Source organism: Uloborus diversus, chromosome 7 (genome assembly GCF_026930045.1).
Source record: "Uloborus diversus isolate 005 chromosome 7, Udiv.v.3.1, whole genome shotgun sequence".
Taxonomy (NCBI): domain Eukaryota; kingdom Metazoa; phylum Arthropoda; class Arachnida; order Araneae; family Uloboridae; genus Uloborus; species Uloborus diversus.
The window spans coordinates 28,417,168-28,489,256 of NC_072737.1; the positions used below are offsets into that span (position 1 = coordinate 28,417,168).

At 32.2% G+C, this 72,089-nt stretch overlaps 1 protein-coding gene across 1 annotated transcript; it reads right to left on the reverse strand.

Annotated features, from left to right (window-relative positions):
• Nucleotides 1–21,813: 21,813 nt before the first annotated feature.
• LOC129226353 (achaete-scute homolog 1a-like) lies at nucleotides 21,814–56,146 on the reverse strand. Its single transcript, XM_054860955.1, has 3 exons — nucleotides 55,730–56,146; nucleotides 30,266–30,430; nucleotides 21,814–21,885 (listed from the first exon to the last, which is right to left on the reverse strand). Exons 1-3 carry the CDS (start codon nucleotides 56,144–56,146, stop codon nucleotides 21,814–21,816), a joined length of 654 nt encoding a protein of 217 aa, XP_054716930.1.
• Between the last annotated feature and the right edge of the window lie 15,943 nt (nucleotides 56,147–72,089).

The window sequence follows — 72,089 nt, forward strand, 5'->3', positions numbered from 1 at the left end:
ATTGCTTATTGTACTCACTTTGACTGTCCTTGGCGTTACGGTTCCTTTTTCAGCTTGGACCAGATCTGCAGCACCACCGTCCACCGGCGGCGGCGCGGCTGGTCCTGAGCACTGTCCCCCGCAATCCACTTTTTCTGGGCGGTGGCGTCCATGTCCTACACACGCATGCTCATACACACTCCCCTACGTGCGCACGCCTTTACACACATACACACGCCTACGTGCATACACGTAAGCCTACACACACAACTATACACACGTAACCACCCAGGAGGAGGGACATGCTTGGGAGGGGGGGGCGTTTCTAGAAACAATAACTCTAACCAGTAGAGTCTTGTCGCAACTCGTGATTGCGAAAAACATAATTTGAATTCAGAGTTTCGGAATTCAAATTAGAGTTTTATTTTTATTCAATAGTTTACTCTCTAAATATCACCAACAGTGGCAAAATTGAAACAAGATTTAAAAAAAAAAAAAAAAAAAAAAAAAAAAAAACCGCAAAAGTTCTCGTTAAGGGGGTCCGGGACACAAAAATCCTCAAATTTTGCAATTTTTTTTTATAATTTGAAAAATTGCTCCGTTTTTTTCTGCTTAAGATGACGTTTGAATCTTGTTTCTACCTTAAATAGAACGAAAGTTATAGTTATTTTTGTTGCATGCATCTAACGAATGTGTACATAACTTTAAAACTTTAAACGCGTTTTTCTCCATGATGCAATTTTTCCCGATTTCTTGCATTCAAACTCTTATAAGTCAGGAACCGATAGAGATAAAGTAATGAAACTTGGAGCATATCTTTTTCAAGCAATTTACTTTAATTTTTATTCGGCGAATTTGAAAAAAACGTTTATTGCAAAAATTATGATTTTTTTAAAAAAAAGTATCTTCGAATTTTTCGAAATTTTTCTTTAAATATTTTTTATTTTTTATTGAATCAATATTTTCAAAATCGCCGAATAAAAATTAAAGCTTAGATATTTGTGCATACTTTTTTGAAAAAAAATTGAAAATTGACCAACAATATTTTGAGTTATAGCAATTTAAAGCAACCCCATTTTTTTGAAAAAAACTAATTAAATTTAAATAAAAAAATATTTTTTTTTAATATTTATGTTATGATTTTGCTTATTAAATAAATGATGAATCAGTTCAAAAAATTTCAAAACTCTAAAGTGCATAATAAAAAAAATTTCAAAATGTGTCCCGGACCCCCTTAAGTTGGCAAAAAAACTTGGCGACCAAAATACTGGCGATATATCGCTAAGTGTTCGCCAAATTATAACACCACTTAAGTTTGCATCGAAATTAACAATGATCGATCAAAGGTCGAATTTTTAGTGAAAATGTTTTCGCGAATTCAATACTTCCTTTTTTGTAAGATGAAGTAAAAAACGTTTGTATGTGTGTATGCGAGTGCGCGTTACAATATGAGTAACGTTCTTTTTTTTTCTCCAACAAACGATAAGCTGAACTAGAAATTCGTAAAAATTATATGAATCACTGAAAAATTAAAAATCTCTCCAATAATTGATGTTTTCTCGTTTAACGCGAGTTATACTCCCACAGACCTTACAATGCCAAGACCTAACTTACCAGTCAAACACGTCGGATTTCTTCTTTACACAGGATGCTCGTTGAATCAGGGCTCGCTATGACTGTAACTTATTCTAGACATCAACACCGGCAGATGCATCTCGAATTTTTTTTACAGAATACCATCCAAACCCCCCGCAGACCTCATGATCGCAATAAATAATATCTTCTCCCTTCCGATTTTGCAAGAGTTATCAGTGAGGAGTCATAATTGCCAAGATTACGTACCAGATCGGAATCTAATAGTCAGGAATGAGGTGACAGGTCAAAGCACTTTTGAGAAGAGGCCCCCGACAGAGATAAAAACTCATGATTTTGGGGTATGTTGGAGCTGGAAGCAATTTATCGATGATGATGTTACTCAACTATGCATTTTAGGATCCGTGACAGATATTTGGTATGCTGTGAGTTGAGTAATGGTCCCTATATTTTAGCTTGAAGTGCTCATTGTTTTAGTAGTTTTCGTCATAATTCAGACACTCCTCATAACGACGACTTGTGAACTTGCTAATCACAATTGAGGCAGTGGGAAGCAAAAGGCATTGAGTGGCCAAATCAAACGTTTGGACATAACCAGTACAAATGGTAGATGAACCTCACCTCTGTTTTGGGACAAGACATAGTACTAGTAGCCCTGGTAACTGCTGCCATACAGCATGTCTTAGAAAAACTTTCCAATGAAAGCCTACCTAGGACCTTATCCTTAAACTCGTTTTACTCAAAATTTGAAAATGTTTACTTACATGCCTTTGTTTCTCACTAATTCAATTGAGGAAGCGAGAAGCAAAGGGTTGCAAGTGGACTTTTTAAGAGTTTCGAGTAAAACTCGTTTAAAGTTCCGATCCTATAGAAAGGTTTTCATTGCATTTCTTTTTTTCTAAATCATTCTGTATAGCAGCACCCACCAGAGCTACTATTTGCTAGTACCATCTCTTCCCCTAAAAACAGAGGAGAGATTCTTATACCATTTGTACTGATTATCTCCAAGTTTTTAATTTTGGCACTTACATCCCGTTTGCTTCTCACTGCCTCAATTAAGGGGGTATTCTACTCTAGGGGCTTAATTTTAAGGTGGTTTTACAGGCGTTATAGAAAAAAAAAGCAGTTAATTTCACTATCCATTTTTATCGGTTTTCTATTAATACTTTAAAAGTATAAAAATGCATAATAAATGAAACAAAATTCAAAATTGTAGTAGGAGGAGGCTGGCAAAGTGGGGACTCTAAAAAAAAGTGGGTCTCCTGGTTGACGTGATTCCAATCCTCCAGGTGATCTGAAACGTAAAGTCAAGGTTAATTCTTATTAAACAAGGATGTAGAATTGTCTGGACGTAACCGATTTGAAAATTTTTTTTTTTCACAAAATGGCGTCTTTTTGAAAAAAAAGTTCATTTTTTGGCTCCTTTTTTTGAATTTCGGTATATTTCTAAAAATAATAAAAACCAAAAATTTCAAAAACCCTTACGTGGGGACATTTTTGATAGTACTAAGAAAATCTGTACTAAATTTCAAGTAAATCGGTGTATTAGAACTTGAGATATCTTGTCAACCGTATCGAAAAAATTTGTTTCGAGAAAAACACTTTTAAAGTTAGCAGTCTCATTTCAGCAAAAAAAGAGAGTTTATTTCAACAAAATTAACTGTAACTCCAAAAATAATTTGAATTTCCATAAATCCTCTTAGAAGATTATTCTTAAAGGTCTAAACCCTGAGAATATGAAGGAAAAAAATCGATTTTTTTGAATTTCTAGACTAGAATATTCCCTTAAGACTGAAATTTTCTAATTTAGATGGTATCCTATAGAGCAGGCAGCCTCGGAAGGGGTTTTCAGGGTTAAACTTCCCAAGTGCTTTAGCACATTTCTTTTCCACCACAAATGAATTTAAAAAATAAAAAATCAGTATTTAAACTTTTAAAAGGGAATAGGTTTCAATAAAATAGCTTTCTAAGTGGGTAGCAATCACAAATTACTTTCCTGTTTTTAAACATACAAGTAAGGGTATACCATGTAATTGAATCGGTGGTTAGTTGAATTACTCGCTTTGTTGAATCAAAACCATTTAAAACAAAGATGATTCAGATAAGATGTGCCTACGGTAATGTGTAATGAGGAGCACCCCTACTTGTAATATAAGGAAACTAAAATTAACTTATTAAAATGCCAGAAAAAGCGTTGATTTCTAAGAAAAAAGTTATAATTTACATGATAAGGGTACGAAACCTACCACTCCGTTCGGCTTTAAAGTCCGACGAATTTAAAGACTTAGTGAGAAATGGAAGGTATCGCGACTTGACCGTCTGCCATGTGGCAGGACATCCATCTGCAAAGCTCATGATAGATGTCTTCCATTACTCACTGAAACTCGCCAAAATTGGGGCGACTTTTTCTAAAATTCAATGGAAGACGAGGGCAAATAATTTATGCGTCCTAAAACATGTTTTACTATACTCTTTCGATTTTTACATATTTAGATTGTTTCTTTATTATTACATTATCGTATGGTTTTCTAGCAAGGGGGAAAAAAAAAACGAGAAGAGTCGGCGGAAATGTGCCAAAAATCTGCTTGTCTGTTAAATTAAGTTACATCTGTATGCAGTACTGCCGTGTGCAGGTAAACGGCAGTAACTGCAGATTTTTCAATTTTCATTTTTTTGCATTTTTGAAATCTTTATTTGGCTGCCGCAGAAAAACAAGCATTTTTTTATCAGTGGTAATCAGCAGTAACTGCTTTTTTAGCAACATTTTGCGGGAAGTTGGCAGTATGTACATACTGCTCTTTACTTCCCCACGGAAGAACGAAAACTTTCTCCCGTGGTCTGGTAAACGGCGGTAACTGCTTTTGTCGCTACATTTTGCAGGTTAATTGGCAGAATGCACTTACTGCTCTTTACCTGCACACGGAAGAACGAAAACTTTCTCCCGTGGGCAGGCAAACGGCAGTAACTGCAAATTTTTTGATTTTCATGAAATTTTTTGCCCATGATCGTTCTGCCGTGGGAAGGTAAATAGCAGAAACTGCAATTTTTTCCATTTTCTTTTCTTTTCTTTTTTTTGTAATTTTTCAAATCAATGCTTCTTTAGTTTTATGGTGCAAACATGTTTATTTGGTTAGCGCTAAATAAAAGCATTTTTTTTTATCAGTGGTGATTAGCAGTAACTGATATTATCGCTACATTATGCAGGTAATCAGCAGTATGTACTTACTGCTCTCTACCTGCCCATAACCATTGTCTGGATAATGGAAAATAAATGAATCGCCGCCAAAACTTGAACCAAGACGTATAAACGGTTTTCGCGATTTCTTTTTAGCTCAACTAAGGGCAAGCAGTAACGCCCCGATGAGAGGTCATTGTGTGACCTCTCAAAAATTTCCTTGATTAGGAAAATTTATAGAAAATATTGCACTTTTTAAAATGATTCCTAGTCGCTTCTCATTAGATGTAGGTATGCGTGCCAGGTCGTATTTTATCTTTCGGCAAAATTTGGAAATTACCGTCTTTCGTCCTTGAGCGAAAGAGATACTTAAAAGGGAGAGATACTTGGGGAAAAATAATCATACTTGATTTCAAATAATGTCGAAGAAAACGTTTTGTAATTTCACAGCCCTCAAACATGAAAAAAAAAAAAAAACTTTGATTCTTCATATCCGTGTTCTAAAAACAATAAAACAAAATTATTTTTTACTAATGTACAGTTATAGAAGATAACATACGAGTAAACACATGTAATGCTTGGCAGACGATAAATAAACGTGTACCAACAGAACGATTCTGTTCCATTTGTTTTGTTCTGACGCAGACGATATTTTTCACAATTTTTTATATATACTAAGCTGCTGCACTTTTAGTAGTTCGATGAGAGCCATTATCAACACACGAAGCATTTCTTTCGCCTAAATTTTCATGGATATTTATTGCTTTATTGCAAAGTGCGGAACATTAAGCGATTTGTCGTAGTTTTAAAAATGCCTAAAGAATCTTCCAGTTGCCAAGTGACAACGTATGACCATTAAAGAGTTTTCGACAATGCCGTAAGCAATCAAAACAAATGCCTTTTTATTTTATTTTTAAATTACATTTCATTTATTGATATTAAATTTATATTAAGTGTATACACGGTATCATTTATTTTTTAAAGTAAAATAAATTATTCACATTGCAATAAATATACTTCGTAATGACATATCTACTCCGTATTATGTTGAATTTGTAATTATTGGTTATTCAATAGTACATTGTGCAGTTACTGCTGATTACCAGTAAAAGTGCATGAAAATTACTACTGCGAAGTGCAGGTAAACGGTAGTATCTGCTTTAATTAAAAATTTGATTGCAAAATCAAATTGAAACAAACTGCCCAAAAAATACTTGGATATAAACATATAGAATAGCCTAAAATCAAATTTCAATATTTAATTGATATTTGTGGGAAATCAAAAACGCGTTTCTTCAAATATCTCAGGAACTCATTTTTGTAGATACTGCCGTTTACCTGCACACAGCAGAGTACATCTCCAACTATCCGAATTCCAACAATCCGAATCATAGATTTTCCAAATCGTTTTCAGAATTTCAAGGGAGAAAAAAAGGGTGAAAACGTCTCCTAATTTACAAAATAATAATTGCGTCTTCGCGCGGTATTATAATTCCCTCCATGAAGTTAATCAAACAGCCTACTTTGACCGAGATGTTCAGCAAGCAATGACACTCGTTCATACTACTATAGTACATAACATACTGTTTCAATGAACAGCAGTTGTAAGTACACTTTACACATTGTAAAAAAAATTAAGCAACCTTACTCCATAAAATCGGTGGCAGCTTAGTTGCCTCCAGTACTCTGGAGTAACTTAACTGATATCACTGGTGTAAAGTTACACATCGCTTGTGGCAGGTTACACCGTGGTTATATAACCATAGCGCAATGTCTCACACATTGCTGCGTAAGGTTACACCAGAATTTTCAGAGTTAAGTTGTACCTTATGAATAAGCAAATCATTTAGTGAAACCCCGAAGTCTCTAAGTAGTCTAGTTGCTGAGATGTAAGCAAAACCAGGCCTCAGATTACTCCGTGACAATCAGGCAAGTATAATAAAAGTGCTTAATAACAGAATTTTTTAAAAAATACTAAGCACTTTTCATAATGCACTCAAAAGGACAAAATAACTTTTCTGGGTCAGAAAGGACAATTTAAGAATTCCTGTAGTTTTCGAAAATTCCAAGAAAATGACACCACAAACGAAGAAAAGTGCGGCTCAAGTCATGAAGAGAATTTCTCATCATTATCTAGCTTTCAATCATAACTTTGAGTGTTGAAACATGCATATTTCTCTTATTGGGAAAGTTTGGCTTGAAATGACTAGAAATGCATTTTTTTTTTCGTTTGTGGTGTCATTTTCTTGGAATTTTCGAAAACTACAGGAATTCTCAAATTGTCCTTTCTGACCTAGAAATTTTTTTTTTGTCCCTTTGAGTGCATTATGAAAAACGCTTAGTATCTTTTTAAAAAATCTGTTATTTTATTCTTTTTAGTGTAAATGTATTTCAGAAATAGAATAATTTTACCATCACGAAACTTCACCTAATTTTTTCATATAAATGCTCGGTACTAAAAGGGAAAACCTATATACGTGTCTAAAACTTTAAGCAGTTGGCACTAAAAATTAATCCTTGTTCCTCTCTAGGATTTATGCTTGCTAATTTCATGCTTGCTTCAGAGTAGCCTTGATTCAAAATTTTCATTATAATTGCTTTTACATTACTGTTGCACGGCAGCAAAATTTGTAACAATGGGTTTTACATTTAAACATTTAATAGGGAAATTACATGAAATTTGCTGTTTTCCATCCTAACTGAAATATTAATTTTATTTTAGAATTAACATTTTTCAGCGTTAAGTTGTACCTTAAGATTAAACAAATCGTTTAATGAAATTCCGAAGTCTCTAATTGGTCTAGTTGCTGAGATAGAAGCAAAAGCAGGCCTCAGATTACTCCGTGACAGTCAGGCCAAGTATAATAGAAGTGCTTAAAAAATAAGTCCCTTTTTCAGAAACATCCAATTGTCCGAACTTTTCATTTTCCGAATGGGGTCTAGACCCAATTGATTTGATTAATTGGCGTTCTAATGCATCAAATTTGTTTTAATAGTGCAATTTTTCACCTGGGAGGTAAATGGCATTGAGTTACAAAAATAAAGTTAGCCATTTGATTAGTTTAAAGATTTTCTTTTGTGATGATTTATATCACTGGATTGTCATTTGCTCATTCATTTGTGCTCCTATTGCTAGTTCATTAGTATCTGTAAATAGAGTATAAAAAGTTACATAATATGGTGATTAAATTTCATTTTTGAAAAAAATAGACATGCGTCACAGGAATAGAATTAATTAAGATAAAGTGCCATGCATTTTAAATCTGTCACTAAAGAAACCGCATAAGAAAGATGACAAGTGGAGCTTTATGATAATAAAGAATGTTATTTATTCCACATTATCATAAAATTTCAATAGATGGCAGGAGTTGAAAACTGCCGCTGTTCAGGTACGCTACAGAAGGGTGTTAACCCTCTTGGAACTTAGTCCTCGAGTCAGGCAAATCTTAATATGTTTGTATGTATAGGAGTGTGATTTGATTTGTTAAGCGGCTCTTTATGCCACCACTCTAATGATTGATAGATAGATAAAAGGCTTTCTATTGAATACTAAAAAATATTTTCAATCTTTACTAATAATAAAGCTGAAAGTCTCTCTGCCCGGAGGATGTCTGTAGGATGTCTGTGACGCGCATAGCGCATAGACCGTTCGGCCGATTTTCATGAAATTTGGCACAAAGTTAGTTTGTAGCATGGGGTGTGCACCTTGAAGTGACTTTTCGAAAATTCGATGTGGTTCTTTTTCTATTCCAATTTTAAGAACAAAACTATCATAAGATGGACGAGTAAATTACGAAATTATCATAACGTGGAACCGTAACATGGGCACAAGCCAATTGGCGAGGCGAGATACGAAATTATCATAACGTGGAACCGTAACGTGGGTACAAGCCAATTGGCGAAAAAATTCACCATACATTATTTGTAAATATACATGTGAACCAAAAGACCTTTTAATTTTTCTATTGCGGGCAAAGCCGTGCGGGTACCACTAGTTGCATAATAAAAGGAAATGGTGATTTAAGTACCGATTATTAACCTGGGTAAAAACTGCTAGCAAAATTTCTCACTCTTGTAATTGCCAGTGGCCAGTAGAAGCCAATTTATTAGTCACCACTCCTTTTTTTACTAGTAGCCATTTTTTGTAAGCAGAAAACACTAGCTTTTAACAAGTGAAGCAATGAGAAGCAAAGGGATGTAAGGTAGAAAAATTTAAAAATTTGGAGATAACCAGTACAAATGACAGATGAATAATTCCTAGTACCTGAGATTGTAGCCTTGGTAAGTGCTGTAATACAGCATAATTCAGAAAAACTTTTCAATGAAAAATTACTTAGGACCGGAACTTCAAACGTTTTTTTCTCAAAACTTGACAATGTCCACTTACATCCCTTTGCTTCTCACTGCCTCAAATTAGCTTTGAAATTGCTACTAAAACTTAGAAACTTAGAAGTTTTCTGTTTAAGTGAGGAATAACAACTAATTGATAGCATTAACTTTAGTCGATAACACGGCTGGGGTTGAAGAAAGCTGAGACCGTGTTGTGAAGGACACTAAAATCTTTAGTCGCAGCTTTTTTATATAGCCACCAAAAGACGCGTGGCAGTATTCGGTTCTTAGGACAATCGCTATATTAGGGAAATATTAACGAGTGCAGTATTAAGGGTAGCCACATGTCTAGTGGCAAACCCCTAATATTGGTCGTTGATCACGCAATGTGTGGCTATTTATTATTCAGTAAGCAGCTTGATGTCTTGGTTATGGAAAAAAGAAAATATCTTCTTCTTTTGAAGTATTTTAACAATTAATTAGCTTAATAAGAAATTAGCTTTTGAATTGTAAGTAAAATTAAAAATTATGTGTTCAGATCAAGTTTAAACAAGGAAAAAACTTCTTGTTAATGGCATTAATATTAATCGATAGCACAGGTGTGATGGGGAAAAGTGACAACTGAGCGAAAATTAAAATTTTTAGTCTCCCCTTTTATTTAGTTGCCACATAGCGAAAGCTTTGATAACCGCTAACTTTGATAACAACGGCACACCCTGTGTGGCTAATTTCTGTTCAGTAAACAGTTTGAAATCTAGCTACTGAAAAGAAAAGGCATTATTTTCTAAGTTATTTGAAATACCTTTAAAAAAATAAATATGACCTGGGGTGATTTCTAGTCACGGGGTAAACATCGACCGCCATATTTCTATTAAAAAAGAAAGAAAGTTTTATGAAATATGAAATGTTGTCCAGACTTCCAGAGCATTAACTTTAGTGTGACTGCATTTACTCAGCTATAACTATGCTGTTTAGTTTATAAAATCAGGTATTTTTTAAATTGTTGACTAAAAATGTTTTTTCAAAGATTGGTTCCCCGAAAACCTATTACCTCGGTAATAGACTCGAAAGAATGGGGGGGGGGGAAGAAGTTTTCAACATATCTTTAAAAAAAAAAAAAGCTAAAATCTCGGCAAATTATAGTGATTAACCTTTTGAAAGTCTGTGTCTCTGGATATCTGGATGTCTTAGATCTCTGGCTCTCTGGATGTCTGTAACGTACGTGGTGCCTAGACCGTTCGCCCGATTTTCATGAAATTTGGCACAAAATTAGTTCTTAGCATAGAAGTAAGCACTTCGAAGCGATTTTTTTGGAAATTCGACTTTGTTCTTTTTTTATTCCAATTTTAAGAAAATTTTACCGAGTAAATTATCATTACGTGGACGAGTAAATTACCAAATTATCATAACGTGGAACCGTAACATGGGTGAACAAATTAATCATCCATTATTTGTAAATATGCAGGCGAATCAAATGACGATTTAATTTTCTAATACGGGCAAAGCCGTGGGGGTACCGCGCTAGTAAAAAATAAAGTAAAAAAATATTACTGAATTCGAAAATACGGGATGAGGGACAGCTATTCTCTCATTCGGCAGATACAAAATCCTATATCTTTAAGGTAAAAATATGTAAGTAATACTTCTTGTGTATTAAAAACATATTAAGGGCCATTCCATGGAAAACGGTGATTTTGTCCCGCACGTAACGCTTCATGCATTTTATTAAAATAATAATAATTTAAAAGGATGATGAACAAAATTTTGTTGCTTAAGAAATCACAAACGCATGTGTGACTTCTTAAGCAAAAACTTTCTTCAAAAAATATTATTTTTTAAATGAAATATAGGAACCGTCACGTGCGGGACAAAATAACCATTTTCAAAGGAATGGGCATATAAATATTTTGTTTCAATGGTTTAAATAATTATTTCTAAACTAATGAGATATGTTTCCTTTACGTTGGATCCATAGCTTCCAAAATCTACAATTTGTTTCGTCATTGCTGCATTAATAGAGACAAAAATATTCGTTTATTCATAAGCAAGTTACCAGAGGTTGACCCGCACGTGACGCATGTAAATAAATTTGATTTTAAATAACAAAATTGTTTAATAAAAATATAATTGTGTCAGGAGTATCTTCGTATCAAATGTAAAGATGTAAAAAAATGCGTACTCCTGTTTCATTAAAATATTAAGAAATATATCACGAAATGTTAATGAAATTTAAGCTTATTTTTGTCCCGCACGTGACGGTGGAATGGTCCTTAAGTAATGTACCCTAAAGAAATGTAGTGTTTATAATCGGATTTTATTGAAATAATATGGGTGCAATCTTTTTTTTTTCACTGTAGGATAATAAATGTGTAATATGTTGAAAAAGGCTCTTTTGGTATTTTTCTTCAAAAGTTGCTGTTAGGTTTTCTTGCAATTTAGTTATTAACCTAACCTCAGAAGTTTTATTTTTAAATACAAGTAAAGTTTATGTCCTGAACTAAAAAATGCTAACTAAGAGAGTCAACAATGAAAATCTAATATTTTTACTAACATATTATTACAAGCATTGCACTAGCTTTAAATGTGAAAAAAAGAATATTTTAATGCTTCTAAAGGTCTTTTTTTTAAAAAAAAAGTGTGTAACTGTCAATGTAAAAACAAGTCTCAAACTGCAAAATTTTTAATTTGGAACTTTTATTTTTAGAGCAATAAAAACAAAAGCAACAACTACCTAGACATATTATTTCATTTCCAATTTCATTTTATGTTTTTTACTAATGAAAAGGATTCTATAAAATTTCATTTCATTAAATAAAGATTAGAAATTTCCAAGGTTCTTGCGTTAATGCTTTGGTAAATCTTTTTAACTCCACTGACTTCACTTCACTTCAGTATTAAACTGCACAAAAAAGCCCGAGTACATTCCAGATTGTCGCCAAAAGGAATATTAATCGGGGGTATACTGTTACGATTTATGCTCAAACACATTCATTGCTTTAAATTACTTATTTAAAGCTTTTATCAAGTAAAAGAGGTAAAGTGTTTCAATGTTTTTCAAAATTAAAATGTTTAAAAAAAAATACATTTAAAATAATTGTATTACTGCTATCTTATTTTTATTAATATAATTACTATAAGTATAAGTATAAAAATAATTATATTTATACTTATAATAATATTTATTATATTTATAATTATATTGCTTTTCTTGATATAGTCTAAACTGCAAAATTTTGTTTTTTCTTGAGCTGTTAATATGTAATATGTTTGTTGAAAAAAGAAACAATTGTTCTTATAAAACATATATGAGTGTTATTATTTTGTCATTGATCACATTTCCATGCTTCTGGTTGTTAGTATCACGTTCTTAAGTAATTTTACTGCATTTTCTATGTGCCTCGATTCCATTGATGAAGTATTAATAAGTTAAAGTTCTAATCAAATAGAACGATGTCTGATGATGATTCTTTTCGTAAAATCAAAGCATGGAAAACTGGGCATTAAAACTAGGGCTGCGGAATCGGAGTTGAAGATTCGAAGTCGGACTGATTTTGAAGTAAAGGAGTCGGGAGTCGAAAACTTAACATTTCAAGATTTAGAGTCTGTCATTTTCACTCGAAGTCCACTACTTTGCCAGTGCTTTCAGAATAGGATCTAGCGTCGAAATCAAACTAATTTTGTGGTAAAGGAGGCTGAGTCGAAGACTCTGAAATTCCTGGATTCGGAGCCGGAGTCTGTCATTTTCGCTCCGACTCCACAACCCTGATTAAAACAAAAAATTAATATTTATTTTCAACGAAAAAAATCTACTACCTGACACTGACCCAGAAGCTCCAATGAGAGCTTAATTAATTACATATTTTTAATAAAAACCTATTTTTAGTGAAAAAAATGTAGAATTTTCTTTTTCCGAAAAAAGCCTTCTTTTTGCCAAAAACATTTCTATCCTGAACTTTAAGAAATATGCTAGTGTCGGCTGAAGTAATCAATCCCAAGCAATCAGAATTCTTCCCAGTTACAAATTAAGAGTAAAATGTAGCTAACTATTAGCTCAAATATGCTTTTTTATAACTGATAAAACACATTAAATACTGTGTTCAAAGTTAGTTTAAAATTAAGAGGATAAAGAAAAAAATAGACCTTGAATTTATCCCTAGTGCAATTATTGATACTCACGCTGCAATTTAACATATAAACTTGCTAGTCTGTAAATCCAGACACTATTCCCCCCATCCCCCCTTCCACCCCAGACGGAATTTTTTCTTGAACTTTTGAAATTAATGTGATTTTCCATTCAGCTTTTTGTCACACTTAATTTAAGCTCCATTTTCCAGCTTTTACAAATACTTTCCGTTTAATACAAATTACTGTCACAGTAGGCAGCAATTTTTTAAACATTCATTATATATAAGAATTATTTATGCTGAAATAATCACACGCTAGCCTATGGAAAAAATATTTTTCATTGACATTTTATTTAACCAAACCCTTTATTTTTATTACGTAAAATCCATCATTAATATCTTCGAACTCCACTTTGTGCCATCTATGAAGATTCATGTCTAATTACGGAAGCGATGCATAAATTTAATTGACTCGAATTTCTCGTTTGAGTTATGTAATTTTTTAAATTGAAATATGTGCTGGATGAAATGAAAATTGCCCAGAGATTTGACCCTTGCAATTGAAAATGCTAACGCAGAATCGACCGTGCATCTTAATAAACTTACCAAGCGATAGTAATCGGAGAAACGGACATACCGACAGTTTAAACGGCAGCTGCTACTGCGAAGTTCCTAAGACAATATGACGCTTAATATTCCTAACAGGTCCGTATTACGTTAAACCGGGACATTTTTTAGTAATAATGGTAGTAAGGTTTAAAAATGGCCACGTGTCTCCTCTGAGGTTGCGAGATAAATTGACTTGTGGTATTGGAGATAACGAATTTTTCGTTTTTGATTTTTGTGTTTCAGCGCTAGAAATTTATCTTTACCTCTCAAATTTTTAAGTAAGTGGTTTGATGAAATTGTAGCCACCGAAATTAATTTTGAAAAATCTTTCTAGTCTAATTATCTTTGATGGTAATAATGTTTAAATTAAGCACATGTCGCGTCCGAGGTTGAAAGATAAATTAACTTGTTGTATTAGAGATAAGGAATTTTTTGTTTTATTTTTTGTGCTCTAGCGATCAAGATGCTACAAATTTCAAGTCGACTAGAATTGTTTGAAATTCAAAAGTGAAACATTTTAATCTCAGTAGAACAGTACATGCTTACATATTTCCGGGAAATGTGTAATGATAATGATTAACATTAAAATTAATAAAATATTTGATTTGTGGCAGAAAAATAAATAGATGAATGGGATTTAAAATTAAAATAATGTTTTTGCACTCAATTTTTTTTGGGCATGTAAATAAGAAAATTAAATTTTTGTAAAAAAATGAAACTTCTCAATTTCAGTTGAACAATTGGTTTTTACTTTATTTCCGAAGTAAAGTATGCAATAAGTGCATTGTTGCGGTATGTAATAAGTGCATTGTTTAAGTCTGTAATATGTTGCATTGTTTAAGTATGTAATAAGTGCAGTGTTTAAGTAAGTAATAAGTGCATTGTTTAAGTATGTAATAAGTGCATTACTTAACTATGTAATAAGTGCATTGTTTAGGTATGTAATAAGCGTATGGACTTTAAAATGAACTACACAAATTATTTTTGCCGGCATAATTTGTTTTACGGGATTAAAGCGAATGCTAGTCTAATATTTTATGTTTAGTATAGATTTTTTATGGCTCTTTAATTCAGTATCATAAAAAAAAAAAATACCCGGAGAACCTTTGGTTGATCGAAAATTCCGGATTCAAGAGGCACTCAAAAACAGCTACCAGGAGATAATAGAGGCTCTAATTCTTTCCTTAAACACGTTCAAATTTACAAAATAACTACATATATACCTATGTAACATTTACCAAACAAACCACTTTGTAATGCTATTTGTATAGTTTTTAACTTTATTACTGTACTTATAATCAAATCTTTTCAGTAAATGTTAGACAAGTAAGAAATGTAACTCTATTAAAGCAAAATTAAGTAAAAGTTTATCTAGATTGTGTTGTTAATAATACAGCCGAATGTATTTTTTTTCACTTCAAATATATGCGTAGTTAAAAAATGATTGCTTTATGAAACAAGACTTTACTTGAACATTCAATCGGTTTTTTAAATTAATAGTATTTTTTAAAATGACTTATTTGGTGTTTTGAAAATCTACTGTTGGGTTTGAGGGGGGAAAATCTCCGAAGTGATCGAAATACTTTGTGTCTACACTAAAAATGGTTGCCTCCAGTGACCATGAAGGGATATTGTTTACTAATGAAAATAAATAAACAAAATGTATAAATAAATAAAAATAAAACTTCAGTGAACCGACTTTGGTTGGGTGAGGTTCCAGTAAAAAGTTTCGAATAACAGAGGTTCTACTACGCTTCATTTTTGAACATATTTAAAGTTTCTAACATTTATTTTATTTTCATACGTGTTTAGTTTCATTAAATATTTTCGTACGGAGTAATTGGTGCACCTTTATATTTGGAATCTGTATTGGCATTAAGTTTCCCCAAAGGCACTAAGTTAGGTTTTTTGAACTGTTCAAAATTGAACGAAAAATTGTTCAAACCAAAAAGTGAAAAATGGGAATGAGGTGTCCTTGATGCCGAGAACAAGTTTCTTTGAATCGGACTATTCACTCAAAGGTGATTAGTGGGGCACAGACAGACAGACGAAGTTTTTCAGGCACATTTTTCCTATCTCAAAATTCTATTTTCGAAGTTAAATAAATACCTTTGTGCATGAAAATTAAAATAAGAACTAACAATGTCAAAAGCACAAATTGCAAATTTCTGCAGACTGCAGATTCTGTCGGCTTTTTCTCGGATGTCTCTTCATCCATAAGCTCATTTCTTTTGCATTGAAAAAGGCGTTCCTTGTAACACCGTCTGCAGTAACCTGCTATTTGTGCTTTTTGAGGTTATTTTACCTACTTTCCAAGCTTCAATTTTTCAATATTTGTTCAATTACTTTATTATTTATTCTTTTTTTTATTATTTTTTTTTTTTCGTTTTTTGCGGTATTTTCAAACGCATCAAGTCTTCCATTGTGCTTTGTTTTTTCTTTGTTTGACTTTTACTGGAAAGGAGGCAAACAATTAAAACCCGTCATGAATTTGCACACCGGAATAATCTCAAGGAATGTTAAGTAACATTTCATGTTTCTAATGTTGGAAAAAGGAATGCGAATCAACATGACGAAGAATGACAATCATAAACTGAAATCCAAACCAGTATAAAAAATGTGTCAGAAGAAAGAGCAGAAAAATACAAAATCAAAATATTAATAAATAAATTAAAAAGTTAAAAAAATAAAAATAAAAACAAACAACTTCTTCCCTTTCAAAAAAACAACCCTAAACACTTTTCATAATGCACTCAAAAGTACAAAATAATTTTTATGTGTCAGAAAAGACAATATTTAAGCATTCCCGTAGTTTTCAATTATTCCAAGAAAATGACTACACAAACGAGGAAAAGTGCGGCTCAAGTCAGGTAGAGAATTTGTTATCATCATCTAACTTTTTATCATAAATTTGAGTGTTGAAACATGCATATTTTTCTGAGAAAGTTTGATTTAAAATTATTTGAACTACACTTTTCCCCGTTTGTAGAATTATTTTCTTGGAATAATTGAAAACTATAGGAATACTTGATTATTGTTCTTTCCGACCTAGAAAAGTTATTTTGTCTTTTTGAGTGCATTATGAAAAGTGCTTAATATTTTTTTTTAATTCTGTTATTTTATTCTTTTTAGTTTAAATGTATTTCAGAAATAGAATAATGTTACCATCACGAAATTTCATCTTTTTTTTTCATATAAATGCATCATACCAAAAGAAAAAAAAAATCTATATACGTGTCTGAAACTTTAAGCATTTGGTACTAAAAATTAATCCTTGTTCCCCTCTAGGATTTGTTTGTGTGCTAATTTAATTAGAACCATTTAAATATTAAAGGTTTCCCAAATTAATTCATGTTTCGCAGCATGCAAGTTACTCGTGATAAAGATTCTAATATATCTCTTTACTTAGTCCCCGATTTCGAATATTGGCATAGATGAGGATAAAAATCCTAAGAAAGCAATGATAGTGCATACATTTCATGCTTGTTCCAGGGAAGCCTTGATTCAAAATTTTTATTATGATTTCTATTAATATTGCTGTTGCAAGGAAACAAAATTTGTAACAACGGTTTTATGTTTAAACATTTAACGGAAAAATTACATGAAATTTGCTGTTTTCCATCCTAATCGAAACAATAATTTTATTTTAGAATTGGAATTTTTCAGCGCTAAGTTGTACCTTAAGATTAAGAAAATCATTTATTGAAATCCCGAAGTCTCTAAGTGGTCTAGCTGCTGAGATATAAGCAAAAGCAGGCCTCAGATTTTTCCGTGACAATCAGGCCAAGTAGAATAAATGTGCTAAAAAAACCCCCATAAAAAGGAACAATAAAAGATCTAAAATAGCTGTCAACAAACAAAGGAACACAGTTAAGCCTAAATGTTTTTCCTGCAATTGGTCGATTCGATTTAATAACGCTCGAAAAAAAAAAAGTTCTGCGATTGGTGTGAAAAGAGGCGTGGGAGGAATTTTGTCCAAAATTGGGAAATTTTTAAACATCTGGCTTAAAATTGAAATATAATGAACGAAATAATCGTTCTGTTTAATCGTCTTGTCGTTCATTAAATTTTCAATCCAGTGTAGTGGATGTGACATTTGCAGGCACGTATTCACACTTTAATTCTGGAAATTGAATTCTTAGCTTTTATGTTTTTTTACATTTGTAAACAAATAACCATTGTATATCTTAATAAAAAGTTTCAAATTTCTACTTAAAAAATATAAATACTAATTTGTATATGTTGCGGATTGACATTCTACGTCACACCTACAACTTGTACAAACTACTACTTTTTAAACACAAAGAAATGTCCAACGTTTAAAATCCTTAGATCAAACAGAATATGTCATCGACTCCATGCTAAACTAACGAATGTGAAAATTGGCCCTTTTCAGATCAGCCAAAACAATATTTTTTTTCCACCTAATGCGTTTAGTTATTTTCAATGTTTTAATTTTTATAGATAACTTTAAGTGTAAAACTATCGTTTGAAGTATTTATAACCAGTAGATATTGGTAGCATTTTTTGAGCTATATGGCAAACCATCAAATTTGAAAAAGGCATTTTGCGATTACTCCCATCCATTAGTTTAGTATGGTGCCGACGATATATGCGGACGAATGTTACCCTCTCAACAATTGATTGTAAGAAAAAAAAAGAAAGAAATGAATGGAAAAAAAGTAACTTAATTTTTATTTATTTTCTATAGTTATCGAAGTTTGTTTTTCATTTTTTGTTTCTTTCTTTCTTCCTTCTATTTTTATTTATTTATTCATTTGTTTTTGATATATTTAACTATTATTTTACCAAACTAAGAAAAATACATATTAGTGTTATGTTATTGTGGATGCATTATAGGTTAAATCAAATACATGTTTTATAGATTGTTGTTCGAAACAATACACCGTTTGTATAAAATATGTTTGATTTTTGGGTCTTAATAGATGTTTGAATTGATTATTGAGGTTAAAAATTATTTAACTTTCTTTCTTTAAAAGGTTTATATTAAGCATGTGGAGTGGCTAGAATATATTTTAATATATGCACAGCCAAAGATAGAAGCAATTACTCTTAGTTTATAAGGTCAATATTACCAACAGGTCTTTATGAAAATGTCTATAGTATGTGTAAGAAAACTTGCTAACACAGTATTACGTAGTTAACGAGGTATAAAACTTTGAGGCTTCGAAAATACTTAATTAATTTTGAATGTAAAATAAAAAACCACCGTTTTTTTTCTATGGAACCCAAAGTTTTGTTTTGAAATACATATTTTATAAAGTAAAAAAATAGAAAAAGTAACTACGCAAGTAGACAATAAAACTTTCACACTTTATTATAATTTTTCCTGAGCATCAATACATTTCATCATCACAATCATACTTTATTTACAACAATTCAGACACATTTCTTAACCTTATCGGAATCAACAAAAGCTCCTTTAAATGTAGTTTTCAACATAATACTCTCCATTGAACAACTCTAATTCGTTTACACATCAAACGGATACATTTTCTCAGTGAAAACAGTGTCTTATCGTTAATCTCTATAAGAGCTTGCAAACGTGAACATTAATTGTGCAATAATGCAGCGGTCTACATTTAATTGCATTGGTGCAAGAATAACTGCAGTGCTGTTTGCAAAAATAGAGTGAGGAACCCATTTCCAAATGTAAATACTTGAAAATTTGGAGTCGTGGTAGAGTAACATTTATCACGTTTTAAATAAATCGAAAAAAGTTGGGGTAATAATATGGGTAATAAATGGAATAAGTAAATGGGTAAAAAGAACTGTTGTTTTTTTTTTAAATGTAGTTTTTTCAATGCATGTTAGAGAACTTTTACTTGAGCATACACTGCGAAATCTCAGTGTTTGACCATTCGAAACCGTGGCATATTTTTATTGTTCTATGTCCCTTTGTCTTTAAAAGTTAATTTAGAATAATGTTAGGAATTAAATGTAAAAAGACACAGCCCTCAACTTACACAATACGTGCGTGCATTATTTCCTCCTATTTTTACGCGATTTTAGAAAATGATCATTACTTAAAAAAATTAAAAGTTCAAAATGTCGCTGATTCAACGGAATAATAATGTTAAAGATGCCTTAATTATCAAATAAAGTAAATTTCGAAAAAAAGAAAAAAAATATCGGAACTAAATGCTAGTAAGTGTGTTTATAAAACTACGTAATGTATTTTTTACTCAAATTATTTAGAGTATATAGCTTTGTACTTTATTCATAACCAGTAAGTAACTTCATTCATATAGTAGCTTAAAATTATTGATGTACTATAATATATTGGTATTTTAAAATAAACAAAATCAATAAACATGAAAAAAAAATCTGACTTTTTGATATTGCAATATTAAATTATTACAGTAAGCTTGTAACTCGTAATAATCTATTTTGCTTCGAAATATTTTAAGCACGAAATATAATAAACATATAATAAAGTTTCATATGAAGTTATATTATGTACGTCATTAAAGTTATTAAATACAGTGACTGATAATGTATTTTACAACAATGTGAAATAAAATTTAAGTGAATAAAACTTAAACCACTTATGCATTGCTCCGTAGTTGCCAAAAAAAAAAAAAATTGAAATAAAATCAGTAGATATCTTATATGAGACAGTGAGAAGCAAAGGGATGCCAGTGGACATTTTCAAGTTTTTAAATAAAACGCGTTTAAAGATTAGGTCCTTGGTGGGATTTCATTGAAAACTTTTTCTAAATCATGGTGTATAGCAGCACCTTCCAGGGCTACTCTCTTGCTCCCAAACGGAGGAGAAGTTCACCTAGCATTTGTGCTGGTTATCTTCAAATAGTTAATTTTGCCACAAACATCCTTTTCTTTTCACTGCCTCATATGTGATAAGTATCTGCAACTTTTGCATTTGTCTAATCATGTATAATTGTACTACAAGTGATGTTTCAATAGAAACTTTGACGCTTGTATGTACTACAAAAGTCAAACCAAAAACATGAAAACAAAATTTTGAATTTCGTACACTGTGTAAGTCGAAGCTTCTATTTCACAATAATGATTCAAAATGTACTTAAAGAATGGGGTCGTTTCCAAAATGTTAAAAATATTTTTTTCTGAAAGAGCATGCTTAAAAAATATTATCTGGCCATTTTTTAAATAATTTGTTCAAGTTTAATATTTTTAAAAAATTGCTTAAATCAGTGCGCTTTTATTGTTTACGTTTCTGTCGTGTGACATCACAAATGATGAAATGCCATTCTGTGTTGCCATTCACGGATAAAAATATTTAATTCGCATCTTTACTAACGTGTATTGGCAACGATAGGGTTGATAGCAAGTGTAGAGCGCAATATTTAATTCGCTTCTTGATTATCATAACGTGGAAACGTGGTAGAAAGATACGCCGAATTGCATCATTTGTGACGTCATAAAGACCACGCCTTGTTTTCAAAATCGGACATTTAAAAAAATAATAAAAAAATAACTGTTGGAAAAATGAAAATATTCTCTGGGTCCATGTTATTTTTTTTTTCTCATTCTATCAATTTCAGTGACTAAAAGTAGTATTTTTGACTGAAAGAAACAACCCTATTGACACTTTCAAATCGAAGATTAATTTTGCATTTTTTGTTGATGTTTTTTAAAAGACACAAGCAATCGTAAATATATATTCTTCACTTTTTATGGACGATAGACCACATCTGAATTTGCATTTCTATAACAAAATGGCACAAAAAAAATCGATATTTCATTCGAAATAATAATCTATGAAGCATAAAAAATTATGATCATGGCATGGAAATTATCTTTCATATGACACTGCAGAAAATGTCCAGACAATGTCAGTTCTTTCGTCTATGAATGTCTTTAATTTCTTAACTCCCGCAGCGCTTATGAAATCAGAATATCACCGAACTGTGACATCTTTCGCTTAGAAAGACAATGTTCTCAACATATCGCATAGCAGTGAAGCAGCCGTTTACAGTTCTTTCGCAACATTTCCCTCAGTTAACTTTGTAAGCCGTCCGCAAAATCGTCGTAGAACGAGATGCAGCTGTTTTGGTTGTCCTCATTCCAATTCTGGAACAAGAAAAAAAAATAATTAGAACATGCATTTGATGAAAGTGTAAATGATTTTTAAACAACAGAGAGAAATTTGGTAGAATAAATGTTCAAAGTAATGAGTCAGGGATGTTTAACTTATGATAACCCAGATTTGAGTCACAAATCACAGTAGAAACTAGAAACAAAATAAATTTTAAGTATTTCAGACTCTTTTGTACTGTAATAATTAAATAAATACCTTTATGCTTGAAAAGTAAAATAATATATAACAACGTTTTATTGCACAAAAATTTCAGATTATTTTGTGTAATAATACGTTATTATATCTTATTTCATCTTTTGTACTGTATCTAATTTATACGAAGTAGAAATTTTAAACTGTCTTGAAAATATGCATCTGTAATAAATTTATCAAACGAAACTTTTCAAAGGAATTTAAACTGTTGACTACTGAGCAGATGTATAAGTTGTAAGTACATTCTCAAGTGAAGTAAGTACATTCTCAAGTGATCAAGTGTGGAAATCTTCCATTATACTACGCGCAATAATAATTTTAAAAAATCAAGAATTTCAAAGGAAAGAGTTTTTTTGTCGAAATAATGTATATTTTGTGTAAGAAGTATTCGTAAGCTCATAATCTTCTTGAAACGTTCCAAGCCTAGTAATATTTTGCATTGTTTTTTATCTTTAAATTTTCTTATATAATTACGCATGATTCTCTTTGATAATGCACAAAAATTTGCAGATATTTATTAATCACGTATCATGCTTTCCTCATTAAACTCACACAAAAGAACAAGAAGAATAATATGCTAAATAAATACATGAAACAGCTGTTTAATGCACTAAACTGTACCTTTTCTAAAAATAAACCAATCATACATATTTTTCTAAGAAATTCTTTTGAAACTCTACAGTAAAAAAAAAAATTTTTTTTAATGAAATTCATTTATAACTTATTTTTTCGCCATGTTTCTGAAAGTGCAATCTTTGTTTTATATAAACTCTTTTGTATACGTACATGAAATAATATTCTAGTTTAAAGTTGAAAAGTACCTTTGTGCTTGAAAAGTAAAACTAAGAAATAACAACGTTGAATTGCACAAATTTGCAGATCGGATGTCTTTTCATCCATAAGATCACTTAATTTGCATTGAAAAGGGTGTTACTTGCAACCCCGAAACACGTGTCGAAGCAATCTGCAATTTGTGCAATTATTTGTTGCTATTTCTTTTTTTTAGTATTTTACTTTGTACTGTCTATGTAGAATTATACCATAAATTAGAAAGATGTTATAAAAGAAGGAATACACAAAGATACAATGTTTCTTTTCAGTATAGAGCGCCACCGGAAATATTACTACTTTATCGGATTTCTGACCTTTTGTTGGACAAATTTACATCCTATTGTTACATTCCCCCTCCCCAAAATCAATTTAACTAGTTAAGAAGTTAAAAAAAGAAAAAAAATATGCTCATAAAAAAGCAATGGGTAACAAGAACAGCAAAAAAAAAAAAACGCCCTAGGAGGCCCCCCCTCCCAGGTAAAACCACAACAAGGGTGCTCACCATCCATTTCCTGATGCACGCACGTTGGCCTGATGCAGGCTCAAGTTGGCGTTTTAACTAACATCACCACTCCGAAACCTGACAGTTTTCACCTGGCGCATGCAGCACGCGACCACTTCTGACGTCACGGCTAGATCACCGGGCCAGCATCGTTTAGATGTGAGAGATAGTATACGAAACTCCTGCTGCCACCATATTTGGTTCAGAAGGAAGACCAACGAAAAAATCAGGCCCGTATTTATAGTCAGTCAGCAAAGAATTCTAATCTTTTTATTAGCTTTAGTAAATTATTACATTTATTTTTTTTTTATTGAAGTTCACGTAAAAACGTAACATGTGCAAGAATGTATTTAGATTGGTTAAAAAGTGAATACACATATATATATATATATACAGTAGGCACCGCTTAATGGGATCATTTTGGGACAAATACAATTTGATAACAATAACCGACTGATAACAATAACCGAAAAGAATCTAGGAGACACAAAATAATATTTTTTTTTTCAATTAAGGTGCATTTATTTTGGCAACCTCAAATTAAAAATCACTATGACTTAACTGAATGCAGTTTTAAATTATAAATTATTAAATTAACAGAATAGAAATAAAAAAAATGAAAGGAGAAAAAAAAGGAAAAGGAAAAAGAAAAACGTTTCTTACATTTCATTGACATATTTTTTACTTCCAGGGTTTTATTATTGGGTTTAAAAGGCTACCTGAAATTGTTTCTTCAGCATTTGCGTTCGTTTTGATCCATATTTTAAAATTTATTTCAAATGGCAGAGAACTTGCGAAACTGATAAAAGACAAACATAACTCAGAACGAAGAACAGGGGGAAATAATCATTGTCTCAATATTATAAAATCACGTGTTAAATATGACCTGAAGTATTCCGAAAAAACCTTTGAAGCTTTGTTTCCTGCTTGAGTCAGAAGCATTTTTAAAAATATAAGGCAAAAAATCTGATAATCAATCAAGTTTCAAAAAAATAGCTATCCCGATTTGAACGGAGACTGTGCTAGATTACAAAATGTTTAAAAAATATCCTCAACTTATTCAGATTTAAAATTTAAATGTAATATTTGGGTAATTTAATCGTGGTTAAAGATTTTTACAATATTTAATCATTGTTTAAAACCCCAAAACACATTCATAAAGTTAATTTTTCTACGTATCTAATTTTCTTCTTTTCGTTTCCTTTTTATCATTTTCCTTTTACAACATTATAACGATATTTTATGTTACATAGTTACTTCCCAAAACATTTATTTGTAGGGAAATGAAGTTTTGCGTCCTTTTAGAGAGATTCTACCAAAAAAAAAGGGATTCGCTCAAAACCCTTCCTTTTTAGCCATACGCTTTGTATTTACTTCTGCATTCCTCCAAACTCTTAAAAATTCTAAAAAAGTGCACCACTTGTCTTCAAGAATGAGTTTTTAATTAGTTATGCTATAATTACAGTATCCGTCGCTTTTTAAAACCACATTCGTTCTGAGGACAATTTTATAAAGTGGTTGATTTTATAAACCGGCATACCTACTACACTCACTTAAAAATTAAAGGTTTCGAAGTTTAATCCTCTAAAAATAAAATGAATTACTTCATTTATTTTTGAGTGCTTCAAAATACAGATTACATTTTGAACATGAGGTACATTTTTTTACGCAGGGGTCTCAATCACACAACATTACGCCAATATTTCAACATAATTGGAGACTAAAGATTCAGTATCGTTTGAAAACTTACAATTTGTTTTGTAACTTTCAACATTATATCAATAATCAAGCGCTTTTCCGACATCTATTGAAGAGAGCAAATTCGGCTGACATTTCCTCATCTTCTCTTCTTAGTGCTTCTTTGTCGAATTTTTACACATGATGTCCAAAAGTTTGATTTTATAAAACGTTGATAGTGATTTTATTAAAGGATGGTTTTAACATGTTCTGACATAACAATGATTATGTTTTTCCAGATTTTATTTTAAAAAGCGGATGATTTTATAATCCAGTTATTTTAATAGTAATGGGTACTGTGTCGATATTTTGTGTCTATACGTGTTTATTTAAAGGCAGACAGTTCATTAAAATACTCTACATACAATAACGCTTGAAATGGTTTCAAAAAGGATTGATTGGACATTTAGCTCAAGGTTAGTACCGTACCCATAATAACCCCCATTATACATACTTAATGCTTACCGCTTTCTCACTTTTAACATAGAGTAAAAACGAACTCAAAACTGTTCGGAAATCTCTGCTATCCATCGGAGATATTAGAAATCAATAGTGGAGAAGTTAACGATTGGTTTATTTCTTAATTTAAATTTAGAAATTAACCAATTAACAATTTAATTTCGGCTGTTTGGATCCATTGCCATTTTGTCTTCGTTAAATGATCGCTGGGTAGCGTTGTTTTTCGAATTATTACCAGAAATGGATAGTTCACTTTTCAAGGCAAATGTGATAGGCATTTAGTATTAAGGGGACGTTGACTGTATTGAATGTTTTACTGTTTTACTGTCGTTAATTTACATTTGAAAATTAAGCTTCATTATATAGTAATTAAGTTAAAACTCGGAGCTTCTACTGTATTTTCAAAAGAACATAAGCTCACTTGTGTCCAAAAATGTCGAACACGGGTTCTCTCCCCCTCTCTCTCTTTGTGCAATATTTGGGGGAGGAAAAGGGACGATCCGGATAATAAAAATAACAGAGTCGAAGCGAAGGTTGCGCATGGGGCGCTTTATTTTATCATCAGTGTTACAACTTTTCACACGTATCGGCGCTTCCCTCTGGGGGTCTCTTCTTAAATTCAGTCACGAATTACTTTTTTTGGGTCACGCAGGGGCATGTGAAATTCTGTTGTTTTAGACCTCCACTCGGTTATTCCCAAAAGAAAAATCATTGATTGATTATTTTTTGGGGAAAAATGATACGTATTATGAAGATGGGAAGATGGTAAAACACGTATTTAATATGGCAAATATTATGTTTATTACTGCTTAAAAAAATGTGTGATTTAAAGCTTATTTCTTTTGAATTTTCACAGTGCGCATTTTTCTAAAACTTTAACTAATTTTAAATTTGAATTGCGGTTTCTTTGGTTGTCTTACAGATGATAATATTTTAAAAACTTTGAAGCAAAATCTCAGGATTTTTACTACCAAACATTTTATGAACAAGCAGAAAACTCAATGCAACTGAGGCAAAATCATAACTCAGATGGATACAAACAAATATGAGATGTTTCCTCATTCCTCATTAGCCGAAAAACTTCTCGAAGAATGGGATACATGCAACTTTTGTCACCAAAAATGATATTTTAATAACGAATAAAAGCGCCATAGAAAAAAACCAAAAAAAAAAAAAAAGGCCCTCGAAAACCCGCAAATTACACAAAAAGAGATTTAAATATACCAAAAATGCTCCTTGTTAAAACTCCAATTCGCCAAATCTCTAAGGGAAATTTCCTTTGGACATGCTTAAATTGTGACAAACTTTTTTCCAGGAAATATTTTTGTACATTTTAGTGTCTTTTTGTGTAATTTTGATGTTCTCTCGCCTTTGGATATTTTTCTTTATTAAATATTCTTTTCTCTTAAAATATATAGGGGATCGGGGGGGGGGGGGTATCACTACATTCATAATTTAGGGAAAATTGAGTAGAGTTCGTATTAGAGATCGAAATAGCATTTCATACTATCGCTTTTTGCATTTGAAATGCCTTTCTCTCTGCATAAAACCACTTTTGCAACACCATAGGTATTCATATCATTGCTTTTCGATGTTAGTTAACATTACGTTTGCTTCAGAATGAGATATTTAGTGTGGATTTCTAACTGAAAAGACAAATTATTTATCATGCGATGAAGGCATAAGAAAAATAAAACCATGAAACTCGTAAAGAAAGAACTAGAAACCCACATGAAGACATTTTGTGACATCAAACACTTGCTCGTCACCCGCATAACAATTTGTGTCAACAAACTTTAACTATGCGGGTTATAACTACACTGCGCAATCCCGAGCCACCATTCAAAACTTAATTATAGCTAAGAAAGATATCGAGTGGTTTTTGCACATATTTCATTTTTTACCTTGAAACGTGAAGAAACTTAATCGAGCTGTCCAATTAAAAATAAAGAAAAGTATCAACCTTGAAATATTTTTTTTCCTCGTTTCTAAAACATGATAAACATACTTTAAAACCCGCATGGACCGATTTCTGATCGACTGTTTTTCACATTCAATTCTCCCGAAAGATTCTATAAAACTACTAACCGCTTCGAAGTGAATCGTGCTGATTTCTTAGTTAGAAAATCACGATACGGTATGGAATAAAGACTACGCCAGCAGCCTTGACCATGATTTTCGCTAAAACATTCGACTCGTGCAGATAGTCAATTATTTCAAGAAAACCGCAGAACTGCGGTTTCAGCTCTGACTGAAGCTTTATGTTGTCTCTTAACAACCCCTTAAGCAAAAATTACTCAAATTGATTTCAAGCACGTGTAGATACTAAAAGAGAAGAAGACACATGAATGGAAAGTTTATTATAGAGATTATATCTTAGCTGCGGGTAATATGTATTGGATTCCAAGACCAGGTTTGCTTAGTTTGGGAAGCATTAGTGATAACCGAACTGGTTTTAGGTTGTTAACATTTTTGCTCACTCATATTAAATATGCGAGTGTCGAAGTAAGAAATATTTTGCATTCAAGGGACATGCAGTTTTCTATTTGCATTGAAAATTCTTTAATCGTTTATATGCGAAGATAATCGCTTGTATGAAAAACAACAAAATCAATGAGAAAAAAGTTTCATCATCTTGTTTACTATTTTTTCTTTTTCTTTCCTTTTTTTTTGAATAAAACTAAGGAAACAATTTTTCTTATGAATAAATGAGTGGACAACGGAAACTAATGAAATAATTTTGCTTTTGAATAAATGAGTGGACAACGGAAGCTAATGAAACAATATCGCTTATGAATAAGTGAATGGACAACGTAAACTAATTGAACGATTTTACTTGTGAATAAATGAGTGAACAACAGAAACTAATGGAGCAATTTTGCTTTTGAATACATAAGTGGACAAAGCAAATAAAACACAACTTTTTATACATAAAGGTACACGTGCCAATACTTTTTTGGATGATGATTCATCACGACTTTGCGGTTATGCTGTTGTATGCTGAGCGCTTTTGAACTAATGAAGGAGCTCTATTGTAACAGTGAAATAGTAACAGTTTGGCTATGATAATACGGCATTTGATGAGACAAGAACTAGACGATTCGATTAGTTAAGAAAAGGGTGAGAAAAAATGGTTTTCTTCGCCAGCAATGTTATCGACTTTGAGCTAATATAAGAATTTCTCCCATTTTTCATCATCCCATTTTTCTCCATTTTTCGTCAAGCATTTTGCTATAAAGACCGTACTATATTTGCGTTAGTTTGTTTACGTTTTGTTTTATTCACGTTGTTTATCCATTTTATTTATATTTTGCTCAATGGTTTTTGAATGAAATGTCACTAATTTTAATAAACCTTTTTTTAAAACGTCTCTGTGCTGTACATGAAAATTTTGTTTGAAATAAACTCCCAATAAAAATATTAATTTGATATTTTTCAAGTAAAAAGTTTTTTTGCAGCCAAACTTTTTTCAAGTTTTCTTTCAAAAAAAAAAAAAAAAAAAACATTTGTAATCGATTGTTTGCAATTTCAAGAGTACGATTCAGCATACCATGAATATTCAAAGACCAATATCTTTTTACATAAACAGAAAAATATTTCTTTCTGTTGAAACATCTTTTATAATTTAGTTTTTGAGAGAGAGAAGAAAAGCCAGATTATTCAATTGCTCCGAAATTTTTTTTAGCCTTCTATAGGAATTTTTTTCGAAAATTGGAGTAATGGTCAAAATACACGTTTATGAATTCAAAAAATATTATTTTTTCTTCCATTCACACTTATTCACTTTATTATGCTTGATAACGTTATTTCAAGTGTTTTCTTTAAATCATTCTTAACTCAATTATTTTTCTTTTATTATTCTTCCTGTAAAATATTTAAATAATTTTTTTTAAACTTACATTTATTAATTTTATTTATAACTTTTTACAAGAGCTCCTTTGACACGCTCCTTTTGAAAACAAATTTTTATCATTAAGTGAAAGTTTTTTATTCGTAGAAAAATAGCGAAATTTCATTTAAGATCTACAAGTCGAACCCAAAAAAGCAAAATACTCAAACTATTAAAATTATTTTTTTTTCTTATTGAAAAAATAAAATATCAAAAACGTTTTATGTATTTGCGTCCATAAAGATAGTTAGATTGGAGAGATAAGGGAGGTAGAGAGATTAATTTTTTCTATCCAACAGTGGAACAATAAATCTGAAAATGCAATGAAATAACGAAAATCTTCTACAAAACGCATTATAGTTCCTCATCAATCCAATACCACATTAATGAAGAGCAAAAAAACAACAACAAAAAAAAAAGCATGCACATTTTAGAAAAATTATTTGCAAATCTTAAGTTGCATTGGTGAAAGAATATTAAAAAGCATAATATTTCAATCTCACAGTAATTAATGCGATTTCTTTCCTTCTTCTCTCTCTTCACATACGGATAGATATGTTTTACCGCTCTCCACGTGTTAAAAACAAACATTTATCCTTCTCTGAGAGAAGGGGTGTCCCATAATTATAATATAAGCAGCATGCAAAATCACCACCACTATTATGTCTCCCCTACGACTCAATTACGTCTAATGAAGCAATAACTATTCAACGCAAGTAAACGATGGAGTATGAAATCTCACCGATGCTAGCGGAAGCCACCTTTGATGAATTTCGTTCTCCTTGTTGAGGGAATCTGCCTCGACGTTCATCAGGCACAACTCATCAGAGCTCAACTCCTCATCTGCTTTGGTCAGCATTTCTTGCAGCATTTGAATGTATTCGATCGCCCTGTGTAAGGTCTTGACCTGAAAACAGAAAAAAAGTGAAATTGAAAAAATGCATAGGGGCCGTCTATAAATGATGTTTCCCTTTTTTTTCAACATATTTGACTCCCATATCCCCTGTTACAAAGTGTCGCAATTTACATTACCTCTTCCTCTTTCTTGTGACACGTTCACTATATTGCACTGACATAAGGTTAAAAAAATGCTTTTATTTCAACCCAAATGCGTGGCAACACTTCTTCTTGCCTCCTCTTTCCTCCCCACTTCCCCCAGAAAGCGGGACGTCATTTGTAGATAACCCAATAGGTTGGGCAAAAATTCTACTTCAGAAATTTACTTAGCTGATTCTGTTTTGGTTAAGTGTTCGAATTGAAATAAAGAGTAATCTTTCAGGTGGAACAAAAAAAAAAAAAAAAAAAAAAAAATGTATCAAAAAATAAATAAATAAACAAACTTAAAAACTTACACTTAGTTCTTTTTATTTTCAGTTAATTATTACTTTATTTCCTTCGGGTGGTTAACGGTGGGTAGCCTAATTGTCTAGCATTTTAAAGAATTCCCTTAATAAAAAACTGGTATTCTTAAATTGTAGTTTTTGTCCAATACTAAAATAGAGTGTATGAATAAAAGCAAAGAACATCATGCAGAGCAAAATGAAAGAGTTTCATTTGTTCTTTGAACGTTATTCTTAGTGACCAAACTTTTAAAGCAGGAATGAGAAAAATGAATTTCGAGACGCGTGTTTCATATTTATTTCTAATCTTGAAACAAGTATATCTGCAAAAATCGATCCCCACATTTGTAGTTTGAACATTACTGAAAATATCTTTGCAGGTAAAATTACATTTAACAACATTTTATCGTTTACTGTTGTTGATATTTTTTTTTTTTGGGGGGGGGACGTTAAAAAAGAGCACAGTACTTCAGTAATGTTAAGTAATGTGTTTTGTTTATAAAACATAGATATAAGAAAAGACGAAAAAACAAAACTGATGGAGAAAAAACCTTGTGTGTTGTTGTTGCATGTATTCGTATATTTTGATATTTCTAGAACACAGATTCAAGACAAAAAAGAAAAATGAAAGAAAAAAAAATAAAGCTGACGTGTGCATCACATGACTTCCTTTTACGCCAATTTAATGATTTTTAATCACCACTTTCAGAAAAACACCATAACCTCATCTTATTTGGGCATGTCACTCACATTTATGAATCTAAAAGCATTTCAAATATTAATTAGATTGTAGCCAACCGATGCAAAAAAAAAAGCGTTTTACAGAGATTACGTTTCCCTACACCAACAATCTTAACGTTATCCAATGGATAACTCTCTAAACATCGCTAATAGCGTGAAATTGAAACCAAATTCCAAAAATATATTTTTCCTCCAAATTTGTCTCCAACTTGCCAATATATCGCCAAGTTGGCGACGAAACTCGGCAGCTCAAAAGCTTGGCGATATAACGCCAAGTGTTCACCAAATTACATCATCACTTAGTTTGCATTGAAATTAACACTGATTTTCCGCAAAAAGGCGTAAACGACCCATTTTGGATTATCCGAATGCAACCAAAAGGGTAAGTGCAGACCCCACTAGGAGTCCACATATTGAATTTCAACTTTCAACGGCATACCATTTTTGAGTTATGCAAGATACATACGCACATACGCACGTTACGAGGAAACTCGTGGTAATTAACTAGGGGGTCGTCAAAATTGATATTTTGAGCTCCCAAACGTTCTTAGGTACATATGCACGTGCGGTCGGACAGAGAAAACCACTCAACATTTATTCGGAGGTGAGCAAAATGGAAATTCAGATCGATATCTGAGTGAATTTTTTTTCGCTTATACAATACTTAATTTACTATGTAAAAGGAAGTAAAAAAATATAGAAGAATGAATTAAAAGTCCGACAGAATACATTCGAAATGATTGCTTGTTGTTTTTGGGTTGTAACACAACATAAATAAATTAGTTGGTGGCGTAAGATAAAAATAAATAGCTGATTAAAAAGTAAAAGTTGAGCAAAATCAATTTTTTTTACTTCCACCGATTTTGTTTTAAAATTTTGCATTTCTTTGCAACATTTAATTTAATTATCGTTTGCGCTGCATTGATTTTTCTTTTTTTTCTTGTAATGGCAACGATGAAAGAAATTAGATGGAATAGCTGAAATATTTTGATGGAATGCCACTGATGTTTTCGCTCATCTGCTGTTAACGGAAAATATTATGTTATATCTTACGTAAGGATTTCGTTAAAAGACGTTTTTTTTATTTTTATTTTTTTATTTTTTATTTTTTTTTACAAAAATTGAAAAATGTGATTTTTTTTTTACTTAAGAGCAGAAACTCATTAATTAAAAAATTCCAATGAAGTTGAGTGGAAGAAACTCCGACAATGTTGGTAGAATTTATATTGTGGTGGTTGTACAACATTGATAAGGTATTGTTGGGTATTTATTGGTTTGCTCAAGAATTTCCAACGGGTACGGGTAAGTCATTTTTCTGTTTGTCAAGTCTGAGAATGTGTTGAGAATAGTTTTTCTAAAGCTTTTTTTTAATAAAAAGTTGAATAGTTTATTGGGCAACTAATGGAGGACGAAGATCATCGAAATTCCAGCTTCAGAATGTCAAAAAAAGATATCAGGAAAATTTAGTTCCCCCCAAAGATAATATCAAAGCAGCTGATGTAGAGAAAAAAGAAAGGGTGGTGCCAGCAAATGGTTCCATCTATAATGATGAGAGGAGGCTAATTGAGATTCGGCAACAACGATTTATTCGAGTAACAAATATCCCAGTTTATTGAACCATTTGTCTTTCTTTTTTTGACATAAGCGCATACAAGAATTTTAAAAAATAGGGGAGAGTGTTGTACCTTGGGACGCTTTTCATATTTTTATTTTTAACGTCAATTATTTGTATCAAATTTAAAATCTAAAAGTCACATTAAAATACCCCAACACACTTCTATACAATATATATAGTATATATTTTTAAATTCAGACAATTTGAAAATAAATTGTTGCCAGTTATCTTTAGCTTTACTAATAATAAAGCTGAAAGTCTCTCTGTCCGGATCTCTCTCTCTCTGTCCGGATCTCTTTCTCTCTGTCCGGATCTCTTTCTCTCTGTCCGGATCTCTGTCTGTCAGGATCTCTGTGACGCGCATAGCGCCTAGACCGTTCGGCCGATTTTCATGAAATTTGGCACAAAGTTAGTTTGTAGCATGGAAGTGTGCACCTAGAAGCGATTTTTCGAAAATTCGATTTTGTTCTTTTTCTATTCCAATTTTTAGAAACTTTTTCCGAGCAAATGATCACAACCTGGAGTAGTAAATTACGAAATCATCATAACGTGGAACCGTAACATGGGCGAGCCATTTAACATAGCCAATTGGCGAGAAATTTATCATCCAGACCTTTTAGTTTTTCTACTACGGGCAAAGCTATGCGGGTGCCACTAGTTTAAAGTAAAAGTTCCAAGCTGTCCCAAGGTACAGCATCTTATTGTACCTTAAGACACATCTTGTTGAGTTCGGAAAGTCTTCATCATTCAGTAAACGGCCATATACTTGAACCAATTTTGCACCAGAAAAAAAAAAAATTCAAGGTAGTGAATTAAATCATGAATATTTAACAATGAATTATGAATAATGAATTATTAATGTGTTTAAAAGACTATATAAGATTAGAACATTGTTCCATGTTCCTAACCATTTCTTAATCATTAAGAACCATGCATATGTTGTACCTTGGAACGTGTCCTAAAATACAAAAAATATGACTGTTCCAAGGTACAATCACCATGTGTTTTAAGAAAAACTAAAATAATGGTCAATCTAGATTCACTATCATCATTTTCTCATAAGAAAATTATTTAGAGTACTTTTCTTTTATAACAAAATAAAATTCAGTTGATTAAATTTACAAATACAAAGAAAATGAAATGAAAAGGAAGAAAATATTTACTTTTGAGTCATGGAATTTTCTTTCTCTCACAAAATCGTCAATTTTATTCATCTGATTCTAATTTTTACTATGACATCATTTAGTGGTGAAGGTTACTATTAGAGATTTTAAAAACATGGCAGCTAAAAATAGATTCTTAGAAATTAGCAGTGTCCTAAGGTACAAACGTCTCAAGGTGCAGTACTTTTCCGTATAGTAACTTTAATTATAGGTTGTTTAAAGGTAATATCAAAAAAAGAATGCAGTGACTTTAAAATGCAAAGAGCAAAAAATTATAGAGTTAATAATAAATGAAAAAATAATTGTTTCATAAATTTCCCCCAAAGCAATATTTAATAGTGGTTGTTTCCCTTGCTCCAAAACACAAACATTTTTTAAATTATTTTATTTATTAAATATAAAATTGAAAAAAAAAATCTTTTGTATTTATGTTTGGATCGATTTCAAAACAAAAATGACTGATATATTCAAATGCATTACTTTTCCACTAAAAATATCACAAAAACAATCTCAAAAAGCCTAGTGTTTATTCTGTTTTTATATGATAAATTTTTAAACCAATTATTCCCGTTTAAAACAAGCGAAATCATAATCAAATAATAAAATTCTATAAAACAAAAATCTACAATAAACGTAATCCTTATCGAAAAAGAATCGAATTCTTCAAGTCTTCAAGGACATTACTAACACTAATTAGCATAAAGTAGTCACGCAATGTACAAGTTTACGAGTTACAGATAAGTATAAACAAATTTGAGTGAAAGTTTCAACTTCGAAAGAAGATACTTTGTTTCATGTTAAAGATTTACTTCATGAAATTAGTATTAGAAAAATTTGAATAACAATGTGCTTTTAATATTGTTTTTTTTTTTTTTTTTTTTTTTGGCATTCTTCATTACAATGAATAGATTAACTGAACGTGATCTCTTTTCGGAACTGCTTAAGGTTATCCTTTTTTATTTGGTTTAGTTAATATTGCTTGATGTCTTTAAGTAGTAAGATATATTTATAGTTTTAGTGATTGATGTAAATTGCAGTAGCAATAATGTATTGTTTTAACAAGAGAGTTCAAGTTTTCGCATCATTTCCAGTTGTTTCTTTCAAATCTCTTTGCATCCACTAGATGTTTTTTTGAAAAGTTTTAGGATTGCGCTTACAAATTAGGAAAATACCACTGTTTTATACTACTTGTATTTGAAATGTTATGATTAATAGACCTTCATATTTCTTCGGAAAATGAAGTTATTTAATTTTCTTTCTTTTCAACTCCTGACTTTAGTGTTTTTTTTTTTTTTTTAAATGAAAACTATTAAATCGAAATATTTTTAACCAAAGAATTTTACTTAATAGCTAGCACTATTGTGTTTGCTTTATGCCTTTATTATATTTATTCTGCTTTACATTGTATCACTAACACTATATTACATTTAGTTTTAATTCAGTACAAAATTGACAAGTATTTTCAGTAGATGAAATACTTTACATTGCAAAATTCAAAATGGTAGTCACTGAAATATTATTACTAGTACATTTTGAGTAAAACTTCAAGCTCAAAATATGTGCCGAAAGATGGACCCGCTTGCGTAACATAACTAGAACAAATGTGCTTGTAGTAATACAATTACAATCAACAATCTCATACTAGTTAATAAGTACAGCAAACTGTGTTAAAGCAAATGCCATAAAGACGGAAATTACAGGAAGCTTGTATATTTTTAAAATTTCGAGTAATTCGGAATTTTATATTTATTTCCTTTGAAAAATATATATTTTTTTTAACTCTAAGCTGGTTATAAGAACACATTATAAATCAAACCAGACTCCATCATCAGTGTGGAATTTAAGAAAAAAATAATGTACTTTCACGGTACTCTGTATTAGATATCTACTATTGAAATACATTTCATAATATCTGCAATATTTTCGATTTTTGGTGAAAAGTTTTTCTTTTAATGTATTTTAGTTATTTAGGTATTTTTTAAATTAATGTTATGAGATATAACGGTGATTTTACTTGTGGTCGCTAATGCTGATTTTTTTTTTAAATCGGTTCAAAAAGTAACAAACTTTAAAAATTACTTTTTTCTGAGTTTTTACCGGAGTTCGACAGAATAAAGAATGTCGATTGAGGCTCTGAATGTACTGCAGCTGTTTGTTTTAAATGATAAAATCACCTTTAAAAAAGCAAATATTTCAAATGTGGCACATAAACGTGCTTTGGCACTACAATGATTTATTTTTCAACACTTGGAAAATCTTATTGTACTTACGTAAAGTAGTAGTAATCAGTAAATCCTGCCTGTTTTATTGAAGAAATTCGCTTAGTTGCATTCGTAAAGATGATTAAAAAGACTAGTAATGTATAAAAAACAGTTTCACTTGTTGTTTGGTACCCAAATAGAAAACGTTTGATCTGTCGAACTTCAGTATAGCGTCTTCTACCGTATGAAAGAAAAACATTCCAAACGTGCTATGCTATATCAATCAGCGCAGTCTTTATCTCTACATTTTCGTCAAGTTTACGGTAACAGGGTTACGGTCAGTGCCGGATTAAGCCAGCGTGGGGCCCGTAGCAAATGTTACCATGGGGCCCTCGTTTTCATATGATAATAAACAGTAGCAGCTATCTTCATGGAAACAGGGGGGGGGGAGGGATTTTGACAGGGCTGGATTCAGACAAGAGTATGGTTATGGGAATTTCAGGTATGGGGCCTATTTTGTAGCCCGGACGACTGCGCTGGAAGCAAAATAGGATACCTTTTTCTTTTTTCTACTGATGCTGAAACGCCCATGTCTTTGCTCGATTATTAAGTCCCCCCCCTCTTTTCTTTTTACTAATCTTGGAGGGGGATGGGTGTCGGGTGAGCAGTACATAGACCGCCTTTAATATGTGGGGTTAACCCAAATGCCGGGGATTCCGGTTTCTCCCCCGGGAAATTTTTTGAGAAATACATGTAAAATTCTGCATTTTGAGGCCTTATGAATGGTAATTAAGACTACAAAAATAATCAGGAAAAAAAATAGGGCGTAGAATGACAATAAAGTCAAGACAATATGCCCACAATGAAAGGTCAATTCTTTCAAGGGTTTCGTTTCGGCAGACCTTTATAAGGGCAAAAGGACACAGTTAGAGGAGTGTGACAGTAACTAATTCTCAATCTTTGTTATTTTTAAGGTTCTTCTCATTTCCAAAAGACACAAGAGTCCCCTTCTCGCCCTGAGCTAATGGAAATGGTCACGACGGTTTTATCCGAATACGTTACGAGTCTGCGCTGTGCGCTCTTCTGGAAAAAAAATTATATTTTAAATTTATTTGGAAATTTATTTTTGCTGAGAAAAGCTGTATCCGAAAGCAATGAGAAAAAACGAGAAAGGGGAAAAACAACTTAAAACAAATTATTTTTTTTTCTATGATTTTTTTTTGTGCATAACAAGGGGGGGGGGGCAGAAGCGCGGGGCCCGTAGCATTTGCTACTTCTGCTCTATGGCTAATCCGGCCCTGGTTACGGTACGGTTTTCCTGCGACAATTTTCATTGGACTTTAGATTCTTAAATTTAGATTAGGATTTCATTTCAGTTATATATATATTTTTTTGAACGGTTCAATGGTGAAGAAAAAATAAAACGCAGGAATCGGTTTTTGCAAAAAACTTTTGTTTAAAACAGTTTTGTTCGAGATTGTCAATGCCTTCAAAGTTATTAGAGAGGGACAAAAAGACAGACACATATTCACACCCTTTCCTATGCATTTAAAATTGAGTTAATTATTTTACTTTTGGTTTTCTTGTGATGTTTTTACGATTTTTTTAATGCTTTTTGGTGCGTTTATTTGTTTTCATCCTTTTCATTTTGACAACAACCTGTCCAGGCAATTAAAATCTGTGGTCAGATGACAAGAAAAAAAAATCATTTTACGACTAAGAATCCCCAAGACTATGTTCCTGAGCATGTTCTTTGCTGACCCGAGATGATTTCTTCCATTTCACTCGTCGTAAAAATTATTTCAATCATGTGTTTATGTCTCAGCAGATTTTTTTTCCTGTAATTTGTCATGAGAACCAGTTTCATTACTTGATTCCAAAAGACATCATTAGATGAGAGATCTTTTTACTTTTGTTGACCTTCTGCAACTCGATGCGGCAACGTTTGCAAATCAGGCGTCATCAATCAGATCAACAGTCTTTTATTAGCGCTAATGGATAGGTGTAACCAAGTTAACTAATGTTGGAGTTTTATGCATAAGGTAGCGTCTCAACCCATTGGGGACCGCAGGAATGTATCTTAGGGGTTAATTTTATAGAATTTTTTCATGTTGCATAGCGAAAGGATAATAAAGCTCTTACGTTGAATCACAGAGCAGGAAATTGTTTTTATATTACCTAGTTAGAGCCTGAAGGAGATCAAACGTAATTGAAGCTTTGAAGTAGCTTGCTTTGAAATTAGTTTTGCTAGTTTATGTTACCAAAATTGGCAGCGTAATTGGCAAATTACATAGTTTGTGTGATACAAAGTTAACGTTTTCGACACTTTCTTTTTGTTCAACTGTCTGCAATAGTAATCAGTTCAAAGGGCAAATGTACAAGTCGTGCAAGTTGTTTAACGTACCATGAACGAAAAGAAATTAGTTCAGGGGACATTTGAAGGTTTAAGTTCAATGTTAAGAGCAAAAACATTTTTTAGTGAACACTGAATGTAGTTGATACACATTTTACATTAAGATTTCTCTAATTTTTGTCTCTAATGTTAGGGATTAAAAATGAATTTCATTTAACACTATTACTAGTTTTATGGTCAATTTTATGGACCTTTGTTAACTCAATTTAAGATCTCGGTGCAAAAAGGGAACTGAACTCCTAAAGACATTCAGGAAAAAAATTAAAAAAAAGAAAAACATATTTCAAATATTTTTTTTTATATTCAATATTTCTGGTGTGTGAAAGATTCGTCGTTAATTGAACTTTTCGTTAATGACTTCTACTTTAGTTATAGCTGGGGCTTTCAGCAAAACCTCAACGTACCAAGTATTACATTAATTGCATTAAAGTTTTTCAGCATCTTCAAAATGAAAACACTGTGTGACTAACTTATTTGGGTTCTAAAAATCAGTGGAATTTGGTTTCTAATGTACGAGGGAAATTCTTTCACTAGCTTATTCAAGCATTAATCAATGTATCGTAACATAATGTTAAAATCTGTCACCATGAAATCAATTTCAATCATAATTTTATAAAATGTTATCTTCCCGATTCTCTATTGATTGCTACGTATCGGAGCTGATTCGTCGGAAAAAAGGGACATTTAATAACCTAGGGGGGAAAGGGGGATGTAAGTAGCGAAATTAAAAATTCTTAGCTTTAAATTTGTACTTTTAACCACTACAACTGGTAGAAGAAACTCTGATAGGCTTTAGGGTAAAAGAATCTCTGGTAGGTGCTGCTATGCAGCATGATTTGGAAAAACTTTTCAATGAAACCATGTCTAGAGTTTGAAAATTGACCGCGTTTTGCTCAAATTATTAAAAAATACTTTTACATTTCCTTGCTTGTCACTGCTTCAAATATCCAATTCTTGCAATTCAATTTCGCTCGCATAAAACAAGATCGAAATGTTATGTGCGTGTGAATGAAATTTAATGTATGTGGGTTCCCTCACTGGTGGGATTACTCAATCTAATAGTTTATTTTTAAATTAATGTGACAATCCGTAAAAGTGGTAACTTGTATTTTTCTAAAACTTTCTCTTAGAGGGAAATTTCTTTTTCGATTGTAACTAACTTTGGCACGTAATGGAAATATTTACTTTCTGAACGATACATTGAGCGGGGGATAGTTACCATTATTTTCCTATAAAAGATACGGGTTGCTGGAAATCGTCGAGTAAATGAAAGGCACTTAAAGGGCGCTTTTAAAGGGAGACTTAATCATTTTCTTTATGCATATAAGCAACTATATAATGTGCTATCGGTAGTTTTCCCTGATAGTAACTTAAAATAAAAATTCCAATAGATAAATAAATAAATGAATGTAACCTGGAAGTTAATATGAAAATCATACAGTTATTGCTTGGAAGTATTTTAAACGTCATACACATAACAGCCAAAATCATTGATCGAGTAACTCTCTGACGTCACCAGCAATGATGTTATTTATAAAGATGAATTACTTTAAAATTGAGAATAGCTATTGAATTTTGTATATATACTTTTACAAAAAGATTTCAATAGCTGAAATTCTTATTTATTTATCTATTTATTTATTGGTTTGCCAATTTTTTGGCACCGGAAAGTGTTAATGTACATTGACCTTGCTAATTTTGTTAGAAAAAACAATGAATTACCCAAAATTTTGCGACCCAAAATTTCAACGATCAAAATATACCCAAACAGGCAATTGCTTCACTTAAATCAAGATGCAGTTTTCACAAGTCATAACCTTGACGGGCGATTTTCAAGTTTTTAAATGATGCTTTCATTAAATGTTTGAAATTCTAACAGATATAACGAGTTCAGTCAGATAAGATAACAAGCATTAATTTGTTTGGCGCTAACTGTTTAATTGTAAATAGGGCTCTCTTCTCCGCAATATATACGAGCCCAGTTCTTGCATAAAAGGCACTGAATCTAATTTTGTCTCGATTTAGATGTACCAAGCTTAAAGACACTAAAAATATGTACCTTCATCTTCTTTCGAATCAGACTGGCTTTTCTGGTTTCCTGTATTAGAGCTTTTTTCCTCTCCCCTTCCCTAGGTTAGCATTCTTCTTTTTGCTCTCGTTATCTTTCTCTTCCACGCTAATTTGAATAACTTCACTCTTACTTTCTCTTCTTTTGATATCTTCTCTCTCTTATTTTGCAATACTGTTAATTATAACTGCCTATATGAGAAAAAAAACATCCTATTTTTCTTTCCATTTTTCTTCTTTTCTGTTACCGGTTTTTCGCTGAAGTTGTTCAGCGGTACAAAAAGCTAGAATTGTCCTCAAGGCTACAGTATATAGAAGCATCTAATTCTCAATTTTTCAATCAAGCGTTCAATTTCTGCTGATGTTGAGGTGCTATACTGAAATATTGTTACTTTTTTAATACTGGTTACAATGAAAAGATGACCTGGTTTCTAAGTGGAAGTGGGGGGATGTGGGGCAAGTGAAATGGTTAAGATGACTAAGCTTTTCTAAAAATGAAAAAATTTAAATTTTGTTTTGAAAATTACAGTACAGAAAGAAAAAACATATTATTAAAAAAAAAACCTGCATTGAAAAAATATTTTTTATTTTTGGCAGTAAAATTGTGCCTCCAAAAAGAAAAAAGTGGAAAATTTTCACTTTTTTATTTTTTATGGGGCAAAGGGAAAAATGAAATGTTTATCGAGTGACATATTTTCTATTCGATTGGGAAAAATATTTTTGAAGAAATTGAAGAGCAAATAAAAGGGTAATTGAATAAATGAAAAGATAATGAAGCAATAAACTAATAAATAATTAATACATGAGGAAAAGTGAATAAAATATGGAATGAATAAGAAAATAAGCGGAATGAATGAATTAAAAAGTGAATTATTAAATGAAGGAATGTAAACAAATTACTTAATGAATGAATACGTAAGTGGTTTATTAAATGATTGAATAAATAAACGAAATGAGCTAGTTCACTTTGTCCCATCCACATTGCCCCGCATGCACTTGACTAATAGTGAAAAATATTAAAAACAAATAAGCCAAATAATAGTAAAATAAATACTGCACCCAATATTAGAAGGTCCCAATTAATGTTGTGTTATTATATGCTTTGATTTTCAGGGATAATTTTTTATCAACTGGAATATCCTACGTATATTGCTACATAGTTAAAATATTACTAGGTAAGTTGCGCTAAAAGCGGAATAACCATCATTTCACCATTTCACTTTGGATCGCTATTTGACTTTGCCCCACATTCCCCTACACTCGTTTATTAGCTGTTGGGGTGCCAACATCTTCTTCGCAAATTTATAATAAGAAATTAATTTCATTTAGAGAAGACTATTTGACGCATAAAACAGTTTCAGCTAAAAACTAAACCGCTTTCTAACGAGGTTTAAACTAATATGGAAACGATACAAGTGTTATCCACCTTTATTCAAGTCTGACCACGAAGAGTTGACCCTTGGCTTCGCCTTGTTTCAGAGTTGCTCATTATCGTGAAGGAGTAATACGAAGAGGAACGTGAGAACGGAATATGCAAGTGCATCATTGGTTCTAGAGCTTGAATACGTCACCGTGGAACTAAAGAAATTAGCCAAAGAGGTAAAATATTTTAATTTTGTGCGGTCAAGACAGATGTCTCATTGGACCGGTCACATCCTTCGTAAGTGGGTGGGTCTTGGTTTTAATTATTTCAGCAGCCATTGGTGAGAGATAAAAACACCTCCTATAATAAATTTCAATTGAAAATTGGCTATAGTAGGGTAGCAATAAATAATGCAGAGCTTGTCATTTTTACTTTTTCGCCAATTCATTGCAGTTATTGCTGCAACTTAAACTATTCAGGTCTAAACAATCACATAACGAAAAAGTACATTTTTTTTTCATATCGCAAAATGTTGCTAAATTCCAAAATATGACATGCGTCCTTTCTTCCTTCTTTACCTATTTTAAGGAATGGGTTCGTTTTCTCAAATGATTGCCAGGGGTCATTTGTTTGCGGTCGGACTATACAGTTGTTTTTACATATGCACGTATTTATGTGTGCTGTGTTTCATTAGCGTGCGCAAAACTCATCTGCTAGAGGTGGTAATAAAAGTCCTTACCTGTATATAAGCTATTATATTAGGATTGGTAAGAACCAAGGGTTCTGGGGAGTTGACTTTCTAAAGCGCAACTGATGCGTGTATGTACGTATTATACACGCATGAACGCACCGGTATCGTAATCTATAATTATTTACTTTTCAGTTATTATCATATCTTTTTTTCAATCAAGCTGTTTGGAAAAAGGAGAATGAAGTCAACATATTTAACCTTATGTTACAAAAACAAATGAATACACATGTTTTCGTTTCCAACCTCCTCATTAACAATGATTGTCAAATTGACGTGTCTCTCAATTTGTGTGACATCCCGTTTACCACAGACAGGAATGTTAACTTCACCAATTAAATATATTAGTAAGTCACTCATTGCATAACATATGAGCAAAATTAGTTGATAACAGAGGTGTAGTCGGTACGTACAGTCACAACATTTTCATTAAATGTATGTCCCGAGACACCTAAGTATTTGATTGTAGGTTTTCACTGCTGAGCAGCTAAATGTTTGTACATTGATTTTAACTACCACTTAGTGTCGGACCACCGAGGTAGGACGGAATGTCTTGAGGGGACAAGAGACTGAGTGCCGTCCGGAACGGAAAGGAAAAGTACTTATACAAGAAAAAAAACATTTTAAGTGTTTCTGCTTATTTTTGGAATGTGTAATGAGTTCTGTTGTAAAATACTAGTTGAGAAAATAAGACAAATAAGAGCCATCTAATTATTTGTAGAAGAATGCTCACTCGCGCATAAATACGCATAGAGTGACCCTACGTTTTCACTAATGAATTATTTTTGCCCATCTGAGATTTTCCTTTCAAAAATAAGTGCGTGACGTTTTTCTTTCTTTCTTTCTTTTTTTTTAGGAGGAGGAGTGAAGACAAAGCTCTGTTACGTCTTACTGTATCTCATTCAGATGTGTGGTAAAAGTAAGTAAGTAGTAAATTTTGTAATGAAATCTTAAAATGATAGTAAATGAAAAATGTAAAATCTTTTTTTAATCGTCTTCCAGAAGGATTTTTTTTTTTTTTTGACATCTTAAATACTAACTAATACATTTTTTAAATCATTAGACACTGCACAAATGTAAAAAGTATATTTAAAAAACAATTTTTTTTCTTAGTTTTCACTATCAAGAACGGCAGTTTTAGAGCATTTATCATTATTGTTACTATTGTAATTATTATTGTTATTGCTATTATTATTATTGTTATTATTGTTGTTATTTCTATTATTATTATTGTTAATATATATTATTATTGCTATTATTATTAATGTTATTTTTATTTGATATAATTACGATTTTGAAACAATTTTTTTTTTCAAATTTCTATTTGTAGTTGTTTACTACTGGTTATTTGAAAATTATAGCTTAGCATAAATTTCAGACTACATTTAAAGGTTTTGTATTTACACTAACTATCATTAACAAAGAAAACTGATCTACTTAAAACGTTGTACCATAATGCAGTAAGAAATGTGCCCGGTTGTAAGATTGAATAAAATTGCACCTTTTCCGATCCATCTGCAAAAATTTAATAAAGCACCCGTGCATTACGTGCGAAAAAAAAAAGAAATGATTTATCGTTTGCTAAAAAAAGGTGAGGGAATCGTCATAGCGTTTTCGAAAGAAAAAAAGTTAGCTACTTGAATTGAAAAAAGGATTTCGAGTTCGATCTAAAACACTGATAACTTCAGCTCTAATTAGTATTTTAAAAGCTCCGAAGTCCATCAAAATACGTTCTTTCAATTGGTATCAAAATTTGAAATGTGAGAGTATGCCTTCCTCAAACGAAGCAAAAATGAATTTAATAGAAATTAGTTAGAATTTCCGTTTTTTTTTTCTATTTATGTGGTATAAAAAGAGGACGACTATTTTCAAGCAAACAAGCTTTCTGCAAAACCTTTTCCTGCACTAAATTAATGTAAAAATAAATTCAACGATTTAAATCCTTCGATTTTAAGTCTTGTCTGCATGGTATTGGATTTTGCGAATATAAGGGAAACATATTGTACAGTAAATAGTAAAGTGTAAAGATATACAGATAGAAAATGATAATTTTATTCAAAGCGAGTTGTCTGATTATCATCATATCATCACAAAGCGCGGCGTATTTTGTACCTTTTGAACAAGTACTTGTGTTTCACTCGAACAATCGTAAATCATTTAAACAGATTTTATCTTCAATGTATGTTAAGTTTTCGTCTTTCGTTCAAACAACCGTAAATCATGTAACCGATTTCACCTTGAGTACCGGTACCACTCATTTATTAACACTTTTCCTTTTTTCATAAAAATAGAAATCAAATTCCCAATCGAAATGACCACCTGTGATAGCTTGTTCTAAAATCTCACCGTAAGAAACTCATTGAAAATTCAGCGCGGTGTAATTGTAGAATGGGAAGGGTTGAGTTAATGAACAGGTGCCAGTTAAGACAAACAACTCGTTGCCAAAGGAGATGTCGCTGCATTCCTCGAAGACATTTTAGTTATTAATCATACTAGCTAGACAAAGTTCACTCGCAACAGACCAGCAACATATAATAACATATAATTTGCTACTGACTTATTTAACATTTTGAATACCGGCAGCACTTTTAAATTTATTCTTCTGCTCACATTTCATAGCACTTTTTAAAGGATGTGCTACGCATCCATTTAATTCGCATTAAAGTGATTTATTCAAATTTCTGAAGCGCAGCTTCTCGCTTACTTAAGCGTCATTAAAATAATCCATCTCTTTTTTTTTTATTTTTTCATTTTTCACTTCAGTAGTATTTTGCATGTAAATCTAGATAAAGGTGTCAGAGTTCAAGGTGGTTTCTTCGCTGAAATAGTTACTTGAATGGCGGTTTAATATATTATGATAATTTCTTAATCAGACAATTTTCATTATTTATTAAATATAAATGATTGATAAACTATATGAAGATATGAAAAGAGACATTAATAATTAATCGCTAATAGTTAAAGTGTGCCTATAATTTTCAGCCTCTAGAAAAGTGATCAATAAAAGTTAAATTTTCTAGAAAAAATTAAGTGCCAGAGATTAAAAGTGGCGATGAAAATAAATTTCAAAAGTTATTATTATCTTCGTGGTATGAAACCTTGTAAGTTATGTGTAATGACACTTGATAAATGTATAGATGCGTGCCACCATGCACGTGTGGTAAAATATTACATTTTCTTTAGTTCATAACAATTTGTTTAAATGAATTTAATTGAATTTTTAGTCCTAGCGTGAGTTATTTCAATATAAAATAGAAGTTATGTACACCATGTATATACAAAGTTAGTTTAAATCAGGATTTGGGAGGAACAGCATGAACCTGTAGTTTTTCTTAGCATAGACCTACTTAACATTATTTTTTTGAAATATCCATTGATTGACAATTAACCAAAATAAAAAGGTTAGTGCTCCAAATAAGGCCACACTAAGGTTTGAGGGCTAGAATCTCGCTCATTTTAGGTTCACTTGGCTTCAAATTTTGCACATTCATCATTATAACTCTTAAAAAATAAAAGAAAATAAATCCGTTAAAAAAGTAAAGCTTTTTTTTTTTTGGCATTTTTAACGAAGGAATGTGATTTAGACTTTTGGGAACACGGTTCCCCAATGACCAACTCTGGAAAAAAAAAACTGTCAAACTGAAACAAAATTGAAAAATTCTTTGTTGTAAAAATAAAACCATATAAACCGCATTTGATAAACACAACGAGCTGATGTGTGCATCACATGACTTCCTTTTACTCCAATTTAATGTCATTTTCTCACTATGGGCAGTTTTATTTTGTGATTCAATATTTTACTTTCTAAATATCACCAACAGTGACCAAATCGAAACCAGATTTTTAAAAAAATTATTATTTGTCGCCAAGTTTGCGAACAAAACTTGGCGACCAAAAGACTGGCGATATATCGCCAAGTGTCCGCCAAATTATAACACCATTTGAGTTTACATCGAAATTAACAATGATTTCCCCCCAAAAAGGGGCAGAAGACCCCCTTTGGAGCATCCGAATGCAACCAAAAAGGTAGGTGCACAACTAAACCCCACTAGGAGACTACGTACCAAATTTCAATTTTCTAGGACATTCCGTTCTTGAGTCATACGACATACATACGCACATACGCACGTACGCACATGCGCACACACATACGTAATACAGACGTCACGAGAGAACTCGTTGTTTTTTTCTCGGGAACAAAATGGTTATTTCGCATGTCTATACGTTCTTAGGCACTTATCCACGTAGAGTCGAGTCGAAAAAAAAAAAAAAAAACTCAACATTCATTCGGGGCTGAGCGAAATGGAAATTAAGGTCGATTTTTGAGTGAAATTTTTTTCGCGAATACAATACTTCCTTTTTTGTAAAAGAAAATAAAAACTCTAATTTACTTCAATGGAAAGGAGGAAGGTCAATCATCGCATTCGAGACACTGATAAGTGCCTATTTTCAGTTGTTTTTGGTCGCTCCAGCACCCTGTCTGTGCACATAAGTGCAGCATAAGCAACACAGAATCATATTCTCCATCCAATCCTTCGGTACCTTAATAAAGTAATCGTAGTCTTAATAGGGCCAATTATGGTCATGTTGAGCTGCAATCTACTTTTCTAGGGTTAACAAAACACAGAAAAAAAAATATTACGGTACTCAACGACAGTTTTCTTTTTGAATTCGTCAATTACATAAATTATGCTTTCTAACACAAGTATCTCCTTTTTTCAACTACTAAACTGCAATGAACTATGAAGAAACAAAATTTAATTTAAATTAAGGCCAAGAAATTTTGACAAGACTCTTTTAAAATAACTGTTGCTGCTCTTTTGCCTGTTGATAATAAATTGCTCGATCATAACGCTTCGTCATCGGTCTGGCTTTCTGATGACGATAAAATCACGATCTAGAGAACTGTTTCTTTCCTGTATAGAAAAATGGTAGTTGGCATTACTAGTCTGCGTGGCATTATTTTGTTCACCTACCTTAATTAACTATTAAAAGTCCATTGCTGCCATTGTTCAGAGATTTTTCATATCATAAAACCAACTGTTCTATGTCCTCTTCAGAAGAAGAGGTCACCTGTGAAGCAGTCGCTGTTGAACACCGTTTTTCGCATCGTCATTGCTGTCAAAACGATTGCCCCCAAAATCACTCTTCCAGTTCAACAACAAGTGTTAGGTGCAATTCTGGCGGTGTCCCCCAAAATCTTTTTCAAAGTTTTGATTGGGAGCAATTATATCACCTACATTTGAGCCCCGATCTCGCGGCTTCTGATTTCCACTTGTTTTCGAGCTTAAAATCTGATATTTGAGGTAGTTGCTTGACTGCAATGACTGCCAAGAACGGTATTCCACAGTGGTTGTCTTCGCTGGATGCACCTTTCTACGAAGAGGATATAGAAAAGTAAACGCTACGACAAATGTCTAAAAAAAAGCTGCCAACGATGTAGAAAAAGAGTTTATGAAATGCTCTATCAATGTAAACTTAAAATTTGATTTAGAGAAAAAACGAGTTGATGTGTGCATCACATGACTTCCTTTTACACCAATTAAATGTTATTTCCCCATTATTGCAATTTTAATGTGATTCAATAGTTAACTCTCTAAATATCAAAAACAGTGGCCAAATTGAAACCAGATTAAAAAAAAAATCGCCAAATTTGTTGCCAAGTTGGCGATAAAACTAGGCGACCAAAAGACTGGCGATACATCGCCAAGTATCCGCCAAATTATAACACCCGTTGAGTTTGCATCGAAATTAACAATAATTTCCCCCCAAAAAAGTGTAAAAGATCCCTTTAGAAACACCCGAATGCAACCAAAAAGGGAGGTGCACAAATAGACAACACTAGGAGTCTACGTACCGAATTTCAACTTTCTAAGACATACTGTTTTTGAGTTTTGCGACATACATATGTACATATGCACATACAGGCGTCACGAGAAAACTCGTTGTAATTAACTCGGGAATCGTCAAAATGGATATGTCGGGCGTCTATACGTTCTTAAGTATATATGCACGTGTGGTCGGGTCGGAAAAAAAACTCAACATTCATTTAGGGGTGAGCAAAATGGAAATTAAGGTCGATTTTTGAATGAAATTTTTTTCGCGAACACACTACTTCCTTTTTTGTAAAATTAAGTAAAAAGGTTTCATGTTTTTTTGTTGAATCGGAACTTAATTCTGAAACAAGATGCGTATTTTTTTTTCTTTTTAGCATTTAGGAGAAAAGAGTTACGTATATCTTAAAAAACATTAGGTTTGTAACAATTTTATTAATATCTAGAAGCTGAATAGTTACGAATGATTCAATCATAAATAATATTAATGTCTCAGCTATTTTGAGGGCTGCTTTGTGAAATGAAGGCCATGATCATGCAAACTGATTGCCAGTTCGAAAAGTACTTAGTTTTACTCTTAACAAAAAAGTACACCAGAGAAAGAAACGAGGAAAAAAAAATTATACATGTATATCGTAAATGTAGCATTCGGAAAAATTAAAAAAAAAGAAAAAAAAAAAAAGAAGACCGAAACAAACAGGAGGAAAAAGAATGAAATCGACATAAGAAGTTGAAAGAAAAATGAAAAACCTGTAATATGGAAGAACAGAAGAACAAAAAAAAAAAAAAAAAAAAAAAAAAAAAAAAAAAAAAAAAAAAAAAAAAACGTCGGCATATAAAAAGACAGAGACAAAGAAAGGGATACGCAGTGAAAGAAAAATAACAGAAGAAAAAGCGATATAAATATATACAGAAAAGAGCAGATGAGATAGACATACGAAGTTGAAAGAAAAATGAAAAACATGCAGTATGGAAGAAAGAAATACGTCGGCTTTATAAAAAGACAGAGACGAAGTACGGGATACGCAGTGAAAGAAAAAGTGACAAAAGATATATATATATATATATACATATATATATATATATATATATATATATATATATATATATATATATAGAAAGAGAGAGACAGAGATTTAAAGAAAAAAAGACAACAAAATAAGAAGATATTCAGAGAGAAGGAGAAAAGGGAGGCAGGCGATGCAAATTTAAGTTTGAGAAATGCAGAACAAAACATTTATGAAACGGAAAACTGGAATTCCTTTCTGAAAAATTAAACTTTTTGCAATCATGAGTTGCAGCATTGTATTTACTCTGTATTTTCTGCACTGCTAAAAATTTATCGTGAAAATGCATGAGAATTTCCGGGAAATCATTTATCAGAAGATTGATGTAAAGATAATCTAAAACTTAAAATCTGTAGAGACTGTAAAAAAGGAGATAACTGATTAAAAAGAAAAAGAAAAAGAGATCTATATAAGAGTCTTCTCAGAAACGTGATTTTGGTTAAGGCAAGAAAACTCTGCACGTTGGAATAACCAGAAATCCTCACCCCCCTTTAATACTTTATGCAGCCTCAAGTTAGAATATTTTGAATTATTTTTGTTCACTACTGAGTAAGCGGCTACACTAAAAATATTCCGAAACGTTACTGATTATTTTAGGGCTAACGATTCGGGATTTCAATGATTTTCATCCACCTCCTGAGAAAATCAAATATCATTGTCGAAAAGTTTTCTGAATTGCTACAAGTTGCACGAATGCAGATTGCTCACTGTTGTTAAAAATAATTTTATAGCACCTTGTTTAAAGATTAACTGAGCGTATATATTAAGTGTATCGGATTCAGTTCGTTTACGGCCCATTCAGACAAATTAAGCTCCTAAAGGGAGCGAATAAGTGCTTGGATTCCGCAGTTTTGCAAGGATTGCAAGCGAGTAAGATGCTTGGTGCTTGCAATTCAGTCTTAGCGTTGGCCCTGGTTGCAAAAATGCTTCTGAAGGTCTCTTGGCAAATCAAGAAGGTGCCAAGCTATTATATTAACTCTACGTAAGTTTTCACTCGACTGACTTTAACCGGGGAGATTACTGAATTCTTCAGAAAGATTCCTGGATAATTTAAGAAAGGTTACTGACTTGTTGAGGAAAACATTCCAATTTTTTGCAAGATATGTTCCTAGCAGAAATTGGACACATAAGATGCCCATTATTTTCAAGGAACGTTTGCGAATCGTTTTTTACAGTGTAAGTGTGAAAACAATATAACAGAAAAGAAAACCGAAAGGGAATAGCATGATATATTGATAAAAGGAAGTCCAGTATGCGACCGCGAAAAATAAAACAAGTATACAAAAAAGCATCGTGCAAAACTAAACTGAAAAACTTTAAAAGAACACTCTATTCAAGAAACGCAAAATGTAAATTATATTTAAAACGTAAATTACATAGTTAATTACAAACATGACTGCAATGCATTTCATTCCGCATATGGTCACCTGTAAAACTCACACCAACCCAAACGACTAAAAATTTTGTCGACGCTGTAAATAATTGTACAGAGAGATTATTTAAAACAGAGATAAATTCAACTTCACGTTTTAGAAACTAAATAAATTATTACGTGTGGATTGATAATGGATGAGAATTAATGCTCTTTATTGAGCTGTAATAAGAACAATTTTCAGTCTCTTTTGTGCAACCTGAAAGTGTAAAAATTTAAAACAGAAATTTACCTGTAAACACAAAACAATTTCGTGACGATACAACTCTTGGGCGCTGCAATGAATTTTTTAGCTTTGTTCCGATTTGTTTACGCAATATTTACTGTAATGCTATTTCAAGGTTGCTTTTTATTCCAGAATAGAATTATAAAGCATATTTTGAATATCCAACAACATAAGCAAGTATACTATTTAACATAATAGCGTATTAATGCTGGCAAATGTCACACGATTTAAGGCAGTATACTATATTCTTTAAAACCATTACTGCAGCTGTTTCGACTTTTCTTAGATGGCTAGAAAACTATTTTTTACCAGTTTAAAATACCTAAAAAAGCATTAAGGTACAGGTTGAGTCAAAATGAATATAGCGATTACAAACGGCTATGACTATTTAATGTAAAAATATATATATATCGATGAGATTTACACAGAATGTAGACGGAACTTCAAAATTTTGTACAAATATCTCAGAGATTTTCTACGTGTCTTCCCTTGGTCACACGAACAATATCTAAGCGATAGTTCATTTCACGCCATACATTCTGAAGCATTTGTGCAGTAACCGACGCAAGCGCATTACAAATGCAAACTGTGGTTTTATTTAAAAAGTTTTTGAAGTTTCGTCTACATTCTGTGTAAATCTTGGCGATATATTTTTGTTTCATTAAATAGTTATAGCCGTTTGTAATCGCTATATTTATTTTGACTCACCCTGTATTCATTTGTAATGAGAGATTAATCATATTTGCATTTTTGTAGAGAAAAAGTGAGGTTTTCTTATTCTCCTATTTTAGTACCTTGGATCTTTTTTGTTGTAAACGAAGTCAAATTTTACACCAAATATTCAACTCAAGAAATCCTTAAGTTGCACCGCGGACCTACAAAGTTTCGGATGCTATTTATAAAGAGATTATGATTTACAAAACTCTCTAACAAAAGAAAACAGCACTAAACTATAATTTGTGATTAGAGAAAAATAATTTTTGGTGTTTAGGTTCAAGTGAGCTCGATGTACAAAGCCTTTTCTAGTAAGATTAAATGATGTATCCTTTTGACAGTGCAGCTCGAAGGTCTTGCAGCGACCAACCGCTACTGCTCTAAGATAATGAAAATGAGCTCTATTTGTATTTTGTCGTTCAGACAAAATAATTGATTTTTAGCGATTGTGTCCAGCGAATAAAAGCGAAATAAATGAGGCAGTGAGAAGCAAAAGGATGCAAGTGAACAGTTTGAAGTTTTGAGTAAAACGCGTTTAAAGATCAGATCCTAGGTTGGCTTTCATTGAATTTTTTTTTCTAAATCATGCTATACAGCAGCACCTACCAAGGCTACTAGTACAATCTCTTACCCCAAGACAGAGAAGAGGTTCACCTACCATTTGTACTGGTTATATCCAAATTTTTAATTTTGCCACTTGCATCCCTTTGCTTCTCACTGCCTCAAATAATCCATGTTATGCACATTTGCTGAAGAAGACAACTAAAGTGTTTTTTTTGAAAATACAGCTGATGGAGCTGGCAGTAACGGGCCCTTGTATTGAACAACAGTTTTTAATCTTTTTTGTACAGCCTGAAAATTTGAAACAAAAAAGTTGTCCCTTTTAGTCAGATAACTTGCAACTTGCCAGAACGTCCTGTTCGAATACGAGCAAAAGGGCTTTATCTACATTTTGGGGTCATTCCACAAAAAAGTTAACCCTTTGTCTCGCACGTGACGGTTAATATATTTTATTGAAAGCAATAGTTTTAAAGGGTAATGACGAAATTTTTTGCTTAAGAAATCACACATAAGTTTGTACTTTGTTAAGTAGAAAAAATTCGTTCATTAATATTTTAAAGTATTATATTTAATGAAATAAATGAGGCGTCACGTGCGGGACAAAATGACCGTTTTCCGTGGAATGGCCCTTTGTCATTTAGAGAAAATCAATTCGTTTCTTACGATGATGCACTCGCGGACACAAGCGAAAAAAAAAAAAAAAACACTAAACCCCCAACTATCAGAGCTCCGACCGCAGTATAGCCAAACAAGGCTCTTGCGCCTAAAAAAACATAAAACTATAATCCAAACTCCGACTATCCGAATCGCTAATTATCCAAATCGTTTTCAGAATTTCAGAAATAAATTAAGACAGATTTACAAAAAAAAAAAAAAAAAAAAAATCTCCACCTCACAGAGCAGTTAAATTATTGGCTTCCAATGTACTACACTTGTAAGAGTACGCTGAACATGTATAAGTGTTGACTTTTCATTCAATTAAGAGCTATTTTTTTTAAATAAAATTTAATCCCATTCTCAACACACATACAGTGATTAATTTAAAAAGAATGCATAATTAATCGAAATCCGATTATCCAAATTTTTAATTGTTCAAATGGTGTCCTATTCGACTGATTCGGACAATTGGAATTTCACTGTAGAGGAGTAACCATCGTTTGGCGTCAATTCTCAATTAAGGTTTTTTCTTGCAAACACAGCTTGAGGGCAGGCCCGAATCTACCTACCGTCCAACGGCCCAAGAAGTTGATTTAAAAAGCTAGCATTAAGACTTATAATGCGCAATGATGGCCTCTGTGGAGGGGCCCTACAGATTTTGTTGCAGGGGGTGCCAAAGTTTGTAGATCAGGGCCTGCTTGAGGGGCTTGAGTAAGCATCCACATACTCTAATGAGCCTCACAGTAAGACACTTGTTTGAAACATTGCTCTAATAAAGGAAAAAAAAAGTTTCGCTAACGTTTCTCAGTGCTTTCAGAATTTTTTTTTAGCAATGAAGCTCATGTGTAGTACAACATGTAAAAAGAAAATCATTCACCAGCTAACAGTTAAAAACCCAAACCCTTGCACTAATGAAAGAAAGTTTAATTTACATCATTGGAGGGTTTTCATAAAGATGACAAGTTTTATCGATCATTCACTAGCGAATACAAGTGAAAAAAAACTAAACCCCGGCTTTCGCTCTAGCTAAAACTGACTAATTCAAGATTCATTTTGAAAATACAACCTTAGAATTTTGAGAAAACATCTACATGTTCTTATGACACCAAATAATCAGTGCTCTAATAAAAGAAAAAGTGTTGCATCTACGTTTTGTCTTTTACAGATAATTGACTGGCCTCTGGCGATTATGCAATTGCGAGTACCACAAGCGAAAAAAAAAAAACCTAAACCCTGACTTGCGCCCATGCTAAAATTGACAAGTTCAAGTTTAATTTTGAATACACAACTGGATGACCTCTAACATACTCTTATGACACCTAAGAACCCTGCTCGAGTGGAAGAAATAAATATTTCATTTACGTGTTGTCACTTACAGTAAACTAACTAGTTATTGGTGGTTATGCTCTAGTAGAGGCTACGATACAACACTTGAAAAAAAAAAAAAAAATCCCAGCTAGCGCTCTTACTAGAATCATCTAACTCAGGTTTTGTTTTGAAAATACACTTCAAGCAAGGACGTACGTTCTCTATGACTCTAAAGAGCCACTGCTCAATTAAAAGAAAAAGAGCGTTTCATCTACATTTTGTCACTTAAAGAAAAATAATTTGTTTATGGTGATTACGCACTAGCGAATATAATACTTGGAAAAAGCTAAGCCCCAGCTTGCATTCTTACTAAACTCATCATTAAAATTTTATTTTGAAAAAAACACTTCGAGCAAGAACATACGCACTCTCTATGACACTTAAGAGCCACTGCTCTATTAAAAGAAAAAGAGCGTTTCATCTACATTCTGTCACTTAAAAGAAAAATAATGTTTTTGGTGATTACGCACTAGCGAATATAGTACTTGGAAAATTGCTAAGCCCGAGCTTACATTCTTACTAAACTCATCTAATTCAAATTTTACTTTGGAAAAGCACTTCAGAACCACTGCTCTATTAAAAGAAAAAGAGCGTTTCGTCTACATTTTGTCATTTACACAAAATTAACTGGTTTTCACCTAATAAGCACTAGAGAAGACAGAGAAGAAGAAGAAGAAAAAAACGAACAAGACTCACCTTAGATAACCTCTTGTTTCTGTTCTCCGTGGGGACACTTTTACGCAGACGAGAGAACGCGCTGTTCACAGCCTGCACCCTCCGGCGTTCCCGGGCGTTCCGTCGAGCGACCAGATGAGGGGGCTTCTCTCTGTGAGGAACATGCTTGTAGCTGCTCTTGGCGCTAGACTTTCTGGTCTTTTTCTTGGCCGAACTAGTTGCTGGAGCCTGCGGCAGGGGCAGATGCTGCTCCCCGCCGTCGAAGGCTCCGGGGAGAACGTCCTGCTGGCCCGCTCGGGCGAGATCATCGTAGGGATGATGGGCGGAATGGGTTTCCCACGGGTTGGGAAGATGGGGATCGCCTTTGAACGTCGGCAAGAGGTACGGGGAGCTGTAGGAGAGGGGTTGAGAGGAGAATTGGGTCATTTCTTGAACCATAAGTATCACACAGTGTTCGCGTCAATTGTAGAATCTCAGTTTATGAAATTCGTATGGTTTTTAGGATTCAGTTCTGCAGCATCTTCTTCTTGGTAGCTTCATCGAAAGTCTTTCATCTAAAGCACTTTTAGAAATTTCAAAGCTCAAATTTACTCGCCAGTTGTTTATCGAATGAAAGCAGTTCTGGAAACTATGTTATTAACGTCATCAAACCATACTTATGTCTTTGAAATGGTTTATAAGAGGTCGAAGAAGTCCCCTTTTCTAACTAGATTCAAGCAAATTGGTTCTGTATGTTATTAGAAAAAATTCAAAAGTTGAAACGCTGAACCATAATATGCTTGAAGCTGTTGTTGAAAAACTAAACATTCGTTCTATCCGTTTATTCAGAAGATTTAAAAAATGTTGACATCACTATTATATTTAAATTTCAAAAATCTGATTTAGTGCGTTGAAATTCTACGCAGAAAAGACTAGACAACATTTCTGAGTTGTTTTTTAAAAAAGAAAACTAAACTGAATGACAATACATGATAGTCCTGAATTTCAAAGTTCTAACTTTCAAAATAATCATACAAAAGTCATTTTTAAACTACTACTAACGATGGAATATTTCAACTAATTAGCTTACCCACAACAGCAAGTGATCACGAATAACGTTTGGAAAAAATCAAACGCATTTGAACACTATCACTTAAGTTAATTCCAATCAAACCACGACCACGATGCAGTAAAATGTCAATAAAAACACAAATTCATTTAGCATTGTTTCTCTAAAAATTCTCGTCCTCCGATGTCCAATGGTCCGAAAATTCCAAATCAATACGTGGAAAGCATCCTTGACAATAATTGGTGCGTATCATAAAACTATCTTAGATGTCATCACGCTTGGTCGCGCGCGAGTGCCCGCGTCCGGGCGCGTGTCAGGCCGCTTTATACAAAAACGAAGATCGTTCGGAAGAGAGGGGTGGGTACAAGGTGCGGGCGCGTGTTGGCGCGTGCCACTCTCAGCGAATCAGGAAGCTGGAGTCGAGGATCGCTATTGTTTCGTTGGTTCGAGGCAATTCCGCCCCATTTGTCTCGTGCTGTCTACCCCCATCCGTCTTCCATCCACCCTTTCTGGAATAAAGAATCTTCGGAAGAATTTTCTTCCTTATCTCATCCCCCTTCCCTCTCCCTTCCGCATCTCTTCTTCCGATGTACCTGGAGAAGAGTTCGAACGGATGATTAGCTAATCGGGGAGAAGGACTAATTGCGTTAGGGTGTTTATGAGAGAGAGAGTAAATCTTTTGAGTATATCCCTGGGATTTAATGTGTGGCATAATCTTAGTGCACTTGTAAATGGCACGATTAGATGACACGTGACCTTACATTGGCAATACAAATGTATATTTAATTCATTGATTAATGTGGATAGTATAATTTAGTTTACTAGTTTTAAAATTTTTATGATCGGTATTATTTTCTACACGTTTCAAGCTTTATGAATTTTGATACAAAGCAATGTCGAGACACAGCTGTTTCGTTTAAATTCTAAATTTTTAATGTTTTAAATCTTTTAAACAAACTTCATTACTGTTAAAAAGTAATTAAAAAAATATAAAAGAAACTACGCTAATTTCAATTTGCTTAATATTAAATGTTGTATAAAAATTGTTTTCCTTTTGTGCATTTTTAACTCGTTTATTTCTCAAAATTTATATTTAGAGCAACTTTTCGTGTAATTCGATGTTCCATTTAGTTTTTCGTACGTACGTAAGTGTTTATTTAATTTAAAATTCTTCGAATTAAATAAATTAATGGAAGGAAGGAAAAGACTTAATAGTTCTAGATATCGAATTTGGAATTGTTTAATACATACCAACTAATACTTTTCTGTTTATTCAGAGCTCATGTATTTAATTTTGGGTGGGTTAAAAAACTTCATAACAATTTATGTGTTGAAATAATTTGGGATCAAAAAAATTTAAGAATAGAAAAAAAAAAAAAACGCAACTTTTACTGTTAACTTGGTACAGAAAGGAGGAAATAGAGATGCGTCATTCATGAACAAACGGGTATAAAAGAACGAATCCTTAAAATGAACGGGTCAGAACGATCCTTTAAAAAATGAACGACGGTTCTTTTGAACAGCGAAAAAATTAGAAAATTATGTTGATGCACTTGTGCTAAAATCGCGTTTTTTTTATTGAATTACAATGAGAATCATCTTCAATTTTGTAATTCTCAATCAATCGCAAATTTTCTTTTCTCAATACAGTATTTCATTTCGAACAATTTTTACTTCTTGCTTTATTCATTAATTTTCTAACAGTTGTAGATCATTTGCATTTTTCAGTGGGTCCATTTATAGTATTTTGTGTAGTTTGTTTAGGCTACTAACAAAACAAAATGTTTAGACTTTCCACTTCCTATCTCCCACACCTGTTAATAACTTTCTCACGCTTTCTATCATTGAAACTATTTTTAAAGATTCCTTTTGTCTCTTTCTTAACAATACTAAACAAAAATAACCTAAATAATAGCGAGTCTCAACCGTTGATCCTACACCGGTCCGCAGAAAAATTGAGCGGTCTTTAGATAGTTTTACTCGACTTCATTTTAAAAAATTTACTTGAAAAAAAAAAAAACCCTAAACGACATTTATTTCTTGAATTTTGTGATTAATTTTCCTTATTTCCTACGATTGTTCTCAATTTTTTAGTTACTTATGTATACTTGTTACGATAATTACTAGCCTTTCCATCAAAATATTTTTGTGACGGTGGTTTTTTTTTTTTTTTTTTTTGATGTCACAGCACAATATTTTGTAATTTGTACTTGAAATAACTACATTTTTTAACATTCATTTGTGGAATTTTCTTGTTTAATATATTATGGAAAAAACGGCAGCTCCGAATAAGAGTTAAAGCAGAGCAAGAATGCAGGTAAAGAAAGAGAAAACGACACGAAAAAAGCAGCAGAACGTCGGTGAAAAATATGACAAACTAAAAACAACGATTAAAAAATGAAGAAGACAAACTCATGGGTCAAAAATTAGAATGCAGAACATGAGAATCAATCTCAGAAAAGCTAGTAAGTAAACTTTGTGTAAAGTTGTTAACCCATGTAGTCTTGCCTTTCTCAACGTGCCAAGTTTACGGAAAGACTCAAAAAACAAGCTCTTCCAAGTATTTCCAGAAAAAATAATTTAATATAATTAAAAATGTATTATCTTACTAAATAATAATAATAGTAATGTTGAAATTATTGTGGCAGAAATGAAAGTCAAAAAGAAAAAAAAAAATCCTGGAATAAGCCTTCTTGATGAAACAATCCCTACCATTCATTCTTTTTTTTTTTTTTTGTAATGAAGATTACATTTGAAGGGTTTCCTGCAACAAAGAGTTAACTTTTTTTTTTTTGGTCGTTTGGTTCAACAAAGAGTTATCTCCGGTTGATAGTTCTCAAGTTCAATTGGTTCAATAAGGAATTATCTCTGGTTGATAGTTCTCCAGTTATTCGCTAGAATGAGTTAGCTGCTTCATTCGCTTGAGGCAATGTGGAGTTAACTCCAAGAGATTTCCATCCACTTCAAAGGACTTCACTCTTTGTTGCTGCAAACCCTTCATTTCTTACTAGTTATCTGAAAAAAAAAAGATGTTCTGCTTGGGAGTGATAATAATAATAACAATAATGTGGCGTAAAGACCTACGATAGTAGTGAAACTTTCATCATGTCTCGCTTTTTTACATTCTGAACTGTCACTTCACCCGCACGTTTTCTCTCATGCCAAGCTCTTGTTATTTCTGCGCTTGACTTAGGCATATTCACAACAGAATTGTATATTTTGCTGAACAAAATAGAATGTAAACAACGAGAAAACAAAACATTACTCAAAATCCACTTTTAATTGTTGCCAAAGAACAATGAAAAATAATAAATATTATAAAGTTAATTTTTTAATAAAAATTAACAAACTAAATTCAAGGCTGAGCCTTAGCAATGTGGATGCTTTTAAATTGATGACTTGACTTGAATGAAAGAAACTGCATTATTTTAAAAATTTAAAATGTCTAAAATGCACAAATGTAGAGTAAGTCCGGCAGTCTCGTCCCACCTAAGCAGAAACTTTATTTAAAAAACATACAATGACGAAAAATAAAAAACAATACCTCCGTCATCTTTTATTATAAGTCCAGATAATGTATAAAATTTATTATAACTAAAAACTGCGAATGAATTTTTTTGATTGCAAAAAAACAAAATTGCTACTTTGGGGCATATTACCATAATCGGCAATCAGACAATTCACCCCACTACATCAGGTTAAACGCCCCACTTGAGGCAACATTACCAAACTTCGTATAACAAGCAAAAAGTATTAACAGTCAACTAAATGAATGCAAACCAATGAAAATCATAGTACGAGCAACGTAATAATTGTTGAAGTACGCAAAAACGAAATTCTTAATGCACTTTATTTATACGTTATAATGATTGTAACATATAATAAATTTAGAAATTAGAAACAACGAGCTGATGTGTGCCTGACATGACTTCCTTTTACTCCAATTTAATGTCATTTTCCATTATTGGCAAATTTAATGTGATTCAATAGTTTACTCTCTAAATATCACCAACAATGGCCAAATTGAAACCAGATTTTAAAAAAAGAAAAAGAAAAAAAATCGCCAAATTTGTCACCAAGTTGGCGACAAAACTTGGCGACCAAAAGACTGGCGATTTATCGCCAAGTGTCCGCCAAATTGTAACACTACTTGAGTTTACATCGAAATTAACAATGATTTCCTCCCAAAAAGGGGCAAAACACCCCTTTAGAAACACCGGAATGCAACCAAAAAGGGAGGTGCACAAATAAACCACACTAGGAGTCTACGCACCAAATTTCAACTTTCTAAGACATACCGTTCTTGAGTTTTGTGATATACATACGCACATACAGACGTCAAGAGAAAAACCGTTGTAATTAACTGGGGAATCGTCAAAATGGATATTTCGGGCGTATACGTTCTTAGGTATATATGCACGTGTGGTCGGGTTGGAAAAAAAAAATCAACATTCATTTAGGGGTGAGCAAAATGGAAATTAAGGTCGATTTTTGAGTGAAAATGTTTTCGCGAATACAATACTTCCGTTTTTGTAAAAGGAAGTAAAAATACTGTGATTTTAAACATATTTCGATGCTTTCAAAATTATTTTACTCAGTTCTAGATTTTTTAAATTCACTATGCATTGGTGGTAAACGCGAGCTATACAAAATCAAATTTCATTAAGATGCAAAAAGTTACATAATATAATTAACTGTTGATAAAATAAAAAACATAATGACAACTTCTTAGAAATAAATTTAAATAATACACTTTTAGAAACAAAATCAACTGCAAGTAGCATCGTTGCAAAGGAAAATTAAAATGCTGCTAATTTGTTTTCTTCTTTAAAAGTTTTTAAACTGAGTGTACAGAAATATGAGTGTACACCGACGTATACTATCCCGAATCACATCAACTCACGAGGTCTTTTAATTTTTATCAACATGGCAAAGACAGAATGCATTCCACGTACGTATGCTAGGCCGCTAAGGCTTCGTTGTGCTTTAATACACAAATAATACCAATTTAAATATATTGTCAACTAGCTAGCAGTAATATTTACTAACCAGTTATCAAACGTTTATATATCCATCGTTTGAGCCCAAGCATCGGTAGCTACCAGTTTTTCGTAAGCGTCTCTTTTATTTTTACACTCCTTGCTAATAAGCTATGACTATCATACGTGAACAGAAGATGCCCAGTTTAATCTGATCTCGTGACGTGTATTAACGCGCAATGATGCCAAACATTGGATTCGCTCGCAAAACTTCTTAAATTTACGTTACTAACATTTGTTTATTATAACGATGATAAATGAGTTGAAAATACTGTGTCCGACTTACGTAAATTCAAATTACACGCTGCTCTCTCGGTGCCGCCTGTTCTGTAACTTTGAGGCATTACTGTTTTATACATCTGAAAAGTAAGAACAATGTTGCGACTCAATGGTTCCCCGCAAACCAGCCTACGGTTTTAGGTGCAAAATTTTTTTTTGAAATAGAAGGGTGTAAATATATAATAGGCAGTAAATAAAAAAATTAATATAATTAAAAGCATTAAATCGGCCAGGAATAAGTTAGTTGATGGAGAAAAAACGATTGTAATTAATTTTATCAACAATGAAAAGAAGTAGTATTTTAAATATTAATTAAAAATTTATTGCAGAAGTCGTTTATATTTTATTCATTTTTTGAAAACAATTTGGACGGATAATATTGTCGACAGTTTGGGGGGGGGGGGATCATGTCTCCATGGTCAAATAAGCCACATGTTGTGTTTCATCGAACAGAAAAAAAAATTAAAACCTCAAAAAAGAATTCTCCGATCCAGAAAAATTTTCGTCTTAGTTTTCAGTTTTTCAAACATTTTGTAAGCTTTTTTTTTTTTTTTTTTTTTTTTTTTCAATGTTGTGACTAACTGTCCTCAAATATATATACACATTTTTTTTCATTTAAAAATAAATATTTCCTAATGCAGATGCGATTGCGATCTTATAGTTTTCTGGAAAAGAAAAGAAATGAAGGTAATTCTCGGATTTATATCAACACAAGTAAACAATATTCAGTGTGGTCCACAATACCCTGTCGATTCATCAGTGGGGCAAATAATCTGTAATCAGGTGGGGCATATTACCTTTTTGTTAAGGTTAATCGCCCCACCACCTCTTGTTCAAACATCAATCCAATTTTGCTGCAATTACCGGTAAGGGCCATCTTTATGATGTTCTCTTACTGTATAAACAGATAATTTAATAGAATATTGGGACGCTAGTTACTTTAACAAAAGTTCTTAAAAGTACTAACTTAGACCAAGCGTTAAAAAGAGTTGCTCTTATATTTCACTTTGCTATAACGCTGTAATTTCCCCCAAAAACATCACTTAAAATGACTGTAGTGTATGCATAAAACTTTTTTATATACAAATACTCTTAAAAATTTTGACAAGGGCGCAACTTATTTCTGAAATCGTGAAATATAGTTACTGGGGCAACTTATCTGACGGGGTATGATATCCCGACTTTCTCTATGTTTGCTTAAAATCAGGTTTGAAATTAATTTGTTAAATTTATTAACAAAACTAATTTTATAATTTCTTTTTTTTAATTGTTTTTGGCAGCAATTCAAAAACAACTACTTCATTTCCGTCACACAAAAAGGTTGGGGATCAGAATGAATTTCAAAGGCCTCGTTAATAAATTTCACTTCAAAACAGAAAAAAAAAAAAAAAACGAATTTTGCAAATAAAGAAGCAATTATTTAATCCAAGTTGAAAATTTGTTGATAGAAATGTTAATTTTAAGACAAAGTATTAAAAACTTATTAATTACTATTTAGACACGTACCTGTCCAAAAAACTAAACGAGTCTATTCCTAAAATGTTCTATCTTCAGAGATGCATTCGTCACGGTTTCCGCTGCCACAAGTCATATTTTGAATAAATATCAGTTTCTGTTACGTTGTAAGCAAAAATGAATATTATTCTGCATGAAAAATATAGTTTAGGAATGAAAATAACGCAATACATTGCTTTTACAATGATTTCTGCCTAAACTTTAGGGAAATTGAAAGCTGAATTTCATGCAAATATTCCAAGTTGCAAAAATTTAACGTTCGTCACGGTATAGAAATTTAGTTTCAAAAATCAATGTATGAGATTTATACTGTGTTGTTATTCTTGAAGTCATCACACAGCAGTTTTATTTTTTCACAAATTTCCGCAAACCACAAGTAAATTATTATTAAACGTTTAAAACTTGTTATGCAACGAAACATTGTCTCTGAATGTTACTTTCGTCACTATGGAATGACCCGACTATATAAAACGCTCGTAATGGTTAGGGGCAGATACAGACTACTTTTAGGGGTGGGTGGGGAAGGGTCATGCTGAAGAATTACCCATCCCCTCCCCCATGTACGAACTTATAGTTTTGGTACGAAATATTTCTGAAACTGCTTGGGTTTCAATAAAAAGCACCGAATTGGCTAGGAATAAGGCATAAACTTGACAAATTAGTTTCACAAGCAATGAAAAGAAGTAGTATTTCAAGTTATTCACTTTAAAAAATAATTAATTGAACGACTACTGAAATCGTTTACATTTTATTCATAAAGTGTTTGAATACAATGTGGACGGATACTATTGTCGACGGTAAAGAGGGGGGGGGGGGTCATGACCCCCATGACCCTTCCCTCGAATCAGCCACTGGTAATGGTTTTACTTTTCAAACTGTGTCATCGTATCTTGGATTTCTTCAGTTCTACAGGCATCATAAGATCAGACACTTGCAACGCCATTTGTATACACGGAAGAATACAATAGTATTTTATTGCTTTTTCCGAAACCAAAACTCTTTACTAGAAAATAATGTCATTTTTAGCGTTAAGGAGTTTTAGTGAGTAAAAAGAACAAAAAAAAAAAAAAAAAAGAGAGAGAAAAGAAAAAGGTGGAGAGGGGAAGACAACAACAATGAAACAAATGCGAAAAAGGTTTGAAATTTCCTAGCAGATGTTCCACCAGAAAGATTAAGAACGCCAGTAAATAGTGAATAGGATTTGTAAAAGAAAAAAAAACGAAAGAGAAGACAATAGGAACATTAACAGCCTAGAAAAATAATTGAAGCTGAAACAATAAATGACCTCAGAAGTAACTAAATCTTAAAACATTGTATAACTATTTTCTATTAGTTAGATTCCCGTACTATTATTTGCTGCAACGTACTATTACTGAGATGCAAGGTTTAACATTTGAAGTAAACTGTTCAAAAATTTGTTAAATTTTGAGAACTCTGCGGCGTGAGACAGCTAGTAGAAAAACAAAGAAATGTATTTTTCAAAATATTTCGGCGGTATTTTTTGTGTTTAAAACTACCCGTCAAATTTTTCACTAAGTGCTTTGAAGTACTTTAGTCATTTCTCCAATAGTTTCTATGTGATTTGCAAAGTTCGTGTTAGCATTCCGTTCTTCTAAAATTATGGTACAATCTGCTTCATGACATAAAAAACCGCTAAATCTATGCAAAAATAAAGCATAATTTTATTATAAATCTTAAAGTATATCCAATGGAATTGATAAATTCAGATTTTTATATATTCAGATTATTATCATTATAATTTATACTGAAATTATACATAATAATATTGCAAATTTTCAAAAACAGTAATACATTTTATTGAAGGGGTACCTCCAAATAAGGGACATCTCTTATTTAAGGGAAAACCTTTTTGCTACCAGTCCCTTTGCATAGAGGCGTCTATGTATGTGGCTCTAAATTAAGGAAAACTCTTTTTAAAGAAGAGTTACACAAAAAAAATGATAAAAAATAATGCACGAATGAATGAGAAATTAAAAATTGACTCCAAATAAAAATTCACTTTTCGTATGGAAATAAATTGCTGAAAAACTGAAATTAATATGTGTGCACTAAATCATGTGGTGTAAGATTCATTCAGAAATTTAAATGCGTGCTTTGCCCTCTCAGCAATTTATTTAAGCAGGTAATAGGATGACCGATAGTGCACGGCAACTATTGAACTTTGTATAGAAAATGTAAATGTGAACACTAGTTGTAATTGACATTGTATTTCATTGACAAAGAAACGACGCAAATCAATACAGCGAATTGATTCCAAAATAATTTCTGCATGCTACAAAGCTTTGCCTTTACCTAATTTTTGATTAAATTTTAATTATTTAAATAATAAATTCGAAAGTTTGAATAACTATGAATTTTATTTAGTAAACATAAAATATTTTCAGTACTTAATCTTAGGTATTAATAGTTTACGTTTATTATGAAATTATACTGAGTAAGTTTTCTGCATATACATCAACTCAAATACCTCTGAAAAAGAGGCACCTCTATTTAAGGGACAGAATGCCCAATCCCTTTGGTGTCTTTTATTAGGAGCTTCTATGGGGTGCATCCAAAGGAGTTGATTAGTTCAGATCGCACAAATACAAAGATTGCTGAAACATTTTGAGCACCAATACCGCATTCAGAATGAGCTAGTCAGAAATTTGCAGCTGTTCCCTCTTAGCTTAGCGCTCAAGAATTTTTTTATTTTTATAGGAAGCCGAAGATCGTGTTGGAATTTATCATCTTTTCCGGAGCCATGTGTGAATGTCTTAGATGTTTCCAAAGATCTCTCTCTTTCTCACTCTCTTGGAAATCACGATCACTGCGTAGTTGAATTTCGTTGCTATAGCACTTATTATTTTCGTCAACATTAAACAATCGCAGTGAAGTTTATAGTATTATTATATTTATAGCAATTAATGTATTAAAACTTAAAATCTCTTCCATAAATTTTACTCTGATAAAAATAAATAATTAATTTGAAAAAAAAAAAAAAAAAAAGAAAATAACTCAAACAATATATTTATCTACTACATTATCCGTTTAATAAAGTCACGGGAAAGGTGAATTGTCGAAACTAAAAAAGAAAAAGAAGGATTGGACGTGGCTGTTGCTTGGAAAATTCGTTTGATAGTAAAGTTATTCACTTGAATCTCACAAAGAGCTTGGAAACGAAGCAAAAAGCTGCAGAAGTTGTTTCAAAAGCTATCAGTCGAGCAAAGTCATTATCGTTGTTGTCGTGTGACAGCTACGTTTGTAATTTGGGGTGTGTTGCTTCACTTTTCCAACTGTACCGTAATTTGGTGTGAAGTCCGACTTCTACAGTACACACATGCCTTAAGAACCCGTTTATAGGGTAGGCAACCATTCACAGCACAACAACACACTCACACGAAAAAAGAACAAGGACAAGAGAGAGAAAGTACGTTCATGCCCGAGCCGGGATTCAAACCTGGACCTTCCTGTCGCAGTCAGACTTCTCTTACCACTAGACAGGTGGCAGCAAAGTCATTGAAAAGTATTTATTGTGATAAAAAACTTCAAAAAGGTATCCAATGTTAAGAAATTCATGGAATCAGGTAGCTACCTGTCGTGTAAAACTCGAGAATGAGTAAAATAGTTTAAGACAGTTACTGTTTTTTGAAATCAGTTAAATGTTTTTGATATCTTGAATCAAACAGCGTAATGAAATGTGAGTGCTGCCTCTTTGAAAAAGTACTGTTTCGTGAAACCAGTCACCTTCTGCCACCCTGAACTTCAAACAAGGCTTGCCTTTTAGAAACTCTACTTTATGAAATCAGTAACTTAATATCATAAAAGGAGTTAAAATAAAGAAATTTAAAAATAATGAAATGAAACATTAAGAAACGGAATCAAGTACAAAAACTGCCATCAATTTAATTCTCAGTTTACTGATATTAAGGACTTATTTTCATTAAAATTTGAGAATTCAATACAACAGGTGCACTGCTTAGACAATCGACTATTTAGTATGATCAGATACCACTAGATGTCATTAAAAACGGATAACTTATTTAAATACAAATTCTGCAGTTAAGAAAGCCCTATTTAATGTATTCATTCCAGGGCTGGCAAGGTTTCAGACATTACGGTAAAAACTAAATTTTACTATTCTGCCCAACACAATTGTGTATAAAACTGTCCAAAACTTGTGTTTTCACTGAAATTCTATTCGTAAGAAAATATCAAAAACATAATAAAATATATTAAAACATTATATTGTATTTAAATAATAGTAACCAAGTTTTCCTACGTGTGCTTATGAAGATGTTAAAAATAAAGTTCAATAGGTGACTTAAATGCAATTAAGGACAATTTCTCAACTGAAAGAAAGTAGTAAAACCCCTCCTAACGGACACTTTTCTTATGCGGACAATTTTTAATTCCCCAGTTCCAATGCAAATAACATTATTAAACCCCTGTCCTGCTGACACCACTCTATTGAGGACAAACAAATTTGTCCCGTTAGTGTCCGCATTAGAGGGATTTTGCTTATATCTTTGAGACTCTTTTGTAATTTTTCTTCTTCTGACTATAGTGATGAAATGGCTATGGTGCCAATTAATGACTTGAAATTAAATTATATCACCAATCTACTATAGGAAAACGCTAATAAATGTTTTCTAAAAATTATTAAACATTTATATTTTTTATTTAGTGTATTTAGAATGCATTGTATTAAATATAAATATAGTATTAGTTTTAAAATATAATTAATTGTTCTTCAATCTATGCTTTAAAAAAGAATTTTGTTAAAACATCTTGTAAAACGTATGAAGCAGAAACCATTTTTTTGTTGTTTTCTTTTAGTATTACACATTTAAAGCAATTTTTTGAGTTATAAATGAAATTAGTGTGTTTGGTAGTGTTGTGAATAGTGTATTTTCATATCACTACGAACTTTTACATAAATAAGTTTTATGCAATAGATTTATTGCCTCTTTTTACGTAAAAAGTTTTTTAATGGACATTTCAGAGAAAGCTATAATCAAATATTAATCAATTAAAAGTAATTAATATTGATATTTATAAATTACTAATATTGTAGTAAATACAAATTTATTCGATTTGGAACCTTTTACTTTAAGCTTTTGGAGAGTCTAAGACACTTTCGGACACTTTCGGCCGGTAAAAACCACTTGTCCTGTCTAAAACCTGTTTAGGACAACCAAAACTCAACCCTGACTCATTCTTATATTGTGATAAAAGTATTATTTTTAAATTAAAAGTACATTATGAACAAAAATTAGTCACTGGAAGGATTTACAAAGGCTCCTACTTGCTAACACCCTATCTGAGTTGCCCGTGACATGACTAGCCGCTCCGCTGAGGGAGGGTGACGGGCTAGTCATCAAAATTTCAGAATGATATTTAAAATACAAAGAATGCTGTGGAGAGCTTTTTGCTTCAGTGAAATGAACATTTTAGCTGTTATTAAAAACATAGAAAGTTAAGTTTCAAGTTAAGAAAGACCAATAAAATTTAATCATTATCATGACTTCCTCAAAATATTTTCATTGTGATCAAAAATTAGTCAATGGAATACATGAAGGTGTCCGGTCAAGAAATTCCATGAGTAGTGATGATAAAAAAAAATAGTCATTGAATTTATTGGCGGAATTATTGACATCAAAGTTTAATTATAAGATCAACCTGCGTACACAATTCGTTTAACTGCAAAATAAAAATATGTGATGTCATCTAAATCTGGAAAAAAAAATCCCCAAGAACAGTGTCTTATGTTTCGAAAGCTTCTTTTAATGTAATCAATTTCATAATGGTATTAACATTCACTTTTATCATTAAAACTTAGCCAATGAAATGAAATACGAAGACTTCTGACCAGGGGCGGCATTTCACCATTTCATTTGGGGGGTCGAGTTTCTTAAATATGTATAATCCCAAAGCGAAACCAAACACACATTAGCAAACAAGAAGTTGTCATAAAATCGGTTTAGTATGAATAAAATTAGTGTTTAGAAACAATTAAAATTATGATTCGCTGACTAAAAAGTTATCATACAAAACAGCTCGCTACTAAAGGTTTTATACCTTTTGGAAAAGTTATAATGCATGATTTTTGGAATTCGGAAGAGCAGGGAATCGTGTTACTAATCTATCAGCGCCCAATGTTGTGCTAATTTGCCAGTTCAGCTAAATGGAAAAGTTTTTTTTTTCCCCTTTGTGCTTCAAAAATATTTCTCTAACCTCCTGAGACATAAAAAAAAAAAAATCTTTCTCTACTAGCTGAGCTGATTGTAATAGTTTAAAAAAAATTGAAGTAACACAAAGTTATGTTATGAAAACACTTTTTATATCTTGCTCTTCAAAATCAACCAGGCTACTTCAAAAACTGTGAGGGGCTTAAAATTTTCATCATTGAATAATCTAGTCATGTTGATGCTCTCAGCTTCAATGAGATATCATCTGCCTCCAGCTCTGTTATTCACTATTCCAGACTTATGAGTCCATAACAAGGACGAAACTGCAGTCTCTGGATATGAAAACCATTCTGTCGGTATATTGCTTGTAACTTTTTCTTGCCTCATGCTAAAAATTTTACTCACAGTTGAAACATTTCATTTTTCGTTTTCAAAATCCAATCCAAATAACCATAATCCCAGCCAACCATACAGAAAAATAATTATTATCAAATCTTGTGTTAATTTCATTCGAAACTGAATCTATTACTTCATACAAAATATTCAAAAATCAATGTTTGACTTCACATCATCATGTGGGTTTTTTTTACTTTTTTTTCTTTTTTCGCGCCTCTTTAATATTTGCTCGGAGGAAGAATTTTTTTTAAAAATTTCATTATTGATTGAAATATACATCTATAAAAAATCTATTTTCAGTTTCAATTGTAGATTGAACTGTGGTAGTATGGTGCACAGATCAATTGTAGATTGAACTGTGGTTTGAATAGTCGAGTAGCGGATTGAAGATATAGATTTTGATAGAGTAAAGCATTTTTCAAAAACCTTTTCCAGATGTAAACAAATTGGACAAAAATTCAAACGAAGTCATACGTGCTAAAGGGCATGAGCTTTTTCACCATTGAAAGAATCGTTTTGCAATAATTCTTCCAGTCGTCAAATCACTGCTTTGAAGTTATAGAGAAATGTTTTTATCGCTTTAACTCTTGAAGATTATGTTGTGTCACTCCGCGATTGCATAATTATAGAGCAACATAAAAGGTATTTGGTTGATATGTTTTTTTTAATTCAATAATCACATGCATTTTTAAGAAGTTTCTATGAAAGCATTATAATGTATTGAGCAGCTGAAACGTGTTTCTAGCAGAAGAAAGCGATGAACACTCATTAAATAAATATACTCTTAAAAAATGAGCGTAAACGTGAATGTAAAATATCAAGGAATTTTCTTGTGAAAACCATGCTGCCACACCACTTTTCACGAGCCTTTCATATTGGACATACCATCGTTACACTGGGCACACAAGTGTGAAATATTTAGCCTATATGAGGCAATGTTTTCTTTAGTTAAAATTAACTATGATTCTCTATAAGTTTTCTATGTTCTGAAAAAGCCAAAAATACTTCATGAATTTCTAAGTCATCATCCAAATAACGAAAATCACTTTTTCTAGTCTGAGAATGTGTCAAGTTTCATCAAATAGTTGCTGAGAACCAGGGAGATTTCCTTTAATGAATATTGATTTCTGACTTACAAAAATTGAATTCATCCATTTTCTATCATTCTGCTCAAAAAATTTGGGGGTGCGTCCGCCCCCTCTTGACCTATTTGCCGCCCCTGCTTCCGACTAAAGGGGGTATGTGATGTTAGGAATAAGACATGAAGATTTGAGAATAATATAAAACATAAAGGGTGTTTTTACTTCCTTTTACAAAAACTTCCTTTTACAAAAAAAGAAGTATTGTATTCGCAAAAAAATTTTCACTCAAAAATCGACCTTAATTTCCATTTTACTCACTCCCGAATGAATGTTGAGTTTTTTTCGACTCGACCACAAGTGGGTAACTGCCTACCAACGTATAGAGACGCGAAATATCCATTTTTACGATTCCCGAGTTAATTACAAGTTTTCTCGTGGCGTCTGTATGTACGTATGTATGTATGTGCGTATGTATGTCGCATAACTCAAGAACGGTATGTCCTAGAAAGTTTAAATTTGGTACGTAGACTCCTAGTGGGATCTAGTTGTGCACCTCTCGTTTTTGTTGCATTCGGTTGTTTCTAACGGGGTCTTTAGCACCTTTTTGGGGGGAAATCATTGTTAATTTCGATGTAAACTTAAGTGGTGTTATAATGTGTCGGACACTTGCCGATACATCGCCAGCTTTTTGGTCGCCAAGTTTTCTTGCCAACTTGGTGACAAATTTGGCGATTTTTTTTTTAAAATCTGGTTTCAATTTGGTCACTGTTGGTGATATTTAGAGAGTAAACTATTGAATCACATTAAAATTGCCAGTAATGGGGAAATGACATT

Coding starts and splice junctions, on each gene's coding strand:
- LOC129226353 (XM_054860955.1), bottom strand. CDS start 56,146: ATGGTTCAAGAAATGACCCAATTCTCCTCTCAACCCCTCTCCTACAGC. Junction 30,431..55,729: donor GAAACAAGAGGTTATCTAAG/GTGAGTCTTGTT, acceptor TTCTGTTTTCAG/GTCAAGACCTTACACAGGGC. Junction 21,886..30,265: donor GGTGGCTTCCGCTAGCATCG/GTGAGATTTCAT, acceptor TTCTTGTTCCAG/AATTGGAATGAGGACAACCA.